General features: G+C 37.3%; 2 protein-coding genes and 2 pseudogenes across 4 annotated transcripts; all 4 read right to left on the reverse strand.

The window, feature by feature from the left end:
* Positions 1 to 4,484: 4,484 nt before the first annotated feature.
* On the reverse strand, positions 4,485 to 25,226 carry LOC308273129 (disintegrin and metalloproteinase domain-containing protein 25-like; annotated as a pseudogene). The gene is made up of 4 exons: positions 25,132 to 25,226; positions 9,328 to 9,395; positions 5,969 to 6,549; positions 4,485 to 5,446 (listed from the first exon to the last, which is right to left on the reverse strand). The product of its transcript is annotated as a disintegrin and metalloproteinase domain-containing protein 25-like (transcript).
* Positions 25,227 to 26,397: 1,171 nt separating this feature from the next.
* Positions 26,398 to 36,056, reverse strand: LOC308273130 (disintegrin and metalloproteinase domain-containing protein 25-like; the record flags this gene model as incomplete). Its single annotated transcript, XM_080710237.1, has 3 exons — positions 26,398 to 28,767; positions 31,060 to 31,113; positions 35,889 to 36,056. 3 exons carry the CDS (start codon positions 36,054 to 36,056, stop codon positions 26,398 to 26,400), a joined length of 2,592 nt encoding a protein of 863 aa, XP_080566363.1.
* Positions 36,057 to 36,280: 224 nt separating this feature from the next.
* Positions 36,281 to 49,440, reverse strand: LOC308273131 (disintegrin and metalloproteinase domain-containing protein 25-like; the record flags this gene model as incomplete). The annotated part of the gene is made up of 5 exons (XM_080710238.1): positions 36,281 to 36,499; positions 43,758 to 44,928; positions 45,248 to 45,656; positions 47,343 to 47,364; positions 49,360 to 49,440. 5 exons carry the CDS (start codon positions 49,438 to 49,440, stop codon positions 36,281 to 36,283), a joined length of 1,902 nt encoding a protein of 633 aa, XP_080566364.1.
* Positions 49,441 to 63,137: 13,697 nt separating this feature from the next.
* Positions 63,138 to 66,190, reverse strand: LOC308273132 (disintegrin and metalloproteinase domain-containing protein 25-like; annotated as a pseudogene). Its single transcript has 3 exons — positions 65,865 to 66,190; positions 63,897 to 65,647; positions 63,138 to 63,242 (listed from the first exon to the last, which is right to left on the reverse strand). The product of its transcript is annotated as a disintegrin and metalloproteinase domain-containing protein 25-like (transcript).
* Between the last annotated feature and the right edge of the window lie 5,899 nt (positions 66,191 to 72,089).

Below are 72,089 nucleotides of genomic sequence, written 5' to 3' on the forward strand. Positions count from 1 at the left end.
TGCCATCCAATTTAAACCAATTCAAATTTTGCAAAAAATTTTATTAGCATAAGGATCAAATTAGTTGTCAGATATTCAGTCAATAAAGAAAAGGATAATAAATTAATGAAAATTGGAATAATAATAAGGGAATAATGTGATTTTTAACAAAAATCATATCAATTACTTTTGAACTATACTATTTAGCCAGGAAATATAGGTATATGTACAGGATAAAATAGAGATTAGAGAAATTACCTGGGGCCAGGCATGGTGGCATATGCCTATAGTTTCAGGTACTTGGAAGGCTAAAACAGGAGGATGTCAGGTTTGAGGACAGCCTCAGCAACTTAGTAAGAACCTGTTTAAAATAAAAATTTTAAAAAGGCTGGAGGTTTAGCTCAGAGGTAGAATGCTCCTGAGTTTAATCCCAATACAAAAAAAAAGAGATCATCTTAGCACATATATAAATATTTTATGTATCACAAAGATGATATTAAAATCAGCAGAAAAATGATGAAAATAAATTATTATGAAGTATAAAATACATTTTATACTCATATTTGATGCAAATTTTCAGACTTTCAATATTTTATTATGAAAGAGAAAGTACTAGAATTAATTTATGTCTATTTATAATCTTATAAACAGGGATACATGGGTAAAAGACAAAATATACAACAAAAGATGATGGAATTTTGCTCTACTAAAAGCTCATGTGCTTTATGCTTTAAAAATCATAGATTCAAACATATCTAAAAGAAGCAGCTACATTATGAAAATTTCTTTAGCACTTGACAACAAAATATGCATCTTTTCCTCAAAACGTATGATGTTCTTTTAAAAATGAAGTTCTTAGCCGGGAGTGGTGGCGCACGCTTGTAATCCCTGCGCTTGGGAGTCGGAGACAGGAGGATCACGCAGGTTCAAAGCCAGTTGCGCTGGTTTAAGAGACCCTGTTTCCAGATAGAAGAAAAAAAAAGTATAAAAATAGGCCTGAGAGTGTAGCCCGGAGATAGAAGGGTTTCCAGGAACCCCAGTAACACACACACACACAAAGAAAAGAAAAGAAAAGAAAAAAAGAAAGGTCTAAGACGTAAAATAGTAAAAAGCATTCAAGAAAATTTTCTATGTACATGATATACACATTTGATCACTCCAACTGTTATTAAAAAATTCAAGCTGGATGTGGTGACACACACTTGAAATCCCAGTATTTGGTAGGCTGAGCAAGGAGGATTGCATGTTCATGGCCAGCTTCAGCAACGTGGGAGGCCTTCTACAACTTAGACCCTGTTTTAAAACAAAGAATAAAATAGGGCTGAGAATGTAGCTTGGAGGTAGAATGCTCCTGAGTTCAATTTCCAGTACCAAACACACACACAAATTGCAACTTTAATCAATGAGAAAATAATTTGTACATATAAAATCAGGCAAAAATAGATTTTAAGTGAATGAGAGGAAAATACTATCATTCTGCTCTGCAAGTGAATTTGTCAACAAGGAAAGTTCCAGAGAGTTTTTAAGCAGTTTGCATGGTGATATTTTCTAACACAGAAAGATTTTGCCAAAAATGATAATCATTTGAGGTGATAAATATATTAGTTTTATATTATAGTTTGAAAAATATGTTATTTAGTTAATTTGTTTTTTTTTAATTAATTAATTTATTTACTTTTTTGTGGTACTGGGGATGGAATCCTGGGCATTCTAACTCCGAGCGACACTCCCATTTTTTTTTTTTTAATTCTTTATTTTGACACAGGGTCTCACTGAGTTTTAAAGGGCCTCACTAAGTAGCTGAGACTGGCTTCAAACGTGTTCAATCCTCCTGTCTCAGCCTCCCAAATGTTGGGATTACAAGCATGCACCCCCATGCCTGGCTATTTAGTTAATTTAGTCATCCTCCATTATATATTTGTATTCCCTAAATTTTCAACATACAATAAAGTAAAGCAAAAGTACAAAAGAAAAAAGAAATATTAGGGATCATTAGCAACTATATACAGAACTATTTTACATCAACAAATAGGAAACTTATGAGAAACACATATGTTCCTGGACATATATAAGGTACTAAAGTTTAATATATTAGAAGTAGTGAGTAGTAATTGACTACTAATTAGGAACAGGATTGAAGCAGTAATAAAATGTCTTACAATGAAGAAAAGCCAGGTAGGACCTAAGAGCTTCACTGCTGAATTCTCTAAAATATTTGAAGAAGAACTGGTACCAATATTTTCAAAACTATTTCAAAAAATGGAGGGAAAGGGAATTTTTCCAAATACATTCTCCAAGGCCTGCATTAACTTGGTACCAAGGCAAACACATAACAACAACAACAACAACAAAAACATACTACTGGCCAATACCTCTGCTTAACAGAGACATAAAACTCTAAAAATAACCTGCTAATGTAATGATTCAACAACACAATAAAAAAATAATTCACAAGCCAGGCATGTTGGGACACACTTTTAATCTTAGTACTTGGGAGGCTGAGAGAGGAAGATTGCAGGTTTTTGGCCAGTCTCAGATACTTAGTGAGGTCCTCAGTAACTTAGTGACTGACCTTGTTTCAAAATAAAAATAGAGGATAGGGGCTTGGGTATAGAGCTTGTAGGTATAATGCCCCTACGTTCAATTCTCAGTACTATTAAAAAATCATTCACTGTAATCAAGTGTGATTTTTCAGAGGATTGCTCAAAAAGTTTAACACATGTAAATCAATAATCATGATAGATAACATGAATAGAATGAAGTAAAAAACCTACATGATTATTTAAATAGCTGCAGAAGAAGCATGTGACAAAGTTCAGCATTTCTTCATGGTAAAAACTCTGAACAAATTAGGCATAGAAAAAACACACAATCACATAATATGGAAATGTGCGATAAACAGAGAACCACCATCATACTGAATGGGGAAAGGTTGACTGAAAGCTTTCCCACAAGACTTGAAGTAAGACAAGATGCTTGTTCCACCACTCCTATTCAACACTTAGAGAAGTTCTAGCTACAGCAGTTAGGCAAGACAGAGAAAAAAGGCACTCAAATCAGAAAGAAAAAAGTCAGGTTTTTCTTGCTTTCAGCTGGTACAACACAATACATCAAAACCCCTAAAGAGTACAGACAAAACAAACAAACAACCTGATAGAACTTAGAAGCAATGTAAAGTTGCAGGATACAAGATCAACACCCAACTTAAATAGCATTTGAGCACACCAGTAATGAGCCAGGTAACAAAGAACTCAAAAGTCAGTTCCATTTATGACAGTTACCAGAGCAAACAACAAACAAACAAACAAAAAGAATCATGGAAATAAATTTATTATAAAGGTATAAAGTCTCTATAGTGAATACCTTAAAGTACTGTGTGTGTATATGCCATTGTCACATGAGCTACATTATGATGTGAGATTATAATGCATCAATAAATATATATGTATAATATTCATACAGAGAAATGGAAGAAGATGCATGAATCATGTTAACAGATTGAATTAATGTCAGTAAAATATTTGTGGTACCCAAAGAGATCTTCAGATTCAATTGATCCTATAACAAAATTCTAATTTCCTTCTTCACAAAAATAGAAAATATTCAAATAAAAACAAAATGAATCTCAGAAACAAAAGCAATATTCAGCCAAAAGAATGTAGCTGGAGATGATCATACTGGCCTTACTATACATAGAAACCTGTTGGGAAGACTGGCAGAGAAGTATGATTTGTGTATACCCTTTTTCCATGTAACAAAGCAGAGTAAAAACAGGGTGGTTATTTGGAATTAAAACACTAGGTTAACACACACACACACACACACACACACACACACACACACACGCAGTCCTTGTGCTGGGCTTTTGCTTATAAAACACAAAGAAACCAATTCTATACAAACTAAACCATTAGTGTAGGTCAGTGGTAGAATGCTTGCCTAGTTGTGAGAGGCTCTCAGTTGAACTTCCAGTATACTAAATAACTAAACAAATAAATAATTAAAGTTGAGTGTAATAAAGAAAAGTAGGCATATTATAGGTATTACATTTGTTAAATGGTGAATGTTTTTTATTCTGAAACAGTGATTTGTGAGATTTTAAGTCATTTTTCACACTTGTAGTAATAGTTTCACATCAGGACACTAAAACTGAATACATGAGCAACTTTATTGAGGATTGAGATTAACTTCTGAAATTGTAAAATTTTGCTCGATGTCTCCGGTGAAGTTTAAAATTTGGGCACCTGTAAACTTGAGGTTTTGTCTTAGGTTTGGATGCTTTGTGCGGAGGTGCAGCCCTGGGATTTATTGCTTCGGTTCAGGTGCAGGTTTGGGCTCTGTTGGTCCATGTGCAGCTGAAGCAATTGGATCTCCTGCCACAGGTGCTGTTTGAACACTGGGCTCTTTCTTTTCTTCCTTTTTGTTTCTCTTCCCAAACAAAAGGAGCAAACACAAAAGCAAAAGTTCAAAATGAATGAAAAAAAAAAAAAAAGGCATGGTTGGAGTTACTGTTTTTTCCCCCCGGAGGTTTTATGAGGGGATTTGGTGGCACAATATTCTAAGGTGGGTGGACCACTATCAACACTATCTCTATGGCCACTGTAAAGACAGAAGGGTGGATCCCAGTCAAACAGCCAATGACAGTGATGCTTGTTGTTGCAAACCCCTTTCCTATTGTAGGTAATTGATGTGCAAGGGCTGTCCCAAATTTCATTTGAGACATACTTACCCTGGACACACACAAGTCCTGAGCCACATTCTGTGCCATCTGTCACAACACCAATATCTGATAGGTTTATCCCAAAATGGTAGTCAGTAGCCCAGCAAGTAGCACCATTAACCCGAGTCCAATGCACAGTTGAATGATCTCCTAAAATGGGAAGTTATGTAACATTCTGACACTGGATTCTCCCACAGAGGATATCTGTGGTATTACATTTCATTAATGTAGTACTATTGACCCCACAATTACCAACGCGGTCACACAGGCAGGGTGTTAATATGCATGTAGCAAGTCAAGTTTGTGCTCTTGGCATCTTTGCCAAAAATTTGCTGACACTGGTTATAATGCTGATTACATCTCCTTTCATAGCAGTACCCGCCATGCATGCAAGGGGTGCCATCCTGAATATGCACATCTGCTGGACACTCTTGCGAAGTTCCATTGCACCATTCTGGCAAATCACACTCATTGAGCTTTTCCCTATACATTGTCCCCGATGGCATGAACTGGCAATTCTTGCAACAAAGCCCAAAAGCACAAGTTGCCCCATCATTTAGAGGACAGTTTAAGGAACAACAAGGATCTGAAGTACATGATTGTAAAGATCCACAGTCACACTCTTCTCCTTCTTCAACCACAGCATTCCCACAGCGAATTTTTGTGATGATTTTCTCTATCTTTGGAAATTCAAGAAAACAGGTAGCTTTCCCAGCAATGGCCCACAAGGAAGAATAACTACAGTTGCTGAATTTTGAGGCAGTAACTTTTAATTGATACATTATGCATTTACTTGCCAAACATGTACATTCAGCTGAATCAGAGGCATGCCCAAATTATGACTCAGCTCATGTTTCACAAGATATGCAATATCAGACACTAAATCACCCATGGCACTCTTGATTCCACAGTTATAACCAGGGATACATATTGATCCCAGATAGGATTGACCCAGATGATCACCAAATTCTTTCATTACCAAAAGATGTCCAGCATCATGATGAAAAAGGTTATTAAAGTTAGACCTCTTCCATTCACAAAATCCAGCCACAACAGCGTATGTATTGTTAGTTACATTTATGAGGTTTCTTTAATTCCAGACCTCATATCCACTTAAAACAATATTAAATTCTAGGTCAGCGTACAATTCATCCATTCCATTGATAATATCAAGCAGTTCATCTTGTACAAATGAAAGATTACTCTGCTTATGCACAAATTGTTTATGGTCTACCACCAGTCCCAGTTCAACAGTCCGTCTGACTCCACCAGCTTTCATAGCCACTCTGCATCATAATGGAATTTTTACTGTTCTGAAGCTTCAACTGTCGTGCTATTTCATCATCGGTCAATGCACAACGCAAGGGTGGGGATTGTGTCTCCTCACTGTCCATCTTGTAAACCAGATGTTCAAATGTGGTAGAATGATTTTGGGTTTGATTTCATAAGCAATGTCCTTTATGTGTAGTATTCCTTGAAGGCCTCCCAAACATGTGCTCAGAGAAACCAGGGATTCTGGGTCCCCTTCCACATACCCATGATAATAGCAGTTTGTTTGGACAAAGGGGTGGTCTTCAAGCAGAGCACCCTGTTCTGTGTAGGTGAACACAGAGAGGTCTCTGGACACCAAAAGTTTTTGGCCTTCATGTGGGTAATGTGTCTCTGGCCCCCAAAGTGCAGGCTGTAGGAGAGCCATCCTGGAGCCTTCATGCTTCTACTAGTACCAGTTACCATGAAGGGTATCACTACTTCAGGGAGCCTGTCATATTGAGGATGCCCAGTCTGGGGCCATTCCAAAGGGAGAGCCAGACCTCCAGCCAGAGCTGCAGGAGAGTGATCCTTACAAGCATCTGGAATTCACCCACAGCCATGCGGGCTCTGAGTTAAGGCAAAAGAGGGTTGACAGGAGAAGCTGTGAGTGTGTCTTCAACTTTCACCTGGTTGTATGCAGCAGTGATCTTTAAAGGTATGTCTTCTGGTCAAGTCAATCTATCAGAGCAGCAGAACTAAGATATAAAAGAAGGATAGACCCGGGCGTGGTGGCGCATGCTTGTAATCCCTGTGCTTGGGAGGCTGAGACAGGAGGATTGCACAGGTTTGAAGACAGCCTCAGCTACTTAGTGAGGCTCTTACCAACTTAGTGAGACCCTGTTTCCAAATAAAATATAAAAATAGGGCTGGGAGTATAGCCCAAAGGTAGAAAGCCTCTGGGTTCCTCCCCTAGTATATATTAAAAAAAAAAAAAAGGATAGAGATGGGGTGGTTAAGTTTTGAGTTTACCTGGCTGAAGGGCTGAAGGAAAAGAGTAGAGTATGGGTTAAAGGCAGTTGCATTAGGCTCAAGGTATGACTCCATATAGTGCACTGAAATTGCTATTTAATTTTGGTAATCAGTCACACTGTAAGGGTACAGAAGAGTGACAGTTGGCTATAGGTTGCAAATAGAACCTAGATAAAAGACACATGAGTTCCCTTTACCATTTTCTAAATACATGTACATATTTGAATATTTTGTAATAAATATTTTTTAGTTCTAAAATATTTTAGTTATAAATTTGTATTGGACACTTATTTGAATTCCCTGAGGATATTCTATACATTTTTCTGTTTTTCTACATTTTCTCCGATTTTACCATATGTTTATTGTAGTCATTTCATTGTATACTCTTGTTTCATTATCTGGATCATCTTGATACTTCTTTAACTTTTTACTTCTGTGTCCTTTTCTTCTTTTAAGAATTTCTTAACACTAAGTAATTTTCATTCTTGGTATATATAAAAATATTTTATTCTATACAGGTAATTGTATATAAAACAGCCATGTAATCTCCAGGGAGATCCATAGTATTTTTTCTTATTTCTACTATTGGAAATAAAGTCAGAGAAACTGATTGATAAGTCAAGCAAGTGCTGATCTAGGTTAAAGGTAAGTGAGTTGACAGTGAATCTTTAACTAATACTCCTTTGTTTACATTGTTCATGTTTGTGAATGCTAGAATTTCTACTGGGAGTCCATGTGACTCCATATGCTCATCTCTGACAGTTCATGGGCATGAATTTTTATTATCCAGGTCTCTAGCCTCCAAGTACATATGAATCCAAAATCAGGTAGACATTTTACAGAAAAACAGGACATTTGCCTGAATAAGACCCTCTTTTCCTATGTATTGTGTCTAAAATATAATGTGAGTTTTAGAAAATTGTGAAATTTCAGTAATATCAGCAAACTTCAACAATATTCCTCAAATCTTAAAAATCAGCAATGGAACTGAAAACAGGTTTAGCAAAATGGTAGAATAGCATCTTTCAGGGTTATTTTAGGTAGAAGCATCTACTTGAGCCATTATTAGCCATTATTCACACATAAAATTACTTTAACATATACCAAGGACACCAGAGAGTAAGATGTGATGATGTGATGCCCCTTTAGACAGGAAAAACAAGTGGAACCATGGTGTAGAGAATAGTTTTCTATGATCACAATCCCCTTTCTCTTCAAATACCTGTTAGTATAAAGTACACATCACTCTATTCCCCATTTCTACACTAGAAAAAGTGAGCCAGAGGTGGGCATTTGATTTCCCCACTATTGTAGGCTCTGTGCAGGATATTGACTCTTGAATCACTTGTAGGGTGTGTCAGTGCAAAATAGACCATCCCATAGTATATTATAAACTCTGTCCAGGTGGACAAGAAAAATAATAATACTGATAGCAATAAGACAAGAGAAGTAGAGAGCATAAGTGTGTTACCATGCCTGGAAATTGACTTTGTAGCAGAAATCTTACAGCCAAGATAGAGTAGAATAACACTGAATGTGCTATAGGAAAATTTTTGGTCACCAAAAATACTGTTCTCAGTACAGTTGGTTTTCACTGCTATGAAGAAACAAACAAAAACAAACAAAAGCAACCTGGACATAAATTTTACCAAAAAGTCTCTAGATCTCTACAGTAATAACTAGAAAATACTGATTAAAGAAATTACAAATAGTGGAGCCTGATTTGATGGCACTTGCTTATAATCCCAGCATTTGGGAGGCTGAGACAGGAGGATTGTGGTTCACAGACAGCCTCAGCTACTTAGTGAGGCCCTTTGCAACTCAGTGAGACCCTGTTTCAAAACAAATAATTAAAAAATAGGGCTGGGAGTGTAGATTGGAGTTATAACGTCCCAGGTTCCATCCCCTGTATTGCAAAAAAAAAAAAAGTTTCTTCATAGCACGGGGATTACAAGCATGTGCCACCACACCCGGCAGGATTTTCTTTTATTTGCCTCTGGTAGTACACAGTAACATTTCTACAGTCAGGACACCAAATATCGACACATTGAAAATGTCAGTGAGGATTGAGTTTATTTTCTGAAATTATACTTATTGGTTCTTTCATACCTGAAGTCTGAACATTTTGTTCTCTTTTACCTCCTTTTGAAAATCAACACACAAAAACTCAGTAGTAAAAGAAAAAAGTAGAACAGATTAGACAGGTAGCCTTCTTGAGTGTAGTTGTATTTTTATTTATTTTTTCCTTGCGGGTAGATCACGATCACTCCCACAGTCATCCTGGCTCTTAGTGAAGGCAACAGAGGTTTGGCAGGAGATACTGTTGGTCTGTCCCCTCTCTCTCTTACTTGGTTGTGCCCAGCACTGATCTTTAAGATTATGACTAAGCTGGAATAAGTCTATGGGAGCAGCAGAACTAAAAGAAAAATAAAGAGAAGGGCAGATATAGAAGTTGCTCGCCGGGCGTGGTGGCGCACGCTTGTAATCCCCGCGCTTGGGAGGCGGAGACAGGAGGATCGCGCAGGTTCGAAGCCAGCCTCGCGCGCTGGCTTAGGAGACCCTGTTTCCAAAAATGAAAATGTAAAAATAGGTCTGGGAGTGTAGCCCAGAGGTAGAAGGGCTTCCAGGAACCCCAGTACCACCAAAAAAAAAAAAAAAAGAAAAAAAAGAAATAGAAGTTGCTAAGTTCTGAGCCCACCACCCTGCAGGAGGAGAAGAGCAGGGTAGGAGTCAAATGGATTAGTGTTAGGCTCAGGACATGCCTCCATACTGTGTGCCCAAATTGCCCTTTAATTTTGGTGAGGCCATCACACTGTGGGGGTACAAGAGATTGATAGTTGGCCATAGGTTGATAATTACCAAACCTAGATGAAGGACATATGGGTCATTATATCATTCTCTAAATACATGTGTGTGCATGAACATTTCCATAATATTTTTAGTTCTAACATCATTTTTTTCTAAAATTTGTACCAGCATTGGGAATGGCATAGGAAGATTTGAGAAAGCTCCGACTATTAATAAATATATTTCAAAAATTGGGTGAGGGGCAGATCTGTGAAAGGATTTGGTTTCTGCCAAGAAGTAGGCAACTATTCGAATAGCAAGTCAATAGGAGAGGGGAACTAGGACTTCCTCATTCTAAAGACAGGTTTACATAATTGGAAAATCTAGCTAGGATGGGAGGAGGGGGTCAGCCTTCATGAAAGGAGACACCTTGGCTAAAAAGTAAGAAGAGGAACTTTACAGGGACTTTTACTACATCAGAATTACATCAAACAAGATGGAGGATGTCATGTATAAAAAGTCTCTTTTGTGTTTTGTACTTTGTTAATTTCATTCAAAGCAGCCCCTCATGTTACCCCTGGGTAACATAAGGCTATAACTATCTTCTATGTTTCTATCTTTTTAATAAACTCCTTTAAACACTCAGCAAGAGTCCAGGCTATTGCATATTTATCTTTAACTCAGCACAAGAACCCATGCTTTATTATCTTTTTTGTGGGTATTTTTTGGAATTATTCCCAGGGGTCTAACAAATGTCCCTGGGGACAGTTACCCCAAATGGTAACAGTCACAGTCCAAAACTGTAACATCTTCTCTCGAAAACAGTAACAAAATTTACATTTGATATTTATTTGTATTCCATGAAGGTACTGCACATTTTTTATATTTTGCACATTTTTTGTTTTACCATGTACTAACCATTAGTATTGTGTGTGTGTTTGCGTGTGTGTGTGTGTGTTCTTGTTCCACTATCTTTTACTTGTTCTACTATTCTTTTACTTTTATTTCTATGTCTACCTTTCCTCCTTTTTAAAATTTCCTAATGATAGGCTATTTTTCCTGTTGGTGTGTTTAAAACTACTTTATTCTCTTCAGAAAGATGTGTATAAACCAACCATGGTATCTCCAGAAATATTCACAGAAATTTTTCTTATACTTTTAGAAGAACATCCTGAGGAACTTATTGATAAGTCAAACATGAATTGAGCTGGGTCTGTGGTAAATCTTACTCTAGTTCTCTTTTACTTATATTTCTCTGGTCTGGTGTTCTCTAAGATAAACCAAAACCTAATATTCAGCTTATTCAAAATTCCCCAAATAGATATAAAGACATTTCTCCTTAAACACAAGACTCACCACGCTCAGAATATAAAGTATAATAAAAACCAAATATGTTGGTAGATAGATAGAACTGGAAATCTACAAGATATACTAATAGTCAAGAGAAGAAGGCCTATGTAGTAGACAAAACAAAGTGCCAGTAGTTGATAAAAAGAAACAAAAATAAATGGTTGTGAAGTCTGGAATTCAAGACAATTTTTAAAAGAACATCTGATATACTTAAACAAAGCCAAAGTCACACATAGCGGTGCATGCTTGTAATCCTAGTAATTGGGAGACTGACACAGAAGAATCACAGGTTTGAGGCTGGCCTCAGGTACCTAGTGAGGCCCTCCGCAACTAAGTGAGATACTATTTCAAAATAAAGAATAAAATATAGGGCTAGGGGTGTAGCTCAAAATAATGCCCTGGATTCAGTCCCCAGTACCACAAAAAAGAGAAAGAAAGAAAGAAAGAAAGAAAGAAAGAAAGAAAGAAAGAAAGAAAGAAAGAAAAGAAAGAAAGAAAGAAAGAAAGAAAGAAAGAAAGAAAGAAAGAAAGAAAGAAAGAATTTGAAGAAGGAAACGATTTGGAGCCAGTTGTGGCACACGCTTGTAATCCCAGCATTTGAGAGGCTGAGGCAGGAGAATCACGGTTTGTGGACAGCCTCAGCTACTTAGTGAGCCCTTTGCAATGCAGTGAGACCCAGTTTAAAAAATAAAGAATGAAAAAATAGGGTTAGGGGTGTAGTTCAAAGGTAGAATGCCACTGGGTTCCATCCTCAGTAGTGAAAAAAATTAAAAAAAAACCCACTTAGAACATTTTTAGAACAAAAATTAAAAGATATTAAAGTATAAAGTAAAATACACTCACAACCCTGGAGGTAAAATTTTTGATAGGCAACATACAAAGAAAAATAGTGGGCTTCGATAACAGAAATGATTAAGCAGAAGAGTATAGTCTGATGGGGGTAGGGACAGAAAAAAAGTGAGGAGCCTCAAAGAATCTAAAAGATCTGTGAGATGTATGGTTCATTTGTGTCTAAGAGGGATTAGTCAACTGAAAATGTATAGAATGTTTCTTCAAGGAAAGAAAACAGAGAACTTTCAAAACCAGAGAAAATTCAGTTATTCGGGTAGAGGGATGTCAAAATTAACCAATCAAAGTCTTTTTATATAAGCCCATTCTATGACAAATTATATCAAAGTCTCAATGGTCAAAGAATAAAAATAATACAGGAAGCAGCAAGAAAAGAGAAATAGACATCAAAAGTGTGTTCCAACATGCCTGAAAACTGACATATCAGATGCCTTACAGCCAAAGTGAAGTGGAATGATACATTCGTTGTGCTATTGGAAAAATTGTTATTGAAAACTGCAGTACTCAGCATGGCTATCTTGGAAAAATAAAGAGCAGATAAAAACATTTCTAGCCAATCAAACACTGACAAAAATTATTACAGTCAAATACATAAGAAATGCTGAAGAGAATTATTTATACTGAAAGAAAAGGATACCAACATGCAATTAGAACCACCTAAAAGTATAAAAACAAGATGATGGAAGAATTATCCTAATAATTTAGCAAACTCCAGCATAGTAACTATGGTATGGAAACCACATATAGTTTAGAAAAAATTTTGAAAGACAAAACAAATAAATAGATGAATATCAATAATAATGTATTAAGAGGTAGGCAGTAAGAAAGATGGAAATTGTGACACCCCAAACTCTAAGTGCAGGGTATGCTGGTATTGGGAAATGGCTTGAACATGTATTTGAAAATAGCTTTGGTACTAATGTGCTAGTATTGGGAAATGGATTTAAAATGTATTTGAAAATAGCTTGGATATTAGTCAGAGCTTGGGTGCCAGCAGGCACTCAGACAGAAAAGAAACCCTGCAGAGTTCACCCCCATCAAGGAGAGCAATAGAGGCAGCCCTGGGCCTTTGCATTTTAAAGACAAGTTTACATAGTAAATAACACCACAAGCCTTCAAAAAATCCCTGACTTCTAATCAAAAAAAGACACTTTAGGCTCCTAAAGATTGGAGCTTACACCTATAGGAAGAAGACTTTGGGTCAGACAAGATCTAAGATAGTGAATCTCCATATCAAAAGACTTGCCCTGAGAAGGGGTTGATCTAGACAGGTCAGAAGATTATTGATCCCAGGCAGCAACTCCCTACTGTGTTCTCACATGATGGAAAGGGAAAGAACATTCTCTGTGGTCTCTTTCATAAAGGCAACAAATTGAGCAAGATAAAGGATAATGTACCTTTATAAAAACTGCTCTGTATCCAAAAAGTTCAGTAACTTATTTTCAAGTTACCCCCTTATAATCTCCCCTTTGGGTGTAGGACTTTAATCTAATATACATTCCTCTTTTCTGCCTTTGTAATAATAAAATTGCTTAAGCTTACAGCAAAAACAAACAAACAAACAAACAAACAAACAAAAAGAGTGTGGCTATTCTTTTCCAAGATAGCTAAGAACAAGAACCCATGGCTACATTTCACACGGTAGAGTTTTGCTGTACCACTGTAACATGGGGGAGGAATGAATGAATGAATAGTAGAGTATTTATTTATTTATTTATTTATTTATTTATTTATTTATTTTTGTCCTTAGCTTATTTTATTTCAGAGGTTTCTTTCTTTCTTTTTTGTCTTTTGGAACTGAGGGTTTGACCCAGAAGCATTTTGCCATTGAGCTACATTCTAGCCCCTATTTATTATTTTTACAAGAAAAGATATTCTCAGTTTAAAATAACTTGTTATACTGATAAGATATCCATTTTAAACCTCCTTGTACTGGTACTGAAAAATGACTTTGGTATTAATGTATCAGAAAATGAATTTGGTACTAATGTATCAAAAATTGGTTTCAAAATATAAAAAGCAGTCAGGGCAGTCAGGGCCTGGTTACTGCCAGGCACTCAGGCAGCTGTTATAATGCAGAGTCTTCTCACTAAAAGTAATTAGCAACTAGATAGAAGAGTTGGGACCTAAGGCCTTCATATTCTAAAAACAGATTGACATAATAAATGACATCTAGCAGCAAAGTTAAGAATTTCCCCAGTGCAGAAAGAGAGTGTGGAGTGTGGGAGTAGGGTACAGACCTCTGTCAAAGGAGAGAAAATACCATGTGACTCCTGACTTTGTTAATCATTCTGGTCCTAACAAAGAAATCTAGGCTTAAACCTGCAGTAAGGAAGGAAAGAAGGTTTTATTTTTTGTGGCTTTTTTTTTTTTTTTTTTTTTTTTTTGCCGAGCAAGAAATCCCCATAGTCATAATCCCCATAATCATAAAAAGGGCCTTCGTGGAGTTAATGGACAGACTTACACCTAGGTCAGAATGAGGAGATAGAAAGGAAATAGGCAGCCGGGCGTGGTGGCCCACGCTTGTAATCCCCGCGCTTGGGAGGCAGAGACAGGAGGATCGCGCAGGTTCGAAGCCAGCCGCGCGCTGGCTTAGGAGACCCTGTTTCCAAATAAAAATATAAAAATAGGTCTGGTAGTATAGCCCAGAGGTAGAAGGGCTTCCAGGAACCCCAGTACCAAAAAAAAAAAAAAAAAAAAAGAATTAAAAAAAAATAGGGCAGGGGGTGTAGCTCAGAGCTTGAATGCCTCTGGGTTCCATCCCCATACCCACAAAAAAAAAAAAAAAAAAGAAAGAAAAAAAAAAGAAAGGAAATAGGCAGATAGGGAAAAGGCCTCTGTAGAAAAAGTTAATTTCCTGAGTTTCCTGAGGGGTGATGAAGATCTGAAATTCCAAAGGCTCAGAGATAAGAAGGACCAAAGCTTCACAAAGCCATCTGTTTACTAATCAACAAACCCAGGAGCCATCACTGAGCAAGTCTGGCACTCCAGAAAGGAGACTCTTCAAAGGACTTGCAAATACCCTATGCAAATTCTGAGAGCTGCCTCCCAGAATTCCTGGAATCCCAAACTCACCCTAACCAAAAAGAGGACTTGCAAACATCGGGCAAAGGCCCTAGCTGGCCAGCAAATTGGGTTTTTTCCTCTCAGGACCCCCTCCCCTTTTGGGGAGCTGTTCTCTCTCTTGCAGGTTGTGTTAGCCCTGAAAGAAGACAGAGTGCAACTGAGGGCACATGGCTCAGGCTACTCTTGGGTAGTGACCTGAAGGCCTCTGCTGGACATCAAGGCTGACCAGAGCCCCTATGAGTGACCTGCACCTCTTTTCTGGCAGATCGTGTGGACTCTGGGAGAAAGTAGTTTGCAACTGATGGCACTTGGCTCAGGCAACACTCGGGTAGTGACCTAAAGGCAGCTACTGGACATCAGAGACCCGAAAGCCTGAGAGGTGTTCTGCCACTTTTCCCTATTTCCTTCTGGCAGATCGTGTGGACTCTGGAAAAAAGCAGCCTGCAACTGAAGGCAATTCAGCTTGGGGTACTCTCAAGTATTGTCCTGAAGGCAGCTGCTGGACCCCAAGACTTCCGACCGCCCCTTTGGGGTGTTCAGCCATCTTTCCTCATTCCCTGATGCTTCCAATATACCTTTTACTCCCCTTCCTGAGGTCTGCGGGTGTCATTCTTCGCTCACCGTAGACAAGAACCCTGTAAGGAAATACAGAGTTTCTTTTTAAGAAACTCCATTTCATCTTTAATGAAACACCAGGTTTCTTCTCAGGAAACCCCCCTTTCATCTTGGGGGGCTCAGAAGAAACCCCCATTTCAAGAAGATTATTGGTAGAACAAGATGAAAGACCATGTATCCATAAAACTGTTCTGTATCCAAAAACTTCAGTGACTTATTTTCAAGTCACTCACCTACACCCTCCCTTTTGGAGTTTAGGGCTTTAATATCTGTTTCTACCTTTCCATCTTTGTAATAGTAAAATTGATTAAGCTTACAGAGTTCTGGCTAATGTTTTCTACACATAGATAAAAACAAGAACCCATGACTACATCTCACTGTTACAGTTTTGGAGCCAAACAGGGCCCCCATAACAGTCTCACTGTAACACTTTTGCTAATCACAAAGAAAAAATACTACTTCCGGGAAGATGGCAACCGAGAAAAGTGGGGCTTAAGAGCCCCGCTAACAACCAATCTCCATTAACACAAAATCAGCGCCTTTCATAGCCAGAAAACACCATCACCAGAGAAACAAAAAAATCACCAGGCTCCAGAGAGAAAGCTGACTGAGAACAGAGCTTAGAGCCACAAAGGAGATACACCGGCCTCATGCCCGAGGACGCGGCAGCAGCGCCATACTGCCAGCGGCAGCGGCGAATTTACCAGACGGCTACAGCAAGCCGAGGTGAGCCGCTGCGGAACAGCCAGGCGGGATTTTTCAGCGCAGGGAACATCTAAAGCTCCCAGTGGCTGAGCTCAGCACATGCTGCAAGAACTCAGAGTAGAATTCAAAACCAAGCAGAAATAAGCCAGCCTCACGGCCGAGGGCATGGCAGCGGCGCCATATTGCCACTGGCGGCAGCAGCAGCGAATTCAACGAGTCCAATACAGCTACATCTGCGAACTCAAGAACAGTGAGTCAAATTGCGGGCCACAGAAGAGAAATCCCAGTACTGTACTTCCTGGGACTTGACCCAGTGTGGGAGTGGCAGTGGCAGAGATATCACACCATAGGAGTACGTGCAACCTGGCACCCCCCATAGTTTAAAGCAGCCTCTATCGACTCCCTGGGTCGGAGACTCTGTGATACTACCCAGAAAAGGAGTAGTGGAGTCTAAGATACTACAGACTCGAGATCCAGAGCACCTTAAGTGAAGTCATAGTGACCCAAGGGAAGAACCCAGAGAAGGCACAAACTTCCGAAATCATGGGAAAGAGGAATAACAATGGAGCAATGAATGCCCACAACCCCACAACATCAGAACCCGATAAAACAGAAAATCAGAGATTTCCAGATGATCAAATCAGGAAAATAACTGTAGAAATAATAGAGGTGCTTCGAAAAGAACTCAGAGAGAGCCAACAAGAGATAAAGGATGCAATTAATGAAGTAAAGGCCTCAATTCAAAGCACAAACAACCGATTAGACCACATGAAGAACAGAATCTCGCTCTTAGAAGATGATCATTCCAAAAATGAACGCATACTTTCTAATCTAGAAAAAAATATCCGACAGCAGGAATCTGACATTGAAGAAATATGGGCCCATTTTAAGAGAGCTAACCTAAGAATAATTGGAATAAAGGAGGGAAAAGAAAGTGATACCAAAGGGATCAACAATCTCTTCAAGGAAGTAATAGCAGAAAAGTTTCCAAACATAGACCAAGAGGTTGATACACAGATCCAGGAAACTTATAGAACTCCCTTTAGACAGGATCGGAGAAGAGGATCCCCACGCCACATAATTGTCAAAATGACCAATGTGGAAGCCAAGCAGAGAATCTTAAAGGCAACAAAAACAAAGGACCAAGTGACATTCAGAGGCAAACCAATTAGAATCACTCCAGACTTCCCAAACCAAGTCATGAGAGCCAGAAGGGCTTGGAGTAACATATTCCAAACTCTGAAAGAAAACAACTTCCAGCCAAAAATTTCCTACCCAGCAAAACTTTCTATCAAATTAGATGGAAAAATAAGAAGCTTCCACGACAAACAAAAACTGAAGGAATTTATGTCTTCAAAACCAGCACTAGAGAAAATACTCAAAGAGATTAACTACAAAGAAGAAATAGGTAACACACACCAGAACCACAGAAACACGATTTTCTATCCAACAGACAACTAAGATTGGTTATCTGTGGAGATTCATTATTTATGTTAGTCTTTTACCTATCTCTAAATTGTATTGTTTGCCTTTATTGTTGTTAATTTTTAGGATTCCTAGTTGGAATATTAATATACCTTCAGATATAGCATTTGGAAATATTTTATTCCATTCTATCAGTAACTTTTAACTCTGTTTACATTGTCTTTGGATATACAATATTTTTTATTTTTTAGGGAGTTTGTATACTCTTCTGTTGCCTGTGCCATTGAAATCATATCCAAGAAATCACTGCCAATTTCAATGTTGTGAGGTTTTATGACCCAGATTTTCTTCTAAAAGTTTATAGTCTTAAGATTTATATTTAGGTCTTTTATCTATTTTGAGTTAATATTTGTATATGGGATTAGGTAAGGGTCCAATTTTATTCTTTTCCATGTAATTATTATTTTTCAACAATATTTAGTTAAAAGATTATTATTTCCACCACCAAATGTTCATGGAAACCTTGTCAAAAATAACTTGATAATATAGGGAAGAATTTAGCTCTAGGCTTGTATTTAACTCCAATGGTTTATATATCTGCCTTTAGAACAGTACTACACTGTTTCAATTATTGTAGCTTTATATGGTTTGAAATCAGAAAATATATATCTTCTAGCGCTGTTCTTTTTCAAGATCGTTTTGGGTATCTAGAATCCATATTCCATATTAGGATAGATTTTTTTCTGAAAAATATATAAATATATGATAGTTTCACCTAAAAAAATAGAAAAAAAATATTCTCTGGTAAGAAAGAAAGCAAAAAGAAATATTGAAATGTTATCTTTAAGTCATCAAAAGCTTGGTATCAGACAAATGAAACTGTTATGTGATATTATCATTTTTAATTTTGGATAAATTGCTATAATACTAGATGTCAACCACTAAGCCAAGCATGGGAAGGAGAGATGGGGAGGGAATGGGGTGGGGATCAGGTGGGGGCTGACTGGGCAATGTGTGCATGTATATCTACAAAAGTTTGTATCCCACTATGATGTATGAATACAGTGCACCAATAAAATAAATAAATAAAAAACAAAGAAAAAATACTAATAATGATAAACAACTAAGTCAAAAACAAAACTTATCTCTAATAATCTAACATTCTCATTGTAGTGAAAAACATACCCAAAATTCATAAAAGGAAAAAAAATGCAAAAACAAATAATTGCAATACAGACTTCCAGAAGATGGACATAGAGGAAAGCAGCACATCCCAGTCCTGCTCACCCTCCATCTCTATCACCAGGAAAACAGCATCTTTTCGAGAGATTAAAATATATATATAAAACTGAAGAGCACTGAGAATTGAAAGACAATAGAAACAAAGAAGGCAGAAAACTACACTGCCTGCCTCCAAGAGCTATTGCTTTGGGGCCCGGGGTGTCAAAATTTTGCCTCACCATCCTGAGACTGTTGGCACATGCCTCCAGAGACCCCTAGTAAAACAAGCAAACAAACAAACACCCCATCATTCTGAAGCAAAGTAAACAGCTGCTGTTTATCAGAACTGTGTTTGGCTCCTCCTCCCATTCTACACAGACACACCACTGCCTGGATGCTTACTAGACCTGCTGTAGTGGCAGCTGTGCCCACCTCATCCTCAAGAGATCTAGAGTGGTGCTCAATAATATCATAAGTCAACTTGCTGTCCCCATGGAGACCACCCAGCATGGCTGTAGTGACTTGTGCAGCAAGAGATAAAAAAAAATAGACTGAGACTTTGTGGTAACTTTGCAGTTCACCCTGGTAAAGTTTGGGATGGAGTCTGCTTATGGACACGACAGAGGCATGGATTGGCAGACAGCCCCAGTGATACTGGTTGTCTGTGTAGACTGAGATGAGCACTTTTTGAGAGCTTAGAAACCCAAGCTCACAGGAGGAGAGGAACTTGCGGTACTTGGCTCCTGTACAAGCTGAGAGAGACACCAAGCCAGGGTCCCAATCACTGAAGATCAAAAAGTGAGGTAACAAACTAACATCATTACTATAAGTTTCAGAGCAAAGAAGAAGTGCTTGAAACATGCTCAAGAATCTAATGTAGAAAGTGAACTTAAATGGCTGTAAGAAACCATGCAGACTCAGGAGGACTATAAAGGCTAAATCTGCTCAGTATTCATATATTTGTAGGGTTGTTTCATTTTGTTGATTTTTTTTTTTTTTTTGGCTGTGTGTTCTTTTTTCCTCATTCCTTTTTCGAGTTTCTCCCCTCTTTCTCATCTACTATCTTGTTTCTTACTTTTTTTTTCTTTTATTTGTCTTGTATTAAATCTACTTCATGTCACTATACCTAAATACTCTGCACTGGCCAGGTGTGGTGGTGCACGCTTGTAATCCCCACATTTGGGAGGCGGAGACAGGAGGATCGCGCTGGTTTGAAGGCAGCCGCACTGCCTTAAGAGACCCTGTTTCCAAATAAAACTATAAAAATAGGTCTGGGAGTGTAACCTGGAGGTAGAAGGGCTTCCAGGAACACCAGTATCACCAATAAATAAATAAATAAATAAATAAATAAATAAATAAATAAATACTCTGCACTGGTTATTAGACTTCTCCTGTACCAGTATTGGGAAGAGTCATCAAAATGTATTAATGTGCCAGTACTGGAAAATTGCTCTAATAATTTCCAAAGTATAAAATATAGTCAGAGTCTAGGTGCTGTGCAGGCACTCAGGCAGGGAGGGGGCTGCAGCTATTACAATACAGAGTTCCTCTCTGTCTTTGCCTTTCATTCTAATGATTTTTTAACCTATAGTAAAGGCCTTAGAGTCAACGGAAGCCTTTAGCCCTAAGTACAATAGAGGCAACCGGTGCCTCTGTTTACCTCCTCTCCTCTGTGATCTGGCCTGGGCATATGAAAGGTAAACTTTGTGAATGGCTTCAAAGCACCCTAGTTGATGAGCAACTAATACTGCCCAGTACATAGACAAGGGCTAGGTAGATTCTTGACCCTTGCACTTGGGAAGTGCACTGTCCGGAGAGGCACTACCTGACTAAGGAATAAGTAACTAGCCCATTGCCTTGGTAACACTGATGAGAAAGATACCAATACAAAATCTATTTAAAGGTTGGGGTCCCCAAAAGTGGCCGGAGTTCCATTTTTGGGCTCTCCAGCATGCAGGCCAGCATGCTGCTTTTTCCTTCTCTTCTCTATGTCCTACTGATCTATTTCCTAATTTTGTAATAAATAATTATTAAAGATGCACTGAGCTGCCTGTTAGTTTTAATTTTTCTATTCAACCAACTCTAATTGAATAAGAAAAAGAACCCCCACCATTCAAACTGTAACATCTCCTATATATACATGACCTCTAATCTCTACTATAAATTACCTTACCACACTCAAACATTTATTCTACTTAATTATACCTACTACTTTATGCTATTCTTGCAATTACTATTTCAGAATCTTCCTCCTCACTCAACATTCACCACTGAATAAAACAAAATTTGCTCTTGTACATACTAGCTGATACCTACTGAATGAGAGAAAGCTATTAAAAGCTATTAAAAGCTACAAAGATAAAATCATGAGGATAAATAAAAAAAGAATCAATGAGCTCTCACAACTCCACAATGACAGAACCCACCAACAACACAGAATTGCAGAGATCTCCAGAAGCACAAATCAGAACTTTAATAGTAGAAATAATACAGGATTTCTAAGAAAAATTTAGAGATAGCCTGAAAGAAATAGAAGAACAGAAACAAATAAACTGACACCTTGAACAGAAATCAGAAAGAATCTCTGAAGGAAGTGAAGGATGCAATCATGAAGTGAATGTCTCAATACAAACCATAAATAATAGAGTAGACCACATAGAAAATAGAATCTTGGCTTAGACGATGATCACTCCAAAAATAAACATAGTGTATAATTTAGAAAAAAAATCGACACCATGAATTGAACATTGAAGAGATATGGGCCCATTTTAAAAGAGTTAACTTAAAAATAGCAGGCATAAAAGAGGGAATAGAAGGTGAAACCAAAGAGATCAACAATCTTTTTAAAGAAGTAATATTAAAAAAATCCCAATGATAGAAAAAGAGGTTGGTTCAATAGATATAGAAAACATATAGAATGCCCTTTAGACAAGAGAGAAAATGTTCACTGGCATGGCCATACATACTAACATATAACGGTCAAACTGACTAACACAGAGGCCAAGAAAATAATCTTAAAGGCAACAAAAGCAAAAGACCAAGTGACATTCAGAGACGCACCAATTGGAATCAATCTAGACTTCCGAAATCAAGTCATGAAAGCCAGAAGGGCCTGGAGTAACATATTCCAAACTCTGGAAGAAAACAACCTGAAGCCAAAAATTTTCTACCAGAAAAACTAACTCTCAAAATGGACAGAAAAATAAAAATCTTCCACCATAAACAGAAGCCAAAAGAAGTTATATCTTTCAAACACTAGAGAAATACTCAGAGATTAACTAAAAAAAAAAAAACAATAAATGCCACAATTGTAACAGAGTGAGATGTAGCCACAAGTTCCTGATCTTAGCTATGTTAGAAAAGAATAGCTCAAACTCTTTTTTTTGCTGTAAGCTCAAGCCATTTATCATTACAAAGATAGAACGATAGGACAGATTTAAGCACTGCATTAAGGAATAAATGCAGTGGAGAAACTTGAAAATAAATTACAAGATTTTGGATACAGAAGTTTTATAAAGATACAATTTCTTTATCTTGCTTAACCAATTATCATTTTTTAAATGACCATGTATAATTTTATTTTTTATATTTTTAACAATTTTTTATTGAACATAAATAGTATACATTTAAAATATATTTGGTGCCCTCTTCCCCCCACCCCCATTTTCCCTTCCCCCCTCCCACCAATGGATGTCCAGGTTAAACATGTCTTATTCATAATTTTACACATGTTCAGGTGTAGACCCTCATAAATCAAGATCGGCCTTCCTCCTCTCTGATCTTACCATTCAAACTTAGCTAGTATTTCCCCTCCAATATCTGGAGTCCCACTGGTATCCCTTGAGTTTCCTAGTTTGGGCATATTAGAGGAAACATATGTATCTTCTCCTTCTGTGCTTGGCTGATCTCACTTAACATAATGTTCTCCAGGGATTTCCATCTTCTTGCAAATGATATAATTTTGTTCTTCTTTATGGCTGAATAGAGTTACATTGTGTGTATTTCAATAAAATACTTAGGAATAAACCTAACCAAAGATGTAAAAGACCTCTACAACAAAAACTATAAAACATTAAAAAAAGAAATTGAAGAAGACCTTGGAAGATGGAAAGATCTCCCGTGCTCATGGATAGGCAGAATAAATATCATCAAAATGGCCATTCTGCCAAAACTGATCTATAGGTTCAATGCAATTCCCATTAAAATACCAGTGACATTCTTCAGAGACCTAGAAAAATCAATCATGAACTTCATATGGAGAAAGAAAAGACCTAGAATAGCCAAAGCAATTCTCAATAATAAGAAACATGCAGGAGGCATTACAATACCAGACTTCAAACTATACTATAGAGCAATAGTAGTAAAAACAGCATGGTACTGGCACAAAAACAGATATACTGACCAGTGGATTAGAATAGAAGATACAGAAACAAACCCACACACCTTTAGTCAATTAATCTTTGACAAAGGGGCCAAAGACATACGCTGGAGAAAAGACAGCCTTTTCAACAAGTGGTGCTGGGAGAACTGGCTAACCATTTGTAAAAAGATGAATCTAAACCCCTCTATCTCACCAAACACAGGAATCAACTCGAGATGGATCAAAGACTTAGAAATTAGACCTGAGACTATGAAGTTAGTTGAGGAGAACATAGGTTCAACACTACAACATATTGGTACAGGCAGTAACTTTCTCAACAAAACCTCCAAAGCTCAGGAAATTAAAGCAAGAATAAACAAGTGGGATAACATCAAACTAAAAAGTTTCTTCTCATCAAAGGAAATTATCAATAACCTAAAGAGGAAGCCTACAGAATGGGAAAGGATCTTTACCAGTCACCATTCTGATAGGGGGCTAATATCTAGAATATACAAAGAGCTCAAAAGGCTCTATACTAGCAAAACAAACAACCCAATCAAGAAATGGGCAAATGAACTAAATAGACACTTCACAAAAGAAGAGATACAAAGAGCTAATAGATACATGAAAAGATGTTCTTCATCACTGGCCATCAGGGAGATGCAAATCAAAACTACACTGAGATTCCATCTAACCCCAGTCAGAGTGGCAAACATAAAGAAATCAAATAACAACAAATGCTGGTAAGGATGTGGGGATAGAGAAACTCTTTTACACTGTTTGTGGGAGTGCAAACTAGTTCAGCTGCTGTGGAGATCAGTGTGGAGATTCCTTAGAAAACTGGGAATAGATGCAACATATGACCCAGCTATCCCACTCCTGGGTATCTTTCCAAACGGCTTGAAATCAGAGAACTATGTTAACATATGCATACCCATGATCATAGCAGCACAGTTTGTAATAGCCGAAATATGGAACCAACCTAGATCTCCATCAACAGATGAATGGATAACAAAATTATGGGAAATACACACAATGGAATTCTACTCAGCATTAAAAAAGAACAAAATCATGTCATTAGCAAGATGGAAAGGCCTGAAAAATAAATATTATGTTTAGTGAGATCAGCCAAGCACAGAAAGAGAAGGGACATATGTTTTCACTAATGTGCCCAAACTAGGGAGTACTAGGAATACTAGAGGGATTCCAGATAATGGAGGGGAACCTCACCAAAGCTATAATGGAAGGGTAGGAGAGGAAGAAGACTGAGGTTGATTAATGGAGATGCTACATTCGAATATGTGTAAAAGTATAACTATAGCATGGTCAACCTGGACACTCATTGTTGGGAGGGGGGAAGAAGAAGTGGGGGGGGGCAGGGCACCAAGCACATCCTAAATGTATGCCACTTTCAATATGATCCACATAAAAATAAAAAAAAATTTAAAAATTAAAAATAAAAAAACTCTCGTTCTCCAAGTCCTGCAATAACTTGATACCAAGTCAAATAATGTATGACAACAACAACAGCACACTACTGGCAAAATCTCTGATGAAATGGATATCAAAACCTCAAAAAATCAAAGAGTCACTAAGCATATTTTTCAGAGAATTGCAAAAGAAGTTTAACTTATATGAATCAAGAATCATGATAGATCACATGAGCAGAATAAAGTGCAAAACCTACATGATTATTTAAATAGCTGCAGATGAAGCATGTGACAAAGTTCAGCATTCCTTATTGGTAAAATCTTTAAACAAACCAAAAACATACCTTAACATAATATGGACAGAAACACTGTCACACTGAATGAGGAAGGTGGAGAGCTTTACCACCAGATCTAAAACAAGACAAGACCCTTGTTCCATCACTACTCTTCAATAGTTATTGAAGTGCCAGCCATAGCAGTTCGGCAAGACAGAGAAAATGTCACCCGAATCAGAAAGAAGAAAGATGGATTTTTCTTGATTTCATTTGATACAACTAATACATTAAAATCTCTAAAGGTTATAGGGAGAAAAAAAAACCTGTTTGAATGTAAAGCAATGTAAAGTTATGGAATACAAAATCAACATACAAAATAAATAACATTTCTGAATATCAGTAGTGAACCATGTGACAACTCAAAAAAGCAATTCCCTTTATGACAACTATTCAAACAAACAAACAAATGCAACCAGGAAATAAGTTCACCACATAGGTGTAAGATATTTACAGTGATAATTATAAAGAGAAATGGAAGAGGATGCAAATATAGTTATATCATGTGCACAGACTGAATTAATGTCATTAAAATCTCTTCAAATTCAATACAAGTTCTAACAAAATTCTAATTTTCTTCTTCACAGAAATAGAAAATAAATATTTACTTGAAAATAAAACGCATCTCAGAAACAAAAGTAATCTTTAGCAAAAATAACAGAGTTTGAGACAACCGTCCTAGCTCCCCTATAGGTAGAAACCTGTTGAGACTACTGGCAGTGCGATTTGTGGATTCCCTCTTAAGTGTAACAAGGCAGAGTAGAAAAAGGAAGGTAATTTGGAATGGAAAGGCACCTCACTGAAAGCCTCACATGCAGAGTCCCTGTGCTGGGCCTTTGCTTAGTAAACACAAGAACACCAATTCCATAAAAACTAAATTACTAGGGTTGGGGTGTAGGCCAGTGGTAGAATGTTTGCCTAGCATGTACAAGGCTCTTAGTTCAATCTCTAGTACCACAAACATAAAAAATTAACTAAATAAATGTTTAAAGTTGATTGTAATAAAGAAAAATAGTATATGGTAGGCATTAAATGGTGACGTTTATTATCCTGAAACAATGATCTATGAGAATTCTAGTGGTTTCTCACACTTGCAATAACATTTGCACTAAAAACTGACAGGAGTTTTAGTCAGGACACAAACCGAATACATAAGAAACTTTATTAAAGATTGAGATTGTCCTGTGAAATTATAAAATTTTGCTCTTCTGTCTCCTATTGTGTTTAAAATTTGGGCACTTCTAACCTTAGGTGGTGTTGTAGGTTAGATGCTTTTAGCTAAGGTGCAACCCTGGAATTACTTGACTCTGCTTCAATTTTAGCAGTGTCAGCTGGAGCACCGGACTCTTCTTTCTTATTTCCTTTTATGTTCCTCTCCCATAGGAAAAGGAGCAAAAGCAAAAGTAAGAGTAAAAGTAGAAAAGGAATTAAGAAAAGAGGTGCACTGTTAGAGTTGTTTTGTAAGGGGGGCATTGTTGGCACAAAGCTTTTGGGAGGTGGACCACTATCAACACTACCCCCATGGCCACTGTAAAGACAGAAGGGTGGAGCCCAGTCAAACAGGCAATGACAGTGATGCTTGTTATTGCAGACACCATTCATATTGCAGGTACCTGATGTGCAAGGGCTGTCCCAAATTTCAATAGGAACACAATTGCCCTTGATACAGACAAGTCCTGGACCACATTCTGTGCCATCTGTCACAACACCAATATCTGTTATGGTTATCCCCACATGGTAGTCAGTACCCCAGCAAGAAACGCCATTAACCTGAGTCCAATGCACAGTAGAATGATCTTCCAAAATGGGAAGTTCTGTAACATTCTGACACTGAATTCTCCCACAGAGGACATTTTGGGTATCACATCTGATGAATTCACTGATATAGACCCCACAATTACCAAAGCGGTCACCCTGGGTGTTTATTTGATCGTAGCAAATTGTATTTGCACTCTTGGCATCTTTGCCAAAAATTTGCTGACACTGGTTATCACGCTGATTACATCTCCTTTCATAGCAGTACCCGCCATGCATGCAAGGGGTGCCATCCTGAATATGCACATCTGCTGGACACTCGTGTGAAGTTCCATTGCACCACTCTGGTAAATCACACTCGTTGAGTTTTTCCCTACACATTGTGCCCGATGGCATGAACTGGCAATTCTTGCAACAAAGCCCAAAAGCACAAGTGACACCCCTATTCAAAGTGCACTGTAAGGAACAACAAGGATCTGAAGTACATGACTGTAAAGATCCACAGTCACACTCTTCTCCTTCTTCAACCACAGCATTCCCACAGCGAATTTTAGTGAGGGCTTCCTCTTTCTCTGGAATGTTGAAGAAACATCGACTTTCCCCACTTTGGGCCCACAAATAGTTATAACTGCAGTTGCTGAATTTTGTTGCTGAAGTTTTTGATGGATACATTATGCATCTTTTTTTCCCACATTTACATTCGGAAGTATCATGCTGCATACCCAAATTATGACCTAGCTCATGTGCCACAGTGTTTGCAAAGCTAACCACTGAATTACCCATAGTTCTATCAACTGCACAATTAAACTTTGGGAGACATACACCTCCAACATAGGCTAGACCCAGATATCTCTCAAAATTCTTCAAGGCAAACAAATGTCCAACATCATTATTCATGCGGTGATTAAAGTTAAGTCTCTTCCATTCACAAAACTTTGGCACAACTTCATATATATCAGAAGTTATATTTATGAGATTTCCTTCATTCCAGACCTCATATCCACTTATAAATATATCAAAATCTGTTGGAACATATAATTCATCCATCCCACTGACAATATTGATCAGTTCATGTTGGACACTTGTAACATTACTTTCCTTATAAAGGAATCGTTCATAGTCTACCACCAGTCCAAGTTCAACAGTCCGTCTGTGAGTCCACCAGCCTTTATAGCTACTCTGCATCAGAATGGAATTATTGCTCTCTTGAAGCTTCAACTGTCGTGCTATTTCATCATTGGTTAATGCACAATGCAAGGGTGGGGATTGTGTCTCTTCACTGTCCATCTGGTAAACCAGATGTTCAAATGTGGCAGAATGACTTTTAAATTTGATTTCATAAGTATTGTCCTTTACCTGAAGCATTCCTTGAAGGCCTCCCAAACATGTGCTAAGAGAAACCAGGGATTCTGGGTCCCCTTCCACATACCCATGATAATAGCAGTTTGTTTGGACAAAGGGGTGGTCTTCAAGCAGAGCACCCTGTTCTGTGTAGGTGAACACAGAGAGGTCTCTGGACACCAAATGCTTCTTGGCCTTCATGTGGATAATGTGTCTCTGGCCTCCAAAGTGCAGGCTGTAGGAGAGCCATCCTGGAGCCCTCTCGCCTCTACTAGTGCCAGTTACCCTCAAGGGTATCACCACTTCAGGGGGGCTATGGTATTGAGAATGCCCAATCTGGGGCCATCCCAAAAGGCAGAGCCAGACCTCCAGCCAGAGCTGCAGGATAGTGATCCTCACAGGCATCAGGACTTCACCCATAGCCATCCTGGCTCTGAGGGCATAGGAGGGTTGGCAGGAGGAGCTGTGGGCCTGTCCAACTTTGAGTTGGTTGTATGTAGCACTGATCTTTAAAGGTGTGTCTTCTGAAATCAATCCATCAAAGCACCAGAACTAAAAGAAAAATAAAAAGAAGGATAGAGATAGGGGTGGTTAAATTTCGAGTATACCAGGATGGAGAAGAGCAGAGTTGGGTCAAAGGCACTAGCATTAGTCTCAGGGCATGATTCCATATAGTGTACTAAATTAACTCTTTACTTTTGGTGAGGGAGTCACAGTGTTGAGTGCAGAAGAGTGAGAGTTGAACATAGATTGATGACTGCAGAATCTAGATGAAGGAAATATGAGTGTTTTTATAACATTCTGTAAATATATGTACATGTTTGAATTTTTAATAAATGTTTAGTTCTATATATGTTTCTTCATAAAATTTTATTTCACATTTATTAATATTTTATATATTTTCATTTTTTGTACATTTTCTTCTATTTTTCATGAACCAATTGTAGTTTCTTTCTTTCTTTCCTTCTTCCTTTCTTTCCTTCTTTCTTTCTATAATTGGCACATTGAAATTATACGTCTTGACGAAACTCAGGGTGACAGAGGCATATATTCAGGACTCCTTGAGCCTCTCCCAGACCATGCCTTTTTCCATCCTTCCCCTTTCTCGTGCACAGCCCAGTGATTGCCTTTAATAAGTTTATTTATGCATTTCATGTGCATTGTGGTATTTCTCTCTTTCTCCTTCCCATCTCCCTCAAGTTGCCCTCTTTACTCATCTAAGATTTCTCCTCCTGTGCCTGGAATTCCTCCTATGCCCCATTTTTCTCCCTAGCAACCACAAATTAGGGATAACATTCAACTTTTCACTTTTTGTGACTGGCTAATCTCACCATAATGATCTCCGGTTCCATCCATTTCCCTGAAAGTGACATAACTTTTTTATGGCTGAGTAAAATTCCACTGTTTATATATCCCATAATTTTGTAATAAATTTGATGGACATCTTGGGTGGTTCCATAGGTTATCAATTGTGAGTAGTGAAACTATAAAAATGGTTATGCATGCATTACTCTAGTAGTTTTTTTCATTATTTTGGGTTGATATTTAGGAGTGTTATAGCTGGGTCATATGGTAGGTTCATTCCTATTTTATAATCTGGATCATCTTGAAACTTCTTTTACTTTTTTCTTCTTTGTCTTTTCTTTCTCCTTCTTAAAGTTTCCTATCAATAGATAATTATCCTTTTTGGGCCATATAGAAATATTTTGTTTTATATAGGTAATTATGAAAAAGACACCTATAGAATGTTCAGAGAGATTCATAGCAACAGTTCTTATTTCCATTATTAGAAAAAACTCCAGGAGAATTAATTGATAAGTCAAAAAAGCATTGAGCTAGGTCATAAGTAAGTAAGTTGACAGTGAATCTTGAACTATTCTATTTTGTTTACTTTGTTCAGGTATAGGACAGCTAGAATTTCCATTATGAGTAGTGATTCCATAAGTTCAGCTCTGACAGTTCATAGGCATTAATTTTTATTACCCAGAAGTACATGGTCCAGCTCTCCAGCCTCTTACTATGTGTGAATCCCAAATCAATCAGGTACATATTTTACAGAAAAACAGGACATGTGCCTGAGTAAAGTTTCCTTTTCCTATTTTTTTATAATGTGATTTTTAGAAAACTGTGAATTTTGGAAATCTCAGACTACTTGGACAGTATCCTGCAAACCTTAAAAGTCAGAAATATTTGTCTACACTTAACAAAATGTTAGAATAGTACCCTTGAGGGTTATTTCAAGTAGGAACATCTATTTGAACCACAATTCGCATATGAAAATACTTTCACAAGTACTAAGGATACCAGAAGTGAGACTGTGAGGCTCCTTTAGACAGTAAAGACAAGTGGAACCATGGTTGGATGATGTAGAGAATGGTTCCCTATGATCACAATGCCTCTTCCCCTCAAATATGTGTGGCTCAAGTGTGCATTACTGCACTCCACATTTCTACACTATAAAGAGTGAGCCAGAAGTGGACATGTGGCTTCCCCAGCATTCTAGGCTCTTTGTACGATATTGACTCTTGAGTCACTTGTAAGCATGTGTCATTGCAAAATAGACCATCCCATAGTATATTAGAAACTATGTTCCAGTGGTCAAAGATAAACAGAATGCTAGAAGCATCAAGAAAAGAGAATTGGAGAGTTCATAAGTGTGTTACAACATGCCTAGAATGTTGTAGCAAAAATCTTACAGCCAAGATAGAGTCGAATGACTCTAAATGTGCTGTAGAAAAATTTGGACACCAAAAAATATGGCTATCTTGAAGAAATAAAGAAGAGATAAAGACATTTCCAGACAATAAACACTGAGGAAAGTTAATGTAATTAAACCTATCTTACTAGAAATTCTGAAAGCAATTCTTTGTACTGACGGAAAAAGATATCAACATCTAACTAAAATCACATGAAAGTATAAAATCAACACATCAGAATAAGTGCCCTAACAATTCATCATTTTTCTGCATGGTCATTGTGGGATGAAAACCACTTAGCTGTTTAGCTGGAAGAATAAAAGACCAAAAAAAAATCACCAATTCTAATAATTTTTTAAAAGATACATAACAAAAAGGATGATAATAGTGACATTAAGATTTTCAAATAAAGGAGAGGTATGATGTAACAATAAAGTGAATTTATTTTTCTTTTTATAAAAACAAACTGAATTATTCTGTTTAAAGTAACATGTCTATAAGGGATTCTTTGCTAACATCCTGGTAATTAGAAGAAAAAAATTCAAAATGAAAGGCATCAAAGTCACAAAAGAAGAATGAGGTCTAATATAATGTTTTTTCTCAAGTGGAAACCAAACCCAAAATTTGCAGAATAAAAGAAAAAAAATGAGAACAAATAAATGCAATAGAGTCTAAAATCTATAAAAGACTGATGAAACAAAAAGTATTTTGAATGGTTAACAAAATAGACAAAACTATAACCAGACACATTAATAAAAAGAGGGGAAGTGGAAGGAAGGAGGGATTCCAAAAAAATAAAGTCAAGGTTGAAAAAGTACACAATTTAAATGATGCCAAGAATTACACAGGATCATTAGAAACTGCAACAAATTATTACAAAACAAATTGGAACTCCTATAAAATGAACAAATGTTCCTGAATGTAGATAGTATACCAAGATTAAATAAAGAAGAAAAAGAAAGTAGAAATAGACTGAAAATAGAGGACCTGATTGAAGCAGTAATGAAATGTCACCCATTGAAGAAAAGCCCAGGCACAACCCGATTTCTTCACTACCGAATTCTATAACATTTACAAAAGAACTAATATCAACATTTTCACAGAGTATGTTAAAAAGTTAAAGAAAAGAGAAATTTCACAACTTATTCTGCTAGACCATCATTACCTAGATACTAAAGCCCACCACAAAACAACGACAACAATGATAACAACAACAACGCAAGGAAAGTACAGGCTAATATCTCTGATTAAAAGAGATACAAAATTTAAATAAAAATTCTAGTGTAAGCATTCAACTGCACAGTAAAAAGAATATTACTTGAAACCAAGTGTGATTTTTTCAGAAGACTGCACAAAAGTTTAACATATGTGAATCAGTACTGTTATAGTGTGTCTTTAAATTCACGAGTCCAGTGTTGTGTGCCGTGTTAATAAAAGTTAATAATAATAGGTAACTAGTTTAGTTCTGTATGGTGTTTAATAATCAATTAATTAATAAGTTCTTAATGTCACATGTACAGATCTGTGTTTATAAGTTTTGTTTAAAAGTTTTAAATTGACAGGCAGAGAGCAGCTAAACGGGAAACACCCAAAGCAGCTGCCCAGGCCTAGCCGGCCTGTGTGTCTTAGATAAGAAGCCCCTGCCTATGCCTAGTTTGAAGTTAGATGCTTTAGGAATTGGTTTAAGTTTTATAAGGTTGCTGTGATTAAAAATAGGATTAATTATTGTGACAATAATATTACGTAAAAATATTATTGTATGAGATAATAACCAATAGTATTGTGATCAATAGTATTGTGTGCCAATAGTTCAATAGTATTGGGTGGTAATTATAAGCCTACAGTTATAAATTTAATAGCAGAAGTTTATAGTAGATAATAATAAAAATAAGATAATGGGTGATTATAAAAGTGCTTTTTATAATCTTTATTAGAAAATGTTTTTAATTGTATAAAAGCTCCATAAGTTGTAAGCTCAAGTGGCCAATATTAACGGGCAAATTCCTAGAAAAGCTAAAAGTATAGGGTTTCCACCCCAGCTAAGAGCATTCTGTCAGTCCAAAACTTCAATACATAGGCACAGGTAAAAACTTTCTCAACAAGACCCCAAAGGCACAAGAAACTAAAAGGTGGGATTGCCTGAAACCAAAGTGCTTCTGTACAACAAAGGAAACTATTGAGAACCTAAACAGAGAGCTGACAGAATGGGGGAAAATTTATGACAACTATTCCCCTGATAGTTATTCTTTTGAGATGATGGATACGCTAAATAGACTTGGTCATTATCTAATACACATGCACCGAAATCACATCGTACTCAATGAATATGAGTAGCTATATCCATAAAATTTATTGTCTTTTTTTTTTTCTGAACTGGGGATTAAACCCAGAACACCATACCTGCAAAGAAGATGCTTTATCACTGAGCTACATCCTGGCCCTATATTTATGAAATGTAAAAGTGACCAAGTAGGACTTAGGGAACAATGACTCTAAATCAAAGGGCCCCAAATGTGTAACCTCTGCACCCAGTCCTGTGAAGTAACTGAGAGGGTGGGGTTTGTCTGCCTCTCAGCAGAGGTCCTCTCTGCTGGTTGCACCAAGCTCATCCTCAATTCCCATCAGACATCAGCCAGTGCTTTGGAGGAGGGAATGGCTGCCAGTACTCAGCCAACTCAAAACTTTCTTCCAGATCTGAAAACTACAGTTCATCTACTCCTTCTTGCTTCCACAGCCATCTGACCACCTTAAAACTGGGTTTAAAAGTTCAATTGAAAGTTCTAGGACCTTGTTTTTCATAGAAACATGATTTTTTTCCTAAGACTAATTGCTTCCTACATCTAATTGTAACTATCTTTTGTTTTAACCTTTTAAATAATGAAAGTTTGAAAGGAGTTAACTGACAAGTTCTACTATTCTCTTTTTTCAGACTTTGAAGAAAGATAATCTATCTTTAAATTATATCCCCCATAATAATAATGAGCAGTGGTGAAAAACGCCAAACCTTCTGATATCTGGCTCCTTCCTGTGTTCTCCTTTGCATCAAGGTAAGTTCCATATGCCTGAGAATCCAGACACAAGATGAGAAGACCTGTTCCTGAGATCAGCACAGGTTACTGACTGGAGGTGTGGCTGTCACCACCAGGACTGGAGATGCACAGGAAGAGGCGGGCCTTGTCTGATCCCAGAGCTTTGCAGTCTCAGGGTTCCAGGACTCTGGTTTCTGAAGAGGGTGGAGTTGCCTTGGTGGTGGCACCTCTGGGATGTGGAGGAGGCCTCCAAGAGAAGGAATTGGGACTTAGAGGGAGTGTGATTGTAGCTGTGTGCATCGGTGGCTCTGATCATTCTGGTGTCTCCAGGAGGTTCTAGATAGACAGTGATAAAGTACACATGGCCAAGGCAAGAGCTGATACTGAGTCACAGGAACAGAAATGTCAGCCAAAGCTTCTCTCAGGGTGCCTGTGCCCCAAAAGCTCCCCGGTAGTCAGAAACCAGTCAGGAGGACTAGCAGAGAAGTGCAATTTTTGGGTTCCCCCTCTCTATGTGACAAAGCAGAGCGAATGGGGAGTGTGGTTTGGAATCAAGACACCAAGTTCACACACACACACACACACACACACACACACACACACACACACACACATCATTGTCATCATAACTATTGCTGGGAATTCCCCCCGACTGCTTGAAAGAGGGTATAAAGGTAGTGTTGATAGGGTTCTACTCCCTAAGAGAAGAAAACAAGTAACTGCAATGAGAAGACTATCCCTTTAATAATTAGATGGATTCCTGGTTTACTTTTAAAAAATTTATCATTGCATTGTAATCATTCATCAGGTAAGGTATACATTCATTATGAAGTACAGGATGGTAAGGTATACACATACACACTTACCTACACTAAACATTATTATAATTCCTGAGCCAAGCCTATTCCCCGGAAACACAAAGACAAATTTCATAAAAGAGAAAACACTAAAAATTTTTAAACAATGGAAAGTAGGAGTAGGCTAAGAACTACCTATATATAATAAATAATTTTAATGATTTTGAAATATAATAGAACTAAGGGTTTTTTTGTGGTACTGGGAATTAGAGCCAGGGGCATTCTACTTTCAAGCTATACTCTCAGCCCTATTTTATTCTTTATTTTGAAATAGGGTCTCAATAAATTGCTCAGGCTGGCTGAGAACCTGCAATCCTTCTGTTAAGCCACTTTGGAAAGCAGTATGAAAGATCCTCGGAAGAATAGGAATGGATCTACCATATGATCCAGCAATACCACTTGTGGATATCTACTCAAAAGAATGGAAACCAAGCTAAAAGAGTAATGCATGCATATTTATGTTCATAGCCGCACAACTCACAATTGCCAAATTATGGAACCAGACAAGATGTCCAACAACAAATGTATGGATTACAAAACTATGAGATATGTACACAATGTAATTTTACTCAGCCATAAAGAACAACATTATGTCATTTGCGGAAAATGGCTGGAACTGGAGATCACTATGCTAAGTGAGATTAGCCAGTCGCAAAAGTGAAAAGTCAGATGTTCTCCCTGATATGTGAGAGATAGGGATAAAATGGGACATAAGATGACTCTAGATAAAGAAGAAAAAACTTTGGATGAGTAAAGAAGGTGACTTAACTGAGACAGAAGAGGGGTGAAGAAAGAATCACCCTAATGGGCATGATGCACATTCACAAACATATCAAAGTCAGTCACTAAGCTGAACAGGAGAAGGAGGTAGGGAATGAGGTGCGAATTTAGGAAGGGCTAAATGAATGATGTATGCAGCATGTATATCTTACCATCCTCTACTTCATAATGATGTATGATTACAATGCAATGATATATTTTTAAAAAGTAAACCAAGAATCCATCTAATTATTAAAGGGATAGTCTTCTCTACTGGAGTTATTTGTTTTCTTCTTTTAGGGAGTGGAACCCTTTCAACACTACTTTCATACCCTTCTTTCAGTAGTTGGGAGGGTCCCAGCAATAGTTATGATGAAGATGATGTTTACTGATGCAGACCCATATTGCAGGTCTTTGGTGAACAAGCACACTCTTCCAATGTGACACAGGGACACACTTCCTGTGGATGCATACATGTTTTCTACCACTCTCTGTGCCATCTTTCACCCCATCAATATCTGGAATGTGCATCCCAAAATGGTGGTTTGTGCCTCTAGAAGGTGATGCCATTAGTCAGAGTCCAGTGTACAGTAGAATGACCTCTTAAAGGGGGGATTTCTGTAACATTCTGACACTGAAATCTTCCATAGAGAATCTGACATATTATGTCTTACATATGCATTGCTACTGACACCACAGTTACCAAGGTAGTTACTCCTGGTGTTCATCTGTATGTAATAAGTCCATCTGTACTCTTGTCATTTTTGCCAAAGAGTTTGCTGACACTGTTCGTTACACCTGTTACATCTCCTCTTATAGCAGCATCCATTGCCCATGCAAGGGATTCTGTCCAGCATACACACATCTTCCAGACAATCTTGCAAAGTTCCATTGCACCACTCTGGCAGATCACACTTGTTGAGCTGTCTCCTGCACTCTGTGCCTAATGGCATAAAATGGCAATTCACTGGCACAAATGGCCCCAGGTTTCAGAGAACAGCTTGACAACTGACAAGGATCTTTTATACAGGACAGTAAAGATTCAGTTTCACTCTTTTCCTTCTCCAACCACACTATTCTCATAGCTTGCTTTTTGAAAATGTCTCCTGGATTTGGAATATCATGGAAATAGCTTTATTTCCCAGAAGAGTTTCATAAGTATGCATAACTGCAATTGCTGAATCTCATTGCAGGATCTTTGCTGGATACATTACATACCATTTATGACTACATGCACTTGTGACTTTATCATGAGACATGTCCAAATTATGACCCAACTCATATGCCATAATTTTTTCAGAATGAGACAATCTATCACCTCTGAAACTATCAACTCCCCAATTATTTTTTAAATTACATACTGTTCAAATATATTCTAGGCCTAATTCTAGGCCACCAAATCCCTCAATTGTCAAAATATGTGCAATGTCATGACAAATGCGAGTATTAACGTTGCTTGTATTTTATTTCTAAATGCTGATAGTGTTTCATATGTAAAATCTATTGTTAGGGGTTTACTTAATTCCAGATCTCAAATCCACATAACACCCAACAATGTCTACTGACGTATAATGGCCATCAATTGCACTGATAACCAATATTCTTTCATCTTGCACATTGGAGTTATTATTTTGATTACAACAAAATCATGATAGTCTACTACTATTGACATTTCAAGAGGCCAAATGTGGGTACATCTTACCAAACAGTCATTTTTCATCAGAATAAATATTTTCCTCTCTTGAAGTCTCAAATGTCATGCTATTTTCTTCTGGGCTAATCCACAGAAATGGATGTGAAGTCTCTCCTCACTGGTCATCATGTAAAAAAGATGTTCAAATGTAGTAGAATGACTTTTAAGTTTGATTTTATAAGTAAGTAATGTTCTTTACGTGTAGCACTCCTTGAAGGCTTCCTAAACATGTGCCAAGAGAAACCAGAGATTCTGGGTCCCCTTTCACATACCCATGATAGTAGTAGTTTGTTTGGGCAAAGGGGTGGTCCTCAAGCAGAACACCCTGTTCTGTGTAGGTGAACACAGAGAGGTCTCTGGACACCAAAAGTTTTTTGGCCTTCATGTGGATAATATGTCTCTAGCCCCTGAAGTGCAGGCTTAGGCTAAGAGGAGGATCCTGAAGCCCTCTCACCACTATTAATTCAGTTACCCTCAGTGGTATTGCTACCTCTGAAGGGCTCTGGTACTGAGAACACACAATCTTAGGTCATCTTGAAAGGCAGAGGCAAACATCCAGCCAGAGCTGCAGCAGAGTGATCCTCAGAGGCACCTGGATGATCCCACAAGAAATCCTGGCTTTGAGAGAAGGAAATGGAGGATTGGCAGGAGACACTCTCAGCCTGTCCTCTCTCAGACTTGGTTGTGTTGAACATTATGACTTATCCCAAATCAATCCAGGGGAAAAGCAGAAAGAGAAGGACAGAAATAGAAGCTGTAAAATTCTGAGCCTACCAGGCTGCAGGAGAAGAGCAGTGTAGGAGTCAAATGGATTAGTCTTAGGCTCAGGGCATGCCTCCATACTGTGTGCCAAATTTCCCCTTTAATTTTGGTGAGGCCATCACGCTGTGGGGATACAAGAGATTGATAGTTGGCTATATGTTTATAATTACTAAATCTAGAGTAAGGACACATGGGTCATTTATACCACTTTCTAAATACATATGCAAGCATGAGCAATTTCAGAATATTTTTAGTTCTAGCCTACTTTTAGATATAAAAATTACATTATTTGTATCCCATGAAAATATTCAACATTTTTTTCTACATTTCTCATTTTCTCTATTATTTGTGTGTTCTTGTTACACTATCTGAATCATCTTGACACTTCTTATATTTTTTTCTGTGTCTTTCTTTCCTTCTTTTGAAAATTCCCTTATGATAGGCCATTTTACCTCTTGGCATATTAAAACTTATTTTGTTGTATACAGGTAATTGTGTGTAAACGAACAATAGATTCTCCAGGAATATTTACAGCAATTTTTCTTATACTATTAGAAGAACATTCTGAGGAAGTGATTAATAAGTCATTCATAAATTGAGTTGGGTCTGGGGTATGTGAATTTGTAGTAAATCTTGGTCAAATTCTCTTTTACTTATATTTCTTTGGCTTGGTGTCCTGTAAGGCTGAAACAAAACATAATAAATATTGAGTTCATTTAAAATATATATAAATAAAATATATAAAATAGCATATAAATAGAGTTAAAAATCTACAATATATACCAATTGTCAAAAAAAAGGCCTATGTAGTAGACATAACAAAGTGCCAGTAGCTGATAAAAAGAAACAAAGATAAATTGTTGCAAGGTATGCAATTAAAGGCAAACTTTTAAAGAAAATTTTATATACTTAAAAAACAAAGCCAAAAAAATTCAGAAGTTTTTCAGAAGAAAAATGGAAAGATATTAAGGTATGAAAAAATCCATCAGCGAATCTGGAAATGAAAAGTTAGATTAAAAAAAAAAACCTTCAAAGAACAACCAGTGGGCTTCAATAACGAAATTGATAAAGCAGAAGAAATAGTAAGTGAGCCTCAAAACAGACCACTGCAAACTATGATCTGATGGGTTAAAAAAAAAATACAGGAAAGGTTCATAAAAGCATCCAAAGGGAGAAGATTTTTCCACCTACTCCTCCAATAGAGGACTAATGTCTAGAATATACAGAGAACTCAAGAAACTCAGCGCTAAGAAAACAAATAATCCAATCAAAAACTGAGCAAGTGAATAAACAGACACTTCACAAAAGAAGAAATTCAAATGGCCAATAAGTGCATGAGAAAGTGCACCAAATCATTGGCAATCAGAGAGATGTAAATCAAAATTATCCTGTGATTTCACCTAACTCCAACTAGAATGGCAATCATTCAAAACACAAACAACAACAAATGCTGGTGAGGATGTGGAGAATAGGAAACTCTAAAACATTGTTGATGGAATTGCAAATTAGTATAACCACTTTGGAAAACAGTATGCAGTATCCTCAGAAGAATGGGAACAAATGTACCATTTGATCTGGCAATACCACTTCTGGGTATCTACTCAAAAGAAAGGAAATTAACTACCAAACGAATTCATGTGTATATATGTTCATAGCTGCACAATTCACCATAGCCAAACTATGGAACCAGCCAAAATGTCCATCAACAGATGAATGGATTACAAAACTGTGGGATATGTACACAATGGAATTTTACTCAGCCATACAGAAAAACACAATTGCATAATTTACAGGGCAATGGATGGAACTGGAGGACATTATGCTAAGTGAGTAGTCAGTCACAAAAATAAGAAATCAGATGCTTTCCCTAGTATGCAAAAACTAGTGAGAAATGGGTAACAGCAGGAATTCTAGATGAAGAAAGAGATCCTATAGAGGAGCAAATACGGTGACCTAATTGAGGAGATGAGAGGGGAGAAAAAGGAAACTCTCTAAAGTACATCATGTGCTTAAACAAACATATCAAAGTCAATCACTAAGCCAAACATGGGAAGGAGGGGTGGGGAAGGAAGGGGTGGGTATCGGGTTAGGGCTAATTGGGTGATGTGAGCATGTATGTCTCCACAAGTCTTTTATCCCATTAAGATATATGATTACAATGCACCAATTAAAAAAGAGCTCATCTATGATTCGTTTGTGTCCAAGCAGGATTGGACAACTAAAAATGTTTAGAATGTTTCTTCCAGGAAAGAAAACAGAAAACTTTCAAAGTCAGAGAACATTCAAATACCAGGTAGAAGAAGGTTAAAGTAACCAAAGTCCCTTTATAGAAGTCCATCCCATGACATATTCTAATCAATGTCTCAAAAAAAAAAAACTCTAGAAGCAGGAAAAGAAGAGAAATAAGTATCAGAAATGTGTTCCAACATGCCTGGAAGCTGACTTTGTAGTAGATATCTTATAGCCAAAGTGGAGTGAAATGATATATTCATTGTGCTATAGGAAAAATTGCTATTGAAAACCACAGTACTCAGCATGGCTATCTTGGAAAAATAAAGAGCAGATAAAAGCATTTTTAGGCAATCAAACACTGAGGAAAATTACTGAAATCAAATCTATAAGAAATGCTGAAAAGAATTATTTATACTGAAAGAAAAGGATACCAACATGCAAGTGGAACCACCTGAAAGTAAAAAAGCAATATGATGAAGGAGGAATTATCCTAATAATTTAGCAAACATCAACTTATAGTTATAGTGTGAAAACTACATATACTTTTAGTAGAAATATTTAAAGACAACACAGATATAACACTAACTCCAATAATGTATTAAGAGATAAGCAGTAAAAAAAGAAATTATGAACTAGGTGTGGTGGAGCACGCTTGTAATCCTGCAATCGGGAGGCAGAGACAGGAGGATTGCATAGGTTCGAAGCCAGCCTTGCTGGCTTAAGAGACCCTGTTTCTAAATAAAATATAAAATAGGTCTGGAAGTGTAGCCTGGAGGTAGAAAGTCCTGGGTTCCACTCCTAGTACCACAAAAAAAAGAAAAAAAAAAAAGAAGTAACCAGTTTTAGCTATATGATACCCATTTTAAGCCTTCTTGTAACTACAAAGAGAAATTAGTAATGATAAACTAAGTAAAAAAAAGAAGACTGATAATAATCTAACATTGCCATTTTAGTGGAAAAAGACACAAAATTCATAAAAGAAAAAATACCATAAAGATGCAAGAACAAATAAATACAGTGGCTGGGCATGGTGGCACACACTCCTACTTGGGAGGCTGAGACAGGAGGATCACCGGTTGGCAACCAGCTTTAGAAACTTGTGAGGCCCTCTGCAACTTAGTAAGACTTTGTTTCAAAATAAAGAAGAAAATAGGTCTGGGATGTAACTCAGAGTAAAATCCCTTGAGTCTAACCCCAAAACAGCAAAAAAAATCATTAGTAATTAAAATAAATAAGTAAATAAATAAATGCAATAGTCTCTTAAATATACAAAGAGTTCTTCAAAATTATAACAATATGAACAAACCTTGAGCCAGACACAGTAATAAAAAAAAGAAAAGCCTAAAACAATAGTATCAAGGTTGAAAAAAACAATTAAAATGATTTCACAAAATTGCAGTGGATCATTAGAAACTTCAAAGAAATATTTTATGCCAACAAGTAGGGAAAAGGAGAAACATGTATGTAACTGACCATATATAATGTACCAAGATTGAACATAGGAGAATTAGTTATTAGGAATAGACTGATAATGAACAATATTGAAGCAGTAATAAAATGTCTCCCATTGAAGTAAAGCCCAGACAGAAACTGATGATTTCAGGAGGAATCGTATAAAACATTTGAAGAATATAAACATTCCCACAAACCATTCAAAAAAGCTAAGGGAAAGGTAATTGTTCCAAACTCATTCTGCAAGGCTTGCATTACCTTGATACCAAGCCAAACACACAATGACAACGAAAGCATACAAGCCAATACTCCTGATCAATGTAGGTATAAAATTCTAAAAAATATATTACTATAAGGATTGAACATCACAATAAAAAATTACTTACTGTAACCCAGTGCGACTTTTCAGAGGATTGCACAAAAAGGTTAACACAATGAATCATGATACAACACATGAATAAAATGAAGTGTAAAACTTACATGATTATTTAAGTAGCTGCAGAAGAAGCGTGTGACAAAGTTTTGCATTCCTTTATGGAGAACATTCTGAATAAACTAGGCATTGAAGGAGCCTATGTGGGAACGTGCGACAGAGAACCATTCTCATACTGAATGGGGAAATGTGAGCTTTCTCATAGGATCTGGAAGAGGACAGGATGCCCATTTTACCACTACTATTCAACTTAGTCTTGGAAGTGCCAGCCACAGCAGTTAGGCAAGACAGAATAAAAGACACCCAAATCAGATAGAAAAAAGTCATATTTTCCCATTTTCCACTTGATGCAACCTAATATATTAAAATCCCTAGAATAAAAAAAAAACTGTTAAAACTTAAAAGCAAAGTAATACTGCAGGCTACAAAATCAACATCCAATATAAATAGCATTTTTGCACACCAAGAGTGAAACAGGTGACAAAGAACTCAAAAAGTCAGTCCCATTTATGATAGCTACCCGAACAAACAAGGAAACAAACAAATGCAATCATGGAAATAAATTTATTGCAAAGGTATGAGATCTCTACAGTGAATACTTAATAATATTCATGCATAGAAATGGAAAAAGATGCAAATAAATAGTCATATCATGTTCGCAGAATGAATTAATATCAGTAAAATATATATGGTACATGAAGCGATCTTAAGATGCAATACAAGCTCTAACAAAATTCTTATTTCCTTCTTCACAAAAATAAAAATGTTCACAGAAAAAAGGGATCTCAGAAACAAAAGTAATCTTTAGCAAAAATAACAGAGTTTGAGACAACCATCCTAGCTCTCTTATAGGTAGAAACCTGTTGAATCAACGGTCAGAGAAGTGTGATGTGTGGATTCCCTCTTTCTGTGTGACAAGACAAAGTAGAAACGGGAAGGTAATTTGGAATGGAAAGGCAGCTAGTTGAAAGCCTTACACGCAGAGTCTCTGTGCTGGGCCTTTGCTCAGGAAACACAAGAATACCAATTCCATGAAAACTGAACTGTTCTTGGGGTGTAGGTCAGTGGAAGAATCTTTGCCTAACATGTGCAAAGCTCTCAGTTCAATCTCGGTAGCACAAACATAAAGAAATTACTAAACAAATAAATGGTTAAAGTTGATTGTAAGAAAGAAAGGTAAGCATGGTAGGCATTACATTTATTAATTGGTGAACATTTATTATGCTGAAACAGTAATCCATGAGAATTCCGGTGGTTTCAAACACTTGCAAATAATATTTCCACTAAAACTGATAGGAGTTTAGTCATGACACTAAAACTGAATACATGAGAAACTTCATTAAAGATTGGGATTAACTTCTGAAATTGTAAAATTTTGCTCTTCCGTCTCTTGTTATGTTTAAAATGTGGGACTTCTAGGCCTTAGATGGTGTTAAGGTGTGGATGATTATGGATTAGGTTTAGTTGCAGGGGTTGGCCCAGGTGTAGCTGGAGCACTAAGACCTCCTGCCACAACTTATTTTCTGTTCCCATTCCATAGGAAAAGGAGCAAAAGAAAAAGAAAAAGTAGAAAAAGAATGAGAAAAATTAAAAAAACGTGGAGTTACTTTTATTTTTCTCAGGTTTCACGGTTGTCTTCATGGTTGTTGTTGTTGGCAGAGTTGTCGGAATTCTCCGGGGAGGTGGACCACTGTCCACACTACCCCCATGGCCACTGGAAAGACAGAAGGGGGGTTCCCATTCATACAGACAATGACAGTGATTCTTGTTGTTACAGACCCCCTTTTCATTGCAGGTCATTGCAGTGCAAGTGTGGTTCCATATTGTATTTTCTATACATGTATGGTTCATGCACACACGATTCGTGCCACATGGTGAGCCATCTGTCACAGAACCAATATCTAGTTTGTTCATACCCAAATGGTGATCAGATGTCCAGCAAGAATGGTTACCAATCTCAGTCCAATGCACAGTATAATGATCTTTCAAAAGGGGACGTGTTGTAACATTCTGACAATGAATTCTCCCACAGAGGATATCCTTTGCAGGACATCTTGTGTATCGACTGCCATGGATTCCACAATTACCAAAGCGGTCACCTTGCATGTTTATTTCCCTGTAGCAAGGAATTTCTGAAGTGTAAGCATAAGGGCCAAATATTTCCTCACAGGTGTTAGTATGATGATTACATCTCCCGTTATAGCAGTACCCTTGAAACATGCAATGGGTGCCATCCTGAATATGCACATCTGCTGGACACTCATGCAAAGTTCCATTGCACCACTCTGGCAAATCACAGTCATTGAGCTGATCCCTACATATTGTGCCTGCTGGCTGGAACTGGCAATCATTACAACAAAGCCCAAAACCACAAGTGGCGTTAGTCTTCAGAGTGCAGTTTAAGGTGAAACAATGATCTGAAGTACACATTTTTAAAGACCCACAGTCACACTCTTCTCCTTCTTCAACCACAGCATTCCCACAGCGAGTTCTTGTGAGGGCTTCCCCATGTGGAAGGTTGAGGAAACAGGGACTTCTCCCCGCTAGGGTCCACATGTAGCTATAACTGCAGTTGCTGAATTTTGTTGATGTAATTTTTGATGGAAACATTATGCATTGCCTGGTTGCACATTTACAATAGGCCTGATCATGACTCATGCCCAAATTATGACCCAACTCATGTGCCACAATGTATGCAAAGTGAGGCACTGAATTACCTACAATACTATCAACTGCACAGTTATAACATGCGTGACATATAAGTCCAAAATGTGCTAGACCCAGATGTCCACCAAATCCCCTGTTTATGAAAAGATGACCGCTATCATGATATATGCGGTTTTGAAGGATAAGACTCTTCCATGAACAAATTTTTCCAACACAGCATAAATATCATGAGTTACGTTGATAAAACTGTATTCATTCCAAACCTCATATCCAATTATAAATAAATCTACATCCAGTGGATATATATTACATCTATTGCATTGACAATATCTAATAGTTCATCTTGAATATATGATAAATTTCTTTCCTTAAAAACATACCACTCATGCTCTACCACCAATACCATTTCCACAAGCCGTCTGTGGGTCCACCAACCTTCATAGCTACTCTACATCAGAATGGAATTATTGCTCTCTTGAAGCTTCAACTGTCGTGCTATTTCATCATTGGTTAATGCACAACGCAAAGGTGGGGATTGTGTCTCTTCACTGTCCGTCTGGTAAACCAGATGTTCAAATGTGGTAGAATGACTTTTACATTTGATTTCATAAGTATTGTCCTTTACCTTTAGCATTCCTTGAAGGCCTCCCAAACATGTGCTAAGAGAAACCAGGGATTCTGGGTTCCCTTCCACATACACATGATAATAGCTGTTTGTTAGGACAAAGGGGTGGTCTTCAAGCAGAGCACCCTGTTCTGTGTAGGTGAACACAGAGAGATCTCTGGACACCAAATGCTTCTTGGCCTTCATGTGGATAATGTGTCTCTGGCCTCCAAAGTGCAGGCTGTAGGAGAGCCATCCTGGAGCAAGTGCCAGTTACCCTCAAGGGTATCACCACTTCAGGGGGGCTATGGTATTGAGAATGCCCAATCTGGGGCCATCCCAAAAGGCAGAGCCAGACCTCCAGCCAGAGCTGCGGGAGAGTGATCCTCACAGGCATCAGGACTTCACCCATAGCCATCCTGGCTCTGAGGGCATAGGAGGGTTGGCAGGAGGAGCTGTGGACCTGTATCCAACTTTGAGTTGGTTTAATGTAGCACTGATCTTTAAAGGTATGTCTTCTGGGCAAGTCAATACATCAGAGTAGCAGAACTAAATGGAAAAAAAAAAGAAGAGTAGAGGTAAGGGTGATTACATTTTGAGCCTATAAGCTGGAGGAAAATAGCAGAGTTGGGTGAAAGGCATTAGCATTAGGCTTAGGGCTTAGCTCCATACAGTGCAAGTGATGAGCTCTTTAATTTTGGTGAGGGAGTCATAGTGTGTGGGTGTAGGAAAGTGAAAGTTTCACACAAGTTGATTACTATAAAACCTAGATGAAAGACACATGCGTTCCCTGTATTATTCTCTAAGTACACATACATTGGTGAATATTTCCTAATAAATATTTTAGTTCTAAAGTATTTCAGTCACAAAAGTTATGTCTGATGTTTATTTGAATTCCCTAAGTATATTTTATATATTTTGTTTATCTTACGTACATTTTCTCCAATTTTGCCATGTATTGATTTCAGTCATTTTCTTTATACTCTAGTTTCATTACCTAGATCATCTTGACAGCACTTTTACCTTGTCTTTCTGTGTCCTTTCTTTTTCCCTTTTAAAACTCTCTAACAATCGTCATTTTTCTTCTCAGCATACATGAAAACATTTTGGTAATTTGTAATAAACAGCAAATAATCTACAGGGATACACAATATTTTTCTCTTATTACTATTGGAAATAAAGTCAGAGAAACTTACTGATAAGTCTAGCAAGCATTGATCTGGGTAGAGATAAGTGAGTAGACAACGACCTTTGAACTAATGCTCCTTTGTTTATGTTGCTCAGGTTTTTGAATGCTAGAATTTCTACTGGGAGTCTATGTGATTCCATATGCTCAGTTCTGACAGTTCATGGGCATGAATATTATCATCCAGCTCTCCAGCCTCCGAGTAAATGTGAATCCAAAATTAGGTACACATTGTACAGAAAAACAGGACATGTGCCTGAGTAAAGCTTCCTTTTCCTATTTTTTTTATAATGTGTATTTTAGGAAACTGTGACTTTTGGTAATCTCAGACTGCTTGTACAGTATTATGCAAAACTTAAAAGTCAGCCATATTTGTCTATATTTAATAAAATGTTAGAATAGTGCCCCTGGCTGGGTGTGGTGGCACACCCTTGTAATCCCCACACTTGGGAGGCGGAGACAGGAAGATCACATAGGTTCAAAGCCAGCTGCGCTGGCTTAAGATACCTTTTCCAAATAAATATATAAAATGGGTCTGGAAGTGTAGCCTAGAGGTTTCCAAGAACCCCAGTACCCAAAAAAAAAAGGAAAAAAAAAGAAAAAGAATAGTGCCCTTGAGGATTATTTCAAGTAGAAACATTTATTTGAATCACAATTCACAGGTGAAAATACTTTCACAAGTACCAAGGAGTAGAGAATGGTTCCCTATGATCACAATGCTTCTTCCCCTCAAATACCTGTAGCATATAGTACATACCTGTAGCATCTAGTGTGTACCTCTGTATTGCACATTTTTACACTAAAAAGAGTGAGCCAGAAGTGAGCATGTGGCTTCTCCACCATTCTACACTCTTTGCAGGATATTGACTCTTGAGTCACTTTTAGGATGTGTCAATGCAAAATATATCATCCCATGGAATATTATAAAAAATGTCCCAGTGAACAAGAAAAAAGAATAATTCTGAAGCCGATAAGAGAAGAGAAATAAAGAGCTTAAGTGTGTTACAAAATGCCTAGAAGCTGACTTTGTAGTAGAAATCTCACAACCAAGATAAAGTAGAATGAAACTGAATGTGCTATAGAAAAATGTGGTCACCATTTCAACTCAGTTTGGGTATCCTGAAGAAATAAAGACAACAAAGGCATTTTCAGACAACCAAAGCAGAGGAAAATTAATGCAATTAAACTTACATTACACAAAATGCTAAAGAGAATTCCTTGGACTGAAAGAAAAGGATATCAATATATAACTGAAACCACCTGAAACTATAAAAGCAACAGGTCAGAATAAATGTTCTAGCAATTCACCATGCTGTCAGACAGTCATTGTAGGATATAAACCACTTAGAAGTTTAGTTGGATGATCAAAAGACAAAACAAATAAAAATATTACCAACTATAATAATTTTTTAAGAGATAGGCATTAAAATGATAATGGAATTTGTGACATCAAAATCTTCAAAAGCCAGGGAGTAATGGATTTTTTAAGATAAAAATCAAGTTTTTCTCTGTTGAAAGTAACATGTTCAATCTGAGAGATATTCTTTGTAAGCTTCCTGGTAATCACAAAAATATTTAAAAATGATAAACACCTTAGTTACAAAAGAATGCTTTCTAATAATCTAACATTGCAGCTCAAGTGGAAATCAGACTCAAAATTTGTAGAAGAAAAAACAGATACAAGAATAAATAAATGCAATAGGATTTAAAAAACACAAAAGATCAATTAAACAAGAAGTTATTTTTGCAAGGATAACAAAATGATGGACACACTAATGGGGTAGTGGAGCAGAGGAAATAAAAAATTCAGAAAATAAACTCAGAGAGATAAAAACAAGACACAATTTAAATGATGCCACAGAATTACAAGTGTCCATTTAGGTACTGCAAGGTACAATTACACAACAAATTGGAAAAGTTAGAAGACATTTCTAGACATATGTAATGTACCAAAATTGAATATAGAAGAAACAGAAAGTAGGAATATATTGATAATGTGAAACAGGATTGAAACAGTAATAAAAAGTCTACATTGAAGAAAATCCTAGTCAGGACCTGATGGCTTCACTGCTAAATTCTATAAAACATTTAAAGAAGTAATATCAACATTTTCATAAAGTATTCAAAAATGCTGAAGGGAAGAGAAATTTTTTAAAACTCATTTTCCAAGGCCAGTATTACCTTTATAGCAAAGTTCAATACATAACAACTATAACAACAACAACAACATACTACTGGACAATATGTTTGATTATCATAGACATAAAACTCTGAAAAAAAGAAATACTATGTAAGAATTTAACAGCAGAATAAAAATCACTGTAAACCAGTGTGATTTTTCAGAGGTTTGCACAAAAAGTTCAACACATTTGAATCAATAATCATGATAGATCACATGAGAAGTATGATATACAAAACCTACACAATTATTTAAATAGCTGCAGAAGAAGCATGTGACAAAGTCAGAATTCTTTTATAGTGAATACTCTGAACAAAGTAGGTATTGAAAGAGCAGAACATCACATAGTATGTGCAATAGAGAAACACCACCATATTGAATGGGGAGAGATTGAGTGCTTTACAGACAGAAGCTGAAACAAGACAAGATGCCTGTTCCACCACTACTTTTCAACATAGTAGTGGAAATGCCAGCCAGAGCAGTTAGGTAAGACAAAATAAATAAAAGGCACCCAAATCAGAAAGAAGAAAGTCAGATTTTTTTTTTTTTTTTTTGCTTTCACTTGATACAAACTAATATATCAACACAGACTTACCGCTGATAGACGGTTCAGATTGGTTCCTTGAGAAAGCTCCAGCTCAAGGCTGAGCCTAGCAGCTGGATCCCTGCCCCCCATACTCAGTTCTGGTTTCTCAGTAAGGTCCAATCCCTTCCCAGAAAGTGTGCAAATGGACTGTCATTTCTGTCATCCAATAAGTTTAAATGTCATACGCCCCCTCCAATGAAATGCAACATCCAGTCCAGCTCATCAATGACAAAATGCCAACTCAGCTTAAAACTGTATTTAACCCCAAGCAAGGCCACGTTCTCGCTCCTTCTCTCTCTCTCTCTCTCTCTCTCTCTCTCTCTCTCTCTCTCTCTCTCTCTCTCTCTTTCTCTCTCTCTCTCTCCCTCCCTCTCTCTCTTACTCTGCTTCTCTCTCTCTGCCTGCCTGTCTTCTTGACTCCTGCTACCTGAATAAATCTCTTGGCTTTATTGCCATCTCTGGTGTAGTGTTTTGCCCTTCACCTGGAAGATGGCAAACCAGGAAAGCAGCACATTTCACTCCTGCTGACACTTGGTCTTTATTGCCATGAAAACAGCATTCTGATAAAAGAAAGAAAACAGTATAAATTTTAAAACGAGCACAACAAAACACAAACAACAACAAATGCTGGTGAGGATGTGGAGAAGAGGAAACTCTAAAACAGTGTTGGTGGTATCACAAATTAATGCAACCACTTTGGAAAACTGTATGGAGGATCTTCAGAAGAATGGGAACAAACTTATCATTTGATCCAGCAATACTATTTCTGGGTTTCTACACAAAAGAAAGGAAACCAAACTATCAAACGAATGCATGTGTATCTATGTTCATAGCTACACAATTCACCATTGCCAAATTATGGAACCAGCCATCAAGAGATGAGTGGATTACAAAATTGTGGGATATGTACACAATGGAATTTTACTCAGCCCTACAGAAAAACACAGTTATATCATTTACAGGAAAATGGGTAGAACTGGAGGACATTATGCTAAGTGAGGCTAGTGAGTCACAAAAAAGAAGAAATTGGATGCTTTCCCCAATATACAAATGCCAGGGAGAAATGGGTAACAGGGGGAACTCTAGATGAAGATGGAGATCCTATAGAGGAACAAATAAGGCAACCTAACTGAGGGGATGGGAATGGGGAAGAGGAAAACTCTCTAAAGCACATATTCTACTTAAATAAACATATCAAAGTCAATCACTAAGCCAAGCATGGATAGGAGGGATGAGGAGGTAATGGGGTAGGGATAGGGTAAGGGCTAATTGGGTGATGTGTCCATGTATGTCTCCACAAGTCTTTTATCCCATGAAGATGTATGACTACAATGCACCACTTTTTTAAAAAAGAGCACAACAAGTGAAAGGTGGCAGAAAAAGAGCTATAAGGTAGATAAGAGAGCAGAAAAGATCCCACCCACAATGAACAGCTGTGGCTGTAGGCTCTGCCATGGCGCCATCTTGCCTTGCCATGCCAGTACTGCCAGAGACCCACAGGAAAATAAACCAATGACTTGAAATGAAGGAAGTGGCTGAAGCACATCTGAATGGTAAAGCCTCAGTTCCTCCTGTGAAAACACCGACTATGACTTGAAGCAGTGGTAGCCAAGCTCACCATGCCCTCCAGAGATTTATAGCAACACTCAACAATACTGTAAGTGAGCCCACTGTCCCCAAAGAAAAATGCCCACAGTACTCGCACAGAATCAAGCCGCCACAATAAACTTGTTCATTCTGAGTATTTGCATTTCAGCCCAAAAAAGGTACAGGTGAAGTCTGCTGTTGGACATATCAGAGACTCAGTTCTCAGCATTGGTGGAAAGTGTGGAAGGAGTTCTATGCTTAACACTAGATCCATCCCCATTGATATCAGCCATCTGCATAGACTGAGATTCAAAGAACCAGACTTGCAGCAGGAAAAGTGTTGGTGGTACTCAGCATCTGCACAGAGAGAGACTACAGTAGAGGCCAATTCTGCTGAGTATTTATATATCTAAAGGGTTGCATTATCTTGTTGTTTTTTGTTTTGTTTTTTGTTGTGTGTGTGCATGTGTGTGTGTGTGTGTGTGTGTGTGTGCTTATTTGCTTGCTTTCTTCCCCACCCCTTTCATAAGCTTCTTTCCTTGTACATAACTACTCTCTTCTATCCATCCCATTTCTTTTTTCTTTTCTTTTCTTTGTCTTATATTAAATCAATTTATATCACTATACTAAGTATTCCATATTGGATACTAGAATCATACTACATATTCATTATCTCTAATCCCTAATATATACTAACTTACCAAACTCGTATTTTCATTTTATTTGATCCTATCTGTAGCTTTACTCTATTCCTGCATGTACAACTTCACTGTCCTCTTCACTCAACCTTCGCCTTTGAATACAACACAACTTGCCCTTGTATATACCAACTGACACCTACAGACTGAGAGAAGTCTAACAAAAGCAACAGATACAAACTCCTGAAATCCTGAGAAGGAAGAATAACAAGAAAGCAATGAGATCCCACCACCCCACAATAACAAAACCTGACAACACAGAACTGCAAAGATTACCAGAAGGGGGACTTCCGGGAAGATGGCAACCGAGAAAAGTGGGGCTTAAGAGCCCCGCTAACAACCAATCTCCATTACCACAAAATCAGCGCCTTTCATAGCCAGAAAACACCATCACCAGAGAAACAAAAAAATCACCAGGCTCCAGAGAGAAAGCTGACTGAGAACAGAGCTCAGAGCCACAGAGGAGATACATGGGCCTCACGCCCGAGGACGCGGCAGCAGCGCCATACTGCCGTCGGCAATGGCGACTTCACCGGATGGCTACAGCAAGCCGAGGTGAGCCGCTGCGGAACAACCAGGCGGGATTTCTCGCCGCAGGTAAAATCTAAAGCTCCCAGTGGCTGAGCTCAGCACTCACTACAGGGATTCAGAGTGGAAATCAAAACAAAGAAGAAATACGCCAGCCTCATGGCCGAGGGCGTAGCAGTGGTGCCATATTGCCACCGGAGGCAGCAGCAGGGAATTCACCGAATCCAGTACAGCTACATCTGCGTACTCAAGAACAGTGAGTCAAATTACAGGCCACAGAGGAGAAATCCCAGTACTGTACTCCCTGCGACTTGACCCAGTGGGGTGGGACGGTGGCAGAGATATAACACCATAGGAGAATGTGCAACCTGGCACCCCACACAGTCTAAAGCAGCCTCTATCAACTACCTGGGTCAGAGACTCTGTGATACAACCCAGTAAAGGAGTAGTGGGGTCTGAGATACTACTGAATCGAGATCCAGAACACCTTAAGTGAAGTCATAGTGACCCAAGGGAAGAACCCAGAGAAGGCAAAAACTTCCGAAATCATGGGAAAGAGGAATAATATTGGAGCAATGAATGCCCACAACCCCACAACATCAGAACCCGATAAAACAGAAAATCAGAGATTTCTAGAAGATCAAATCAGGAAAATAACTGTAGAAATAATAAAGGTGCTTCGAAAAGAATTCAGAGAGAGCCAAAAAGAGATAAAAGATGCAATTAATGAAGTAAAGGCCTCAATTCAAAGCACAAACAACCGATTAGACCACATGGAGAACAGAATCTCACTCTTAGAAGATGATCATTCCAAAAATGAACACATAGTTTCTAATCTAGGAAAAAATATCCGACAGCAGGAATCTGATATTGAAGAAATATGGGCCCATTTTAAGAGAGCTAACCTAAGAATAATTGGAATAGAGGAGGGAAAAGAAAGTGAAACCAAAGGGATCAACAATCTCTTCAAGGAAGTAATAGAAAAATTTCTAAACATAGAGCAAGAGGTAGATACACAGGTCCAGGAAACTTATAGAACTCCTGTTAGAGAGGATCAGAGAAGAGGATCCCCAAGCCACATAATTGTCAAAATGACCAATGTGGAAGCCAAGCAGAGAATCTTAAAGGCAACAAAAACAAAGGGCCAAGTGACATTCAGAGGCAAACCAATTAGAATCACTCCAGACTTCCCAAACCAAGTCATGAGAGCCAGAAGGGCTTGGAGTAACATATTCCAAACTCTGAAAGAAAACAACTTCCAGCCAAAAATTTTCTACCCAGCAAAACTTTCTATCAAATTAGATGGAAAAATAAGAAGCTTCCACGATAAACAAAAACTGAAGGAATTTATGTCTTCAAAACCAGCACTAGAGAAAATACTCAAAGAGATTAACTACAAAGAAGAAATAGGTAACACACACCAGAACCAGAGAAACAAGATTTTCTATCCAACAGACAACTAAAATTGGTTATCTGTGGAGATTCTTTATTTATGTTAGTCTTTTACCTATCTCTAAATTGTATTGTTTCCTTTTATTGTTGCTATTTTTAGGATTTCTAGCTGGAATATTTATATACCTTCAGATATCACATTTGGAAATATTTTATTCCATTCTATCAGTAACTTTTAACTCTGTTTACATTGTCTTTGGATATACAATATGTTTTTATTTGTTTACCCTTTTGTTGCCTGTGCCATTGAAATCATATCCAAGAAATCACTTCCAATTTCAATGTTGTGAGGTTTTATGACCCAGATTTTCTTCTAAAACTTTATATTTTTAAGATTTATATTTAGGTCTTTTATCTATTTTGAGTTAATATTTGTATATGGGATTAGGTAAGGGTCCAACTTTATTCTTTTCCATGTAATTATTATGTTTCAACAATATTTAGTTAAAAGATTATTATTTCCACCACCAAATGTTTGTGGAAACCTTGTCAAAAATAACTTGACAATATAGGGAAGAATTTAGCTCTAGGCTTTTATTTAACTCCAATGGTTTATATATCTGCCTTTAGAATAGTACTACACGGTTTCAATTATTGTAGCTTTATATGGTTTGAAATCAGAAAATATATATCTTCTAGCTTTGTTCTTTTTCAAGATCGTTTTGGGTATCTAGAGTCCATATTCCATATTAGGATAGATTTTTTTCTGAAAAATAAATATATAAATATATGATTGTTTCACCTAAAAAATAGAAAAAAAATATTCTCTAGTAAGAAAGAAAGTAAAATGAAATATTGAAATGTTATCTTTAAGTCATCAAAAGCTTGGTATCAGACAAATGAAACTATTATGTGATATTATCATTTTTAATTTTGGATAAATTGCTATAATACTAGATGTCAACCACTAAGCCAAGCATGGGAGGGAGGGATGGAGAGAGAATGGGGTGGGGATCGGGTGGGGGCTGACTGGGCGATGTGTGCACGTATGTCTACAAAAGTTTGTATCCCACTATGATGTATGAATACAGTGCACCAATAAAAAATAAAATTAAAAAAAAAAGATTACCAGAAGGACAAATTAGCAATTTAAGAGCAAAAATTATACAGAATTTTCAAAAAAAATTAGAGAGAACCTAAAATAAAATAAGAATGCTTTCATTGAAGTGAATGCATTAATCAAAACTATAAACAATAGATTAGACCACATGAAGAATAGAATCTTGCTATTAGAAGATGTTTGCTCCAAAAATAAACACATAGTATATAACTTAGAAAAAACAATTTGATAGCATAAATTGGACATTGAAAAGATATGGGGCCATTTTAAAAGAACTAACCCCCAGAATATTTAAGCATAGAAGAAAGAATAGAAGGTAAAACCAAAGGGATCAACAATCTTTTCAAAGAAGTAATATTAAAAACATTTCCAAACATGGTAAAAGATATCAATACACAATACAGAAAACTTGATCAGAGAAAAGGTTCACCATACCACATAACAGTCAAATTGACCAATGCAGAAGCCAAGGAGATAATGTTAAAGGCAACAAAAAAGACCAAGTGACATTCAGAGGCATACTAATTAGAATCACTTCAGATTTCCCAAACCAAATCATGAAAGCCTGAAAAGCCTAGAGTAACATATTCCAACTCTGAGTGAAAACAACTTACAGCCTCAAATTTCCTACCAAGCAAAACTATCTCTCAAATTTGATGGGGAAAGAAGAGTCTTCCACAATAAACAAAAGCTGAAAGAATTTGTGTCTTCTAAACCAGCGACAGAGAAAATACTCTAAAAGATTAACTGCAAAGAAAAAGGAATACACACCAGAACCAGAGAAACAAGAATTTCCATTCAGCAAGCAACTAAGCAAAAAAGAACAAACACTATTTCAACAAAAGTTATATCTCAACATGTTAGGAATTAAAAATCATCTCTCCCATCCAAGTACTAACCAGGCCCGACCCTGCTTAGCTTCCGAGATCAGACGAGATCGGGCGCGTTCAGGGTGGTATTGTAATTCCCTGTGCTTGGGAGGCTGAGACAGGAGGATCACACAGGTTCGAAGCCAGCCTCGGCTACTTAGTGAAGCTCTCAGCAACTTAGTGAAACCCTGTTTCCAAATAAAATATAAAATAGGTCTGGGAGTATAGCCCAGAGGTAGAAAGCCTCTGGGTTCCAACCCCAGTACCACCCAAAAAAAAAAAAAATTTAAAAAATCATCTCTCAATAATCACACTGAACATAAGTGCCCTCAACTCCCCAATAAAAATTCATACCAACAGAACTCAAAGATAAGCAGGAGTAGCAACTGTGATATCAGAGAAGTTATATTTCATGCCCAAGTTTATTAGAAGAGACAAAGCAGGTCATTTTTTAGTGGCAAAAGAAAAAAATCCAGAAAGAGGATATAATAATAGTCAATATTTATACACCAAACATAAGTGCAGCTACTTTCATAAAACAAACTCTTTGTGACATTGATTCACACAAAAATCCCAACACAATAATACTGGAAGACTTCAACACCTCTCACACACCATTAAACTGATCTTCTAGACAAAAGATCAGTAAAGATGCCTCAGCCCTAAATAATGTCATTAATCAAATGGACCTAACATATTCTATATGTTAGACACATACAAAATATTCCACCCAACTATAGCAGAGTTCACATTTTTCTCAGCTGCTCACAAAACCTTCTCCAAAATAGATCACATCCTGGGCCACAAAGTGAGAACTAGCAAATTCAAAAAATGTGACATACTCCTTTGAGTCTTTTCAGACCACAATGGAATGAAAGTAGAAATTAACTATAAGAAGTCCCAGAGAAACCACATAAATATCTAGAGACTGAACACCACACTGCTGAGTGGGTCATAGAAGAAGTAAGGTATAAAATCCAGAATTCCTAGAAACAAACAAAAATAGAGTTACAACATATGGAACCACTGAGACATTTTGAGGGCAGAATTAAGAGGAAATTTTATAGCACTAAGTGCTCACATAAGAAGAACAGAAGTGGTGGTGTACGCTTGCAATCCCAGAATTTGGAAGGCTGAGATGGGAGGATTGTGATTCATGGACAGCCTCAGTTACTTAGTGAGGCCCTCTACGACTTAGTGAGACCCTGTTTCAAATTAAAGAATAAAAAGTAGGGCAGGGGATATATCTCAGAGGTAAAATTCCCCTGGGTTCCATCCCCAGACCTGAAAAAAAAAGAAACAGAAAATCACCAAATAAATACCCTAATGACACACCAAGAGCCCCTTGAAAAGACAGGAAGCCTAACTCCAAAGTCAACAGAAGACAGGAAATCATTAGAATCAGAGAAGAAATCAATGAAGTAGAGAATAAAAAAAGGAGAAAATCCACAATTCTAAAAGCTGGTTTCTCAAATAATTTAAAAATATAAAACACTAGTTAACCAAAAAAAAAAATCAATCCAAATTATGAAAATAAGAGATGAAAAAGGAGATACCACAATTGACAGCGTAGAAATCCAGATAATTATCAGAAACTACTCTGAAAAACTATACTCCAACCAAATAGAATATTGGGAAGAAATTGGCAACTTTCTAGATAAATACAATCTTTCTAAACTGAGTGAAGAAGATATAGAAATTTTAAATCAACCAATAGCAATCAAAGTGATTAAAGCAGCAGTAAAGAGCCTTCCATCAAAGAAAAGCCCAGGACCAGATAGTTTTCAAGTGAATTTTATAAAACATTTAGAGAAGAACTAATCCCAGTACTCCTCAACCTATTTCATGAAATAGAAAGAAATGGAGCTCTCCCAAATACATTCTATGAAGCCAACATCACATTTATACAAAAACCAAATAAAGAGAGCCCAAGGAAAAACACTACAGGCCTATATTATAAATGGACTTAGATGCAAAACTGCTAAGCAAAATAATAGCAACATGCATTCAAAAGCACCTCAAGAAAATCATGCACCATGACCAAGTAGGGTTCATGCCAGGGGTGCAAGGCTCGTTCAACATACAAAGATCAATCCATGTAATTCATTACATAAACAGAAACAAAAAAAAATCACATGATAATTTCAACAGATGCTAAAAAAGTATTTTTTAAAAATCCAACATCTATTTATGCTAAAATCATTGCAGAGAATTGGAATAGAAGAAATATACATCAACATCTTAAAGACAACATAAAATAGGCCCACAGATAACATCATATTAAATGGGGAAAAACTTTGAGAATTCCCCCTAAAAACAGGAATAAGACATGGATGTCCATTATCACTGCTTCTTTTCAATATAGTACTTGAGACTCTAGCCAGAGCAATAAGGCAAGAAAAAAAACCAAAGATGTATAATTAGAAAAAGAAGAACTCAAACTATCCCTATTTGCAGATGACATGATGTTATTCTTCGAAGACCCAAAAACATCAACCAAAAGGCTTATAGAACGGATTAACAAATTCAGCAAAGTGTCTGGATACAATATCAATCTTAAAAACTCAGTAGATTTTCTGTATGCCTATCATAAAGCCACTGAAAAATAAATTCAGAAAATACTTCCATTCAGAATACCACACAAAATTAAAATACTTGGGATTATGTCTAACCAATGATGTAAAGGAACTCAATAAAAATTATAAAACACTGAAAATAGAAATTGAAGAAGACCTTAGAAGATGAAAAGAACTTCTATGTTCTTGGATAGGCAGAATAAATATTATAAAAATGGCCATTCTTCCTAAAAAGTGATCTACAGATTCAACACAATACTCATTAAATTACCAAGGTCATTCCTCATAGATATAGAAAAATCAGTCCTTAAGTTCACTTAGCACAACATCCCAGAATAGCCAAAGTAATACTCAGCAATAAAAACCATGCAGAAGGCATCACAATATCTGACTTCATACTTACTATAAAGCCATAGTAATAAAAACAGCATGGTACTGGCACAAAAACAAATAGATAGACCAATGGAGCAAAATAGAGGACTCAGAAACAAATCTACACACTTATGCCCAATTTATTTTTGACAAAGGAGTCATAAACATACAGTGAAAATAAATGGTGCTTGAACAAATGGTACTGACAAAACTAGTTAAAAATATGCAAGAAATGGAAATAAACCTTACATTCTCATCCTGCACAAAAGTCAATTCAAAATGGATCAGTGACTTGGAAATCAGACCAGAGACCTTAAAGCTCCTTGAAGAGGGCATAATTCCAACACATCAACACATAACCTCAAGTAAAAACTTTTTCAACAAGACTACAAAGGCATAGAAAATTGAAAGGAGGAGTAATATGTAGGATTGCTTTAAACAGAAGAACTTCTATATAGTAAAGGATACTATTAAGAAAATCAACAGAAAGCTGACAAAATGGTAGAATTATTATTTTTTTTTTTTGCCTAGGATTCTTCGGATAGAGGACTAATACCTAAAATATACAGAGAACTCAAGAAACTTACCACTAAAAAAAAACAAATAAGCCAATTCAAAATGGCCCCACAGAACTAAGTGGACACTTCACAAAAAACAAAATACAAATTTCCAATAAATGTATAAAAATGTTTAATATCACTAGCAATCAGAGAGATGCAAATCAAAATTACCTTGAGATTTTGCTTAGCTCCAATTAGAATGGCAATCATTAAAATCACGAATAACAAATGCTGGCAAGGATGGGGAGAAATAGGAACTCTAATACATTGTTGATGGGATTAGAAATTAGTGCAACTACTTTGGCAAAAAGTATGGAGGAACCTCAGAAGAATGGAAATGAACCTACCATATGATCCAGCAATACCACTTCTGGGTATCTACCCAGAAGAACAGAAACCAAACTACCAAACTAATGCATGTGTATTTATGTTTATAACTGCACAATTCACAATTGCCAAACTGTGGAACCAGCCTAGATGTCCATCAACAGATAAATGGATTACAAAACTATGAGATATGTACATAGAGGAATACTACTCAGCCATAATGAAGAACAATATTATGTCATTTGTGGGGAAATGGGTGGAACTGCAGAACATTATGGTAAGTGAGATTAGTCAGTCACAAAAAGTAAAAAATTGGTGCTCTCCCTAATATGTAGAAGCTAGGGAGAAAAAGGGTCATAGCAAGAACTCTACACAAAGGAGAATCTATAGATCAGCAAATAAGGTGACCTGAGGGGAGGGGAAGGGGTAAGAGAAAAATTTCCTAATGTGCATGATGTATCTTCACAAACATATCAAAGCCAATCACTAAGCCAAACATTAGAAAGAAGAAAGGAAGAGAAAATGGGGAGGGAATTGGCAAAGAGCAAAATGTGTGATGTGGGCATGTGTGCCTCTACCATCATGTAACCCACTGAGAGGTATGATGACAATGCACCAATAAGAAATTAAAAATAATAATATATCAACACTCCTAAACATTGCAGAAAAAACTTGTAGACCATAGAAGCAATTAAAGATGCAGAATACAAAATCAACATCCAAGATAAACAGCATTTCTGCACACCAGTAATGAACCATGTGACAACCCAAAATGCAATCTCATTGGCTGGGCGTAGTGGCGCACACTTGTAATTCCCGCGCTTGGGAGGCAGAGACAGGAGGATCGCACAGGTTTGAAGCCAGCCGCGGGCGCTGGCTTAGGAGACCCTGTTTCCAAATAAAAAATATAAAAATAGGTCTGGGAGTGTAGCCCAGAGGTAGAAGAGCTTCCAGGAACCCCAGTACCACCAAAAAAAAAAAAAAATGCAGTCTCATGTATGAAAGCTACCTGAACAAAAACAAAAGCAGCCCTGGGCATACATTTTATTAAGAAGGCTTTGAATCCCTACAGTGAAAACTGTAAAATACTTATAAAAATTGCAAATAGTGATTTCATGTTCCTGTATTGAAAGAATCAATGCTACAAAAATGTCAATACTACCAAAAAATATCTTGATTCAATACAAACTCTATCAAAATTCTAATTTCATTCTTCAAAGAAACAAAATATTAGATGGATCCAATATGGACCTCAGAAACATAGAGCAATATTTAACAAAAAGAACATAGTTGGAGACATAATAATATCTGACTTACTATATACCATAAAGACAAATCAACCAAAGAGAATATTATTTGTATAAAAATAGGCACTTAGGTAGAATATAGAGCCCAGAAATAAATCCAAGCGTTAACAAACAACCGCTTTTTTTTTTTACAAAGTTGAGAGTAACATAATGGAAATAACAGTTTCTTCAACAAATGGTGCTAGAAAAACTGAATATAGAAGATGCCAAACCGTGAAACTACTAGAAGCAAACCTAGAAGAAATGCTTCATGAAGTCAGTCAGAGGAAGGAATGCTTAAAAAAGAACTCAAAGCATAAACAATAAAAGAAAAAGTAAAGAAATGTGACTTTATAAAAAAAGTTTCTGCATAGAAATGGAAACAACGAATGAAGAGACAATCAATAAAATGAGAGAAATTAACTGCATATTTTATATTTGACCAGGTATTAATTTTCAGAATTTAAAAGGAACTCAAGTCTCAATAGCAAAATAGAATAATCCAATTAGGAACTGGCAACATGAGTAGACATTTGCTAAAAGATAAACCCCCAGCCCAAGAAAAACCTGTCAAATGGAAAAAGTACTCATTGCTAAGCATTAAAGAAATGCAATTCAAAAGCACAAGAATTTATTACTTCATCTCAATTAGAATGTTGATTAACAAAATGTTGAAAAAAAAAGAAAGGAAGATGGAAGGAAAGAAGGAAGGAAGGAAGGAAGGAAGGAAAGAAGGAAGGGAGGAAAGAAGGAAGAAAGGATGTACCAAAGCTGCTGCCCAAGAAGTAGAGAAAGGAGAACCCTTATAAGATGATAGTGGGAATATAAATTGATACAGCCACTGTGGATATGGTATGGATGCTCCTGAAACAGTTAAAAATAGAACTACTTTAGGATCAAGAAATCCCACTACTTATCCAAATGAAATCAAATATGTATGTGGAAAATCCATTGTTCTGTATTTACTGTAGCACTGTTTGTAATAGTCAAAAGATGAAATCAGCCTTAATGGTCACCAATTAATATATAAAGAAAGAAACTTGAAGAGGTAAACACCTGAACTGTAATGATGTACGTACACTAACTTATGAAAGTGTGCTGAGCATGGGAAGGTGGGAAAGAAGAGTGAGTAAAGTGGGAACTGAACAAGGGCTCAATGAGTGCTGTGTGCATGGATGCTTCTGTCACCTAGAACTTCATCAAGATGTATAAAAAATAAATATAATAAAAAACAAAATGTGATGTATATGAGAATACTATTCTGCCATAAAGAAGAATGGAACCTTTTAATTTGCAAAATCATAAGAGGTTTAGGCTAAGGAAATAAAGTATTAAGAGGTTTAGGTTAAGAAAGTAAGGACATAGGTAAAGGAAATAAGCCAGAGACATAAAGGGAAATATTACATAATCTCACTCATACATGCAATGAAAAAATGTTGATCTCATAGAACTTAAGTATTGATTTGTAGTTATCAGAGGCTGAGAAAAGGGAACATAGGAACATGGGAAAAGTTGGGTACAATTTTTAAAGTTAGGAGAGATTAAGTCTTATTTCCTAATGTACAGCAAAGTGACTATAAATAGCAATAGTGCATTATATATTTCAAATAACTGTAAGAAAAAATTTTGAATGTTTTCATCATAAAAAATGATATTCATTTCAGATGATGGATATGTTAATTATCATGACTTGGTCATTACATGATACACATATACTGAAATCACACTGTACCCCATAAATATATTTAGCTATATAGCCATGAAATTAAAAGATGACCAAGTAGAACTTAGGAAACAATGATTTTGAATTGAAGGGCCCCAAATGTGTAATTTCTGAACCCAATCCTGTGAAGTAACTGAGAGGGTGGGGTATGTCTGCCTCTCAGCAGAGGTCCTCTCTGCTGGTTGCACTAAGCTCATCCTCAATTCCCATCAGGCATCAGCCAGTGCTCTGGAGGAGCAAATGGCTGCCAGTATTCAGCCAACTCAAAACTGTCCTTCACATCTAAAGCTGCTGTTCATCTACTTCTCTTTGCTTCCACAGTCCTCTGACCAAAATAAAATATGGTATTAAAAGTTTAATTGGGAGTTCTGGGGCCATTTTTCTATAGAAACATGACTTGCTAAGACATTGCTTCCTATATCCAATTGTAAATAATTTTCATTTTTACCTTTTTTTACAATAAAAGTTATATAGGAGTCAACTGGCAAGTTCTATTACTCTCTTTTTTCAGACTTTGAAGAAAGGTAATCTATCTTTAAATTATATCCCCTATAATAATAATGAGCAGTGGTGAAAAATGCCAAACCTTCTGATATCTGGCTCCTTCCTGTGTTCTCCTTTGCATCAAGTTAAGTTCTATATGCCTGAGAATCCAGACACAAGATGAGAAGATTTGTTCCTGACATAAGCACAGGTTATTGACTGAAGGTGTGGCTGTCACCACCAGGACTGAAGATGCACAGGAAGAGTCAGGCCTTGTCTGACCCCAGAGCTTTGCAGTAGATCCCAGGGTTCCAGGACTCTGGCCTCTGAGTAAGGTGGATCCCCCTAGGTGATGGTACCTCTAGGAGGTCCTAAATAGACACAGTGATGAAGCACAGATGGCCAAGTCTAGAGCTGATACTGAGACACATAGGCAGGAACATCAGTTAAATGTTCTCTCAAGGTACCTGTGCCCCATCAGCTCACCTCTGGACAAAAACCAGTTGGAAGAACTGAGAAGTAGTGCAACTTGTGGATTTACTCTCTTCATGTGAAAAAGCAGAGTAAATAGGGAAGGCTAATTTTGATTTGAAAGATACCAAGTTAACCCACCCACCCCCACCCGCCCACTCCCACATACACACAGAATCCATGAGCTGGGACTTTCCTCAGGAAACTTAATGGGAATAATTTCATAAAAAGTCTTAAAACAATGAAATGTGGGACTATTCCAAGAATTACCTGCACTTAGTAGCTAATGTTCATGAGTTTGAAACTTAATAGATTTAAGGGATTTTCTTTCAAAGATCTCTGACATACACAATAGCCTTTCTATTGCCAGGACACTAAAAAAATCAACACATGGGGAATATCAATAAGGATTGAATTTATTTCCTATAATTGTAATTTTTGTTCTTATTAGGTGACATTTTCACGTTTTGCACTTTTGTACCTTTTTTATATGGATTTTCCCACCAAATTATAAAATTCCCAAAGCAACATATACAGCAAATAGGAGTCCATACAATTATGAATAGGAGAAACTTTGGGAGTATCATTATTTTTTTTTCCCTAGGAGGTGGACCACTATCAACACTATCTCCATACCCTTCTTTCATACAGTTTGTTGGGTCTCAGTGATAGTTACAATGATGGTGATGTTTACTGTAGCAGACCCCATTCATATTGCAGGTCTTTGGTGAACAGTCATTTTCCCAAAGTGACACAGGGACACGCTTTCTGTGGATACACACATGATTTAGACCACACTCTGTGTCATCTTTCACCTCACCAATATCTGGTAATGTCATCCCAAAATGGTAGTCAGTATCCCAGCAGGTAATGCCATTTAAATAAATCTAATGCATAGTGGAATGTTCCATTAAAACGAGAATTTCTGCAACATTCTCACATTGAAGTCTTCCATAGAGGGTATCCAAGTTATTACATCTTACAAATATAATGCTACTGACACCACAGTTACCAAATCAGTCACCTTGGGTGTTCATTTGCATGTAACATGTCACATCTGCACTCTTGGCATCTTTGCCAAAAATTTTCCTACACTGCTCATCATGCTCATTGCATCTCTTTTCACAGCAGTAGACGTTGTCCATGCAAGAAACCCCATCCTGCATATGCACATTTTCTGGACACTCACGTGAAGATCCATTGCACTACTCTGTCAGATGACACTCATTGTCCTTTTCTCTACACACAGTGCCTGATGGCATCAACTGGCAGTTCTCGCAACAGTGCCCAACAGCACAGGTGGCCCCGGGTTTCAGAGAATAGCTTGACAAACAACACAGATCTCTATCACATGATAGTAAAGATTCACAGTCACATTCTTCTCCTTCTTCAACCACACCATTCCCACAGTGCAGCTTTGTGAAAATGTCCCCTGGATTTGGCACATCACGGAGACAGTTCTTTTTCATAGAAATTTCCCAGAAGTAAGAACAACTACAGTTGCTGAATCTTGTAGCAGAAGTTTTTTTATGGATACATTATGCATTTGGGGCTCCCACATGTACATGTGTTATCATCATGTAACATGCCCATATTATGACTCATTTCATGTCCCACAGTGTATGCAAAAGTAGTCAAATCATCATCTAGAAAACTGACAACCACACAACCAAGCTTAAGATGACATACTGTTTCAACATAGGCTAGGTCAAGCTGTCCAGGAAATTTCTTCTTCACCCAAAGATGTGCAACATCATGAGGAATGTGCATAATTAAGTTGATTTTCTTCCATTTGCAAAATTCATTCAGGGCCTCATTTATCCCACCTGTTGTTATGAGAGATTTCCTTTATTCCAGATCTCAAGTTCACATAAAATCATATCACTGTACATTGCAGTATAAAAGCCATCTATTCCACTGACAACTGCTATTACTTTGTCCTGCGCATTTGAGATATTACTTTCTATGAAGAAATCATTCCTTGTCTACAACCACTGCAACTTCCACAAGCCGTCTGTGGGTCCACCAGCTTTCATAGCCACTTTGCATCACAATGGAATTATTGCTCTCTTGAAGCTTCAACTGTTGTGCTATTTCATCATTGGTTAATGCACAACACAAGGGAGGGGATTGTGTCTCCTCACTGTCCTTCTTGTAAACCAGATGTTCAAATGTGGTAGAATGACTTTGGGGTTTGATTTCATAAGCAATGTCCTTTATGTGTAGCATTTCTTGAAGGCCTCCCAAACATGTGCTCAGAAAAACCAGGGATTCTAGGTCCCCTTCCACATACCCATGATAGTAGCTGTTAGTTTGTGGGGTTTTTTTCTGTGTGTGGTACTGGGGTTCCTGGAAGCCCTTCTACCTCCGGGCTACACTCCCAGACATATTTTTCATTTTTATTTGGAAACAGGGTCTCCTAAGCCAGCACACATGGCTGGCTTTGAACCTGTGCCATCCTCCTGTCTCTGCCTCCCAAGCACGGGGATTACAAGCGTGGACCACCACGCCTGGCTTAGTAGCAGTTAGTTTGGAGAAAGGGGTGGTCTTCAAGCAGAGCACCCTGGTCTGTGTAGGTGAACACAGAGAGGTCTCTGGACACCAAAACCTTCTTGGGCTTCATGTGGATAACGTGTGTCTGTTCCCCAAAGTGCAGGCTGTAGGAGAGCCATCCTGGAGCCCTCTTACCTCTAGTAGTGTCATTTACCCTCAAGAGTATCACTATTTCAGGGAGGGTGTGATATTGAGAATGCCCAATCTGGGGCCATCCAAAAAGGCAGAGCCAGACTTCCAGCCAGAGCTGCAGGAGAGTGATCCTCACAGGCATCATGACTTCACCCATAGCCATCCTGGCTCTGAGTGCAGGCAAAGGAGGATTGGAATGAGGAGCTGTGGGCCTGTCCCTTACTTTGACTTGGTTGTATGAAGCACTAGTCTTTAAGAAGATGTCTTCTGGGTGAGTCAGTTCATCAAAACAGCAGAACTAAAATAAAAAAATAAGAAGACTTCCAGGAAGATGGCGACGGAGCAAAACGGGGCTTATGAGCCCCGATAACAACCAATCTCTATTACCACAGAATCGGTGCCTTTCATAGCCAGAGAACACCATCAGCAGAGAAACAAAAGATGTAATTTTAAGGGAAAAGATGTAATTTTAAGGGAAAAGAGGGCTGGAAAAACAAGACACCAGAAGCCAGACTGCAGTGCCGCGGCCAGAGCCATGACGTGAAGTGGCAGGCAGCATTTTGCCTTGCAGCACCAGGCTCCAGAGAAGAAGGGAACTCATAACGGAGCCCAGAAACCAGAGAGAGATACGCCGGCCTCACGCCCGAGAACGCAACAGCAGCGCCTTACTGCTGGCGTCAGCAGCGAGTTCACCAGACGGCACCAGACCAATGCACTCAACAGCCCACCAAACTCCAGAGAGGAGCGGCAGACAGCGAGCCGAGGTGAGCCACTGTGGAACAGCCGGGCGGGATTCGGCAGGTTTCTCGGCGCAGGGAACAGCTAAAGCTCCCAGGGGCTGGGCTCAGCGCACCCTGCAGTGACTCAGAGTGGAGTTCAAAAACAGAGAAGAAATACGCCAGCCTCACGGCCGAGGGCGTGGCAGCGGCCTCATATTGCTACCGGCGGCAGCAGCAGCAAATTCACCAAGTCCACTACAGCTCCATCTGCGCACTCAACAGTGAGTCAAATTGCGGCCCCTAGAGGAGAAATCCCAGTACTGTACTCCCAGGGACTTGACCCAGTGGCGGAGTGGTGTTGGCAGAGATATTACACCATAGGAGAACGCCCAACCGGGCACCCCCCATGGTCTAAAGCAGCCTCGATTGACTCCCTGGGTCTGAGACTCTGCGATACAACCCAGTAAAGGAGTAGTGGGGACTGAGATACCACAGACTCAAGATCCACACCACCTTAAGTGAAGTGGTAGTGACCTAGGGAAGAACCCAGAGAAGGCACAAACTTCCGAAATCATGGGAAAGAGGAATAACAATGGAGCAATGAATGCCCACAACCCCACAACATCAGAACCCGATAAAACAGAAAATCAGAGATTTCTAGAAGATCAAATCAGGAAAATAACTGTAGAAATAATATAGGTGTTCTGAAAAGAATTCAGAGAGAGCCAAAGAGAGATAAAGGATGCAATTAATGAAGTAAAGGCCTCAAATCAAAGTTCAAACAACCGATTAGACCACATGGAGAATAGAATTTTGATCTTAGAAGAAGATCATTCAAAAAATGAACGCATAGTTTCTAATTTAGAAAAAAAATCCAACAGCAGGAATCTGACATTGAAGAAATATGGGCCCATTTTAAGAGAGCTAACCTAAAAATAATTGGAATAGAGGAGAGAAAAGAAGGTGAAATCAAAGGGATTAACAATCTTTTCAAGGAAATAATAGCAGAAAATTTTCCAAACATAGAGCAAGAGGTTGATACACAGGTCCAGGAAACTTATAGAACCCCCGTTAGAGAAGATCAGAGAAGAGGATTCCCACGCCACATAATTGTCAAAATGACCAATGTGGAAGCCAAGCAGAGAATCTTAAAGGCAACAAAAACAAAGGGCCAAGTGACATTCAGAGGCAAACAGATTAGAATCACTCCAGACTTCCCAAACCAAGTCATGAGAGCCAGAAGGGCTTGGAGTAACATATTCCAAACTCTGAAAGAAAACAACTTCCAGCCAAAAATTTCCTACCCAGCAAAACTTTCTATCAAATTAGATGGGGAAATAAGAAGCTTCCACGACAAACAGAAACTGAAGGAATTTATGTCTTCAAAACCAGTGCTAGAGAAAATACTCAGAGATTAACTACAAAGAAGAAATAGGTAACACACACCAGAACCAGAGAAATAAGATTTTCCATTCAACAGACAACTAAGATTGGTTATCTGTGGAGATTCATTATTTAGGTTAGTCTTTTACCTATCTCTAAATTGTATTGTTTGCTTTTATTGTTGCTATTTTTAGGATTTCTAGCTGGAATATTTATATACCTTCAGATATAGCATTTGGAAATATTTTATCCCATTCTATCAGTAACTTTTAACTCTGTTTACACTGTCTTTGGATATACAATATTTTTTTTTTAGGGAGTTTGTATACTCTTCTGTTGCCTGTGCCATTGAAATCATATCCAAGAAATCACTGCCAATTTCAGTGTTGTGAGGTTTTTTGACCCAGATTTTCTCCTAAAAGTTTATAGTCTTAAGATTTATATTTAGGTCTTTTATATATTTTGAGTTAATATTTGTATATGGGATTAGGTAAAGGTCCAACTTTATTCTTTTCCATGTACTTATTATGTTTCAACAATATTTAGTTAAAATATTATTATTTCTACCACCAAATGTTCGTGGAAACCTTGTCAAAAATAACTTGACAATATAGGGAAGAATTTAGCTCTAGGCTTTTTTTTAACTCCAGTAGTTTATATATCTGCCTTTAGAATAGTACTACACTGTTTCAATTATTTTAGCTTTATATGGTTTGAAATCAGAAAATATACATCTTCTAGCTTTGTTCTTCTTCGAGATTGTTTTGGGTATCTAGAGTCCATATTCCATATCAGGATAGATTTTTTTCTGAAAAATAAATAAATAAATGTATGATAGCTTCACCTAAAAAAAAAAGAAAGAAAAGAAAAAAATATTCTCTGGTAAGAAAGAAAGCAAAAAGAAATATTGAACTGTTATCTTTTCGTCATCAAAAGCTTGGTATCAGACAAATGAAACTGTTTTGTAAGATTATCATCGTTAATATTGGATAAATTGCTATAAAACTAGATGTCAACCACTAAGCCAAGCATGGGAAGGAGGAATGGGGAGGGAACAGGGTGGAGATCGGGTAGGGGCTAACTGGGCGATGTGTGCATGTATGTCTACAAAAGTATTTTCTTTGTACCATTATGATGTATGAATACATTGCACCAATAAAAAATAAAAATTTAAAAAAATTTTTTAAATTATTTTAAAAAATAATAAGAAGAAGGGTAGATACAGGGGTGGCTATGTTTTGAGCCCTCCAGACTAAAGAGAAGAAGAAAGGATGGATTAAATGTATTAACATTAGTTTTAGGGCATGACTCCATATAGTGCACTATATTTGTTCAATAATTTTGGTGAGCTGTCAAAATACGGGTGCAGGAGAATGACAGTTGGCTATAGGTTGATGACCATAGAACCTAGATGAAGGGCACATGAGTTCCTTTTGCCATTTTTTTAAGTACATGTACATTTGTGAATATTTTGTAATAAACATTTTTAGTTCTAAAATACTTTATTTGTGAAAATTATATTTGACTTCCGTAAGGATATTCTATATACCTTCCTTATTTTTTAAACATTTTCTATTTTACCATGTGTTGATTGTAGTCACTTTACTGTATATTCTTGTTCCATCATCTGCATTATCTTGAATTTCTTTTACTTTTTCCTTCCCTTTCCTTACTTTTTTCTTTAAAAAAGTTCTTAATAGTAGGTAATTTTCCTTCTTGGTATATGTGAAAATATTTTGTTAGATATAAGTATTTGTGCATTAAACACCAATAGAATTTCCAGGGAGATTCATAGCAATTTTTTCCTTATTTCTACTATTAGAAAGAAAGCCAGAGGAACTGATGAATAAATCTAACATGTGCTGAGCTAGGTCAGAGGCAATGGGGTTGATAGTGAATCTTGAATTAATTCTCCTTTGTTTACATTGTTCAATTTAGGGACTGCTAGAATTTACGTTGGGAATCTTTGTGATTCTATATGCTCATCTCTGACAGTTTTATGGGAATTAATGTCTATCACCCAGAAGTACATAGTCCAGCTCTACAGCTTTCAACTACATGTTAATCCAAAATCAGGAAAACATTTTAAAATCAGGAAAGCAGAAAATGTGCCCACGTAAATTCCTGTTTTCCTGTGTAGTAAATCTAAACCGTGTAGTAAATCTGAAATGTAACATGATTTCATAAAATTATGAATTTTAGAAAGTTTACATTAGTTCAACAGTGTCCTCAAAAACATTCAAACTCAGAAAACATACTGAAAACTGGTTTAGCAAACCTGAGGGGTAGGGCCCTCCAGTGTTAATTCAGACAGAAGCATCTATTTGAGTTACTGTCCACACGTGAAGATATTTTCACATAAGCCAAGGATATTGGAAAGTGAGACTGTGAGGCACTTTGAACACAAGTAGAACCACATTTGGATAGTGTAAAGCATGATTCTCTATGACCACAGTGTTTCTGTGCCTCAACCACTGGAATAACAAGGGCATACCACTGTAATCCCAATTTCTTTTTTTTTTTTTTTTTTTTTTTTTGGTGGTACTGGGGTTTCTGGAAGCCCTTCTACCTCCGGGCTACACTCCCAGACCTATTTTATATTTTTATTTGGAAAGATTGTCTCCTAAGCCAGCGCGCGCAGCTGGCTTCGAACCTACGCCATCCTCCTGTCTCCGCCTCCCAAGCACAGGGATTACAAGCGTGCGCCATCACGACCGGCTGTAATCCCAATTTCTACAAAACAAAGACATTTGGCTTCCTCACCATTCTAGGCTCTTCATTCTAGGCTCCTGAATCACTTATAGAATGTGTCGTGATCACAGTTGGCTGAGCTACTTGGTGCCAGCTATGGGAAAAACAAGAAGTTGAGTGAATGGTATCTAGTGCCAGGAACTTGGCAATACCATTCAATTCATATCTCTGGAGGCAATGCACCTTGTAAGTGTGTGTTGCTGTGGAAGACCTGGTACACAGACACTCTGGAATTCATGATCTGCTTGATTTTCCCACACAGCTTGAGTCTTTCCTGTGAATCTCCCAAAAGCTTACCCAGGTGGGACATTGCAAAAGCAGTTGAGTGATTGTGACACTCACTTTCAATCTAAGCTCTGGTGCCCTCTAAGGCTGAAATAAAACATAGCAATCAGTCCACTCAGAATTTCTAAAAGAGATTTAGCACCTGATCATCCTGAAATAAAACACTCACCAAGCTCAGACCATGAATAGGAATAAACAGCAAATATGTTGATACAAATATGTACATCTACATGATAGACAAATAGTAAAGTTTATTATTTTATGTAATAAACAAAACAAGGTGCCATAATCTGATGAACAGACATGAAGTGAATGACTTGCCAGGCAAGGAATTTAAAATAGCTAGTTTAAGAAAATTCAGTATACTTAAAAACCAAAGCCAAAAAATATTTAGAAGTTTATTAGAAAACATTAAACAGAGATCTTAAACTATAAGCAAAACTCATCAGATACCATGGGAATGAAAGTACAATAAACAACATGAAAATTGAAATAAAGGGCAACAATAGCACAGTTGATCAAGCAGAAAAAATATCAAGTGAGCTGGAAGACAGACTATTACAAAGCAAAGTCCGATGGAAAAAAAAGAAGAGGTATAAGGCAGCAAAAATATCTGTGGGATGCCATCCAAAAAAGAAATCTATAGTTTATTTTGTGTTTAAGAGGGACTAGGGAAATAAAATAGAAAATTTTCCAAACCTGGATAAAAATTCAAATATCCAGGTAGATGCAGGTCAAGGGTCATCAATCAAATTCAATGCAAATAAGACCATTCCATGACTTCTTAAAGGTCAAGGTGGAAGGGAAAGAATGCTGAAAGTAGCTAGAGAAGAGAAGTAAATAGCATAAGTCTGTACCAACATGCTTGGAAGCTGACTTCTTAGAAGAAATCTATGGCCAAGACAGAATAGAATGACATTTTCA

The sequence above is a fragment of the Muscardinus avellanarius genome (genome assembly GCF_963383645.1).
Source record: "Muscardinus avellanarius genome assembly, chromosome: 14".
NCBI lineage: Eukaryota > Metazoa > Chordata > Mammalia > Rodentia > Gliridae > Muscardinus > Muscardinus avellanarius.